Consider the following 71263-nt stretch of genomic DNA (forward strand, 5'->3'; position numbering starts at 1 on the left):
AGTATGAGCCTGCGCCAAGAAGATGCTATCTGGCTCGGGGCATATCGAAAGATTGCAAAATCTCATGCAGTAATAAGTGTTGGTGTGCACTCTTTCTTCTGTAAAATGGTAGGTGAGCCTAGAGCAGCAGGCCTTATGCTAACCTCCTGGTAGCCTGCGTAGGTTTGATTAAGATTTTCTAGACAGGATAAATGTCTGGCAGGGACTTACCACCCGTGTCGAGTGCAGGGTGCTTTGTTTTGATTGCTAGGACATTAGGGAGTTGCAATGCTTTTCCTGAGTCAGCTGCTCTGCTGTGTATGAAGCCTACTCTCTGGCATAGCTGCTGAGAGTGATCGTGCTGTTTTAAGATGCGTGTTTCTTAGTGATAGTTTTGCTACTGATTTTGTTTGGGCCAGGAGTTCAGTTGTAATATGTCTGTTTTGATGGCCATATCTTCAATTTAAGTGCACGGTCAAGTCATATTTAGAGTTACCAGGTCTACAAAGCATGGCAACCACTTAGAAGTATGTTCAATGATGTTTATTTAGGAACGCTTACTTGATTATGATTTTGGCCTAAGATTCCTCCCTCTCCTGTCCTCCTCACCTTTGCTTCTGTAATTAATTTAACTGGAAGAATTCTCCATTGGCCTCTGTGCTGGTGGTGGCGGGATCTTCTGCAGAGGGTAAAACATGATGGGGTTTATCCTGGGGGAAGAAAAGCCCAAAGCAGAAAGTAGCGTTGAACAGTAATGCAGAAAAGCAGGTGGGGTCTGCTGTAGGAGAAGGTAGTACAGGCAAACTCGGGAGTAAATCAGGCATGTTGCCAAAACAATTTGTCCTTGTTCCACAGATCTTGGAAATTGCTGTCCTCATTTTCTAGACACAAAATGTCTCTTGGTAGTGTGCAAGGGAGCTCTGTCATAACTATAATTACCCTAATGGCTCTGCTGCCATGATGGTATATAAACTATAAACAGGAAAGACTGAAACCCACTGACACAGATGAGATGCAAATGAAGGGCTGGTGCCTCTACTATAGGAACACGAATAAGAAATGGAAATTGGCTGAGGAAATCCCTTGAGATTTGTCTCCAGGAACTGCCTTCAAAATGTTTTCTCAGGCAAGAAAGGTGTAAAGAAGGGGAAGGGTGTGCTTCCTCCCCTTGTGGTTTTATGAACCCCAGGCCCTGGAACCAAGGCTCCTTCTGAGAGAGTTTTTATATGTTGTCCTGTGCAATGTATTTTCTGGGAAGCTCTGCTACTCCGGATTTGTTGGAAGAGGTACACTATGTATCAGTGCCAAGGGTGTTTCATTTCTAACACTATTACAGAGTGAGCCTCCTTGAAATAATGGGAACAGTTTGTCTCTCCATGTGAACCTTTTTTATAAAGCACATAGACACCACTGCCTATGGATATTAGTCAACTACAGGCTCCTAGTACATGTTTGAGATGTAAAGAAAAGCTTGATGCATGGTAAAAAAGATATATTTAAAGCTAAAGCCAGTTATGGGTATTTAACCTGGCCTACACAATGCATGCATTTTTCTCAGTAATTCTTGAATCAAGTTCCTAATGTCTGATTGAGCTACACATAAAAGACAATCATCCAGTCTTGATTTAAATTTAGCTATCACGTGGGAGGGAAATGTGGTGTGGAGGCTGAGAAAAGTCAGGGGTCACAATGTGAAAGGAAGGTGTAGGAGGGAAAATACATAGTTTAGCTATAACACAGGTTTCAATGTTCAGAAGTAGAGTTTATTGTTATTTATGGCACTTGGGCATTGCGGAAAGTCTACAGAGAAGTGAACCCCATTTTGTGAAAAGAGATAAAAGTTCCCAGATAAGCTGTAGACCTTGCTCAGAAAAAACCCTGCAATCTAAATAGGTTATATGAACACCAACACAAACACCAACACAAATCAGAAAACAGAAGTATAAGCACAGGAGTTCAACAATAATTAAGCCTATGAATAAAATGTGGTGTGTTTGGTCTTTGTGGGGAGAGAGAGGGTAGACAGGGCTAATGTTTTGTGCGTATTTCTTTGTCTGTTGTTTGGTTGTGCTCCAGTTCATCAAACACTTGTGCACCTGAGGTGGCACTTTAACTGTGAATTACCCTGTTAATATCGGTTAGACTATTCCTGAGAGGAACATGTGTGAGTGTCTGAGAGGATCAAAGCTTTTGACTTTTTAAATGCATGAGATAACTATTAAATGCAGAAGAGCTGGTATTGTCTAACCACAAAACCTACTAGTCAGTTACCAGTACCTGCAGATCAGGAAGATGTCTCCATATCTTCTCAGCACATCTTTTTCCAGCAGCAAACAGACAACGTTGAACTTGCAGAATGTTACTGTATGTTGTTTTCTGACTGGCTGAATTTTGACTGGCTCCCCTCAGTAATGGGGTGGTGAGGGACAGGAAGTAGTAGTGTAAGAGATGAGGATTTCACTCGTGCTTGGCACTACCCACGTTGCAGTAAAAACCCTGAGGTGCTCTGTTGTCAGTTTGTTTTGTGTTAGACATTGTTCTGACACAGACAGACCACATAATGGTGATGACTGCATTTGTCAAAAGGAAGGAAGTGAAGCTTGAATGATCACAACCAGAACTAGAATTAAGAAATCAAATAGGTGTTCCTGTCTCTAGAGGCTGAAATGGATTGGCATGGGTTCATCTGTACAGTTCTTCTTTCAAGATGTTAGGAATAAAAGGAGTTGTTAGTAGACAGCTATTAAGATCTGTTCCCATTAGGAAAGCATCAAGTAGCTTTACAATATCTTTTTTTTTTCTTGGTTTTGCAATGGATACTGTAATATATTCTGTTGAAGTTATTAATGTAGACTTCCTAGTAAATGAGTGTATTGAATGAAAATTAAGCTGCCCTGCTCACTACTTCTTACAGGCTGTCCCTGGTGCCAAGTGAAACCATTAATTAACTTTCTGACTCCCAGGTTCTTCCCCGCAGAGTTGAAGGATGTTTTGCTGGGGACAAGTGAGCAGCATTTAGCTGCATCTGTAATAATGTAATACAACCATTCATTTAATTTGATTCAGACGCACATAAGGCTAGACAATGGCCTATGTGGAGCAAGTCTTCAAGTATGAATTCAGAGGGTGAGACACATTTCTGACCCATGCTATGGCTGCTGGACGTTTCGGTGCTCTCTGGACCATGTGTAAAAGGATGTCTTCCATGATGTAGACACTTAGTGGGAAATACACTAAATTTCTCTGAACATCGAAAGTGTCAGTATGCAATGTTTGGGTGCATAAATGGAAGGTGTCTAAAAGGGATGTTTTCAAATTGTGATTATTTGGAAGAAGAGCCAGTAATATTCTGTAACAATAGAACCAAGAAAATGTTTCTTTGCATTTCTAGTTCTTTTTTCCTTTGAGTTGTTCCAGTTTCCTAGGTCTCAGGTGAACAGGCTGTTGCTACTTTCATTTCACTCTACAGGTTGTTCCCTAACTTGCCTAAGATGCGCAGAGAATTTATGACAGAGATGAGTATTCAAAGGGAGCAGGGGGTGCATTAGCATTTTAATTCTTATTTCCTCTCTCCTCTTTTCCTGTAAGCAAGAGCATGCGGCTGTTGCACAAGGCATTCTGTGCTCCACATATCTGTCCATGTTGTCAGCTGTTTGTGTACCAAGTCTGAGGAGGAGGAAGAAATATGAGGTGTGTTAACAACAGTCAGGTACTTCCCATTCACAGTTTTAGCATACATGAGGAAATGATATCTGATAAATAGAGCTGATCATAAGTTTTCTGATGCAATACTTCTCCTTTTGAAAATGTTGATTGGATTCTGTATTGCTGGGTTGGCTGGTTCTCCAGCTTCATGGAAACCTGCTTGGAAAATTGTCATGCTGTCGTAAACCTTGTGGACCCACCTGGCCTGTTCCACTGGTTGCCCACCATTCTGTGATGCCAATGACACTCCTGGCTTCTCCCAGTTACCAGGGGCTGCCCCCAGGCTGGTCAGCAGTTGAATCAGCTGCCCATTAGATGTCCTTCAGCTGTTGGCCAATTCCTTTGCTGCCAATTCCTTTGCTTCCAGCTTCCAAGATCTCTTAGCTTTGAAACTGCTAGCCTGCCCAGGTGACTGCCTAGCCACCCATGTGGTAGCAAAACAGCTATGTAGGCTGGGTCCTGGCATCTGAACTGATGCATCAGCCCAGAAATGTTTCAAAATCTTTCTTATAGATGTGAGTGAAACCTTCTGGGGAAGGGTGAGGGGAGGTGTGCCAACACAATTTCCTCTGTGGGATGAACATTCCAGTTCCCAGCACTGGTGCAGGCGAGTCACGGGACGTTTTGCCTTGTTGCGGTTCACGGCTTGCTTGCTTGTACTTGGCTGACAAATGCATTCAGTATGTGTGTGAGTACACAGCAGGGAAGACCAACAATTAGTGGATTTTAATTATACAAGGCGAGGGGCTCTGCCACTTTGCAATGTATCTGTTGTATAGGGAGAGATTGCAGACTACAAATTGCGCGTGTTGCAGAGGAGGCACCATTACTGGTTTGAGCTCCGCTGCTTTGGCAGGCTGTGGGTGAGGCTTGATTCCTGGAGGTATTTATGGGAGAGGTCACCATCTGAAATCTAGTCTTCCATCAGATCTCTACCCCTGGAAGCTAGAGTCTCTGAGTGAGTGCATCTCCTCCAGCTTGGACTCTCCCTGGCTAGGACCAGGAGACCTAATTTTGGACCTTTGGCACATCAATCTGGATCCTCTGGCACAGGAGGCAGTGTAGGTAGCTTATTTTAATGTTCTGCTCTGAACAGACTCGATGCCTCATGGAAAGTTTCTGGCTTCTTGGCCGTATCATGTCTCACTTGCCACATAAACAGTGAATGTTGGAGGCCTAAGGTTAGGAACACCCTAGTACATTGAGATGCTGAAGGCTATAAATTTATGTTGGCTTTGATATGAGTTTCTATTCCAGGCTCTCAGGTTTCAAGAAGCATTGTACAAAAATATTAGGAGCTTTGGAAGTCCCAAAGTATTGTGTGAATCGAGAGATTAAAAAAGATCTACACATGTGAAAAATCAGTTTTCTACTAGAAAGAAAGCAGTTAAAATTGCAGTCAAGCTTTGTGTTTCATGTGCCGCTGAAACAGAATGATTGAAATAGACCTAATATGCATACATAGAGATATTCAGAGATAGTATCAGGCTCCATGCATGACTCTGCCTTGGCCCAGGTTAGAGTAGTTTTTCTTGAGACTGAGACACTCAAGAGCGTTTCAAGGCCCTCTGGTCACACTTGTCTGCCTTCTACACTGGTTTAAGGGGAGTGGGTGACAGAAAGCTGATTCCATACTGCTGGAATAAAGCTGAGAGTGCTCTCAGCAAGGCGAGTTCCCAGTTACGCTATCAGGGAAACTTCTGACTTCTTTTTGTCACAAGAATGCTACAAATGGACTAGAAGAACAGACACATACCTAGACAAGAATTTTTTCTCATCAGAAATATTTTCTATACAGATAAGTATGAATGCAGAAGGAGCTTTTGTATTAAAACCCCCCTAGCTCTATATAGAGCTCATGAGGTCTTCATGAAGTAGTCTTCTGCTCTCAGAAGTTGTGATCCACCAGAAGTGAGTCACAGGGTTCTTAATTGCTATACATAAGCTAGCAAGGCTCATAACTCATAATAGCTCTAATGGCTAAGTCAAACTCTGGTTATTCTGTTTTAAATTGTTCCCGTAGCTTGGTTGATGTCTAGAGATTTTATATTTAAAAAAAAAAAAAAAGGGTACAATGATGAACATAAGTGAAGGAAGGGAAAAATACAGTTTTCAATTTTGACAACCTTGGAGTAACCTTAGAAGAACCATACAAAGAGGTAGTGAAAAGTCTCATGACTTTCTAGGACTGGGGTCAATGAATTGTACTGACCACTCACAGGAATGTGCACTGAATTGTCTGATGTCTTTTCCATCTCTAGCACTCCTCTCCCTATGAATCTTGATGCTTTAGGCATCTCTTATGGACAGTGCTATTTGCCCATGGTCAGATTCCCACTACTGAACTCAAGGCGAGTTTGTACGTTCTGTTGATGCTGCGTATTTCATTATATCGGTTGGTGCTTGCTGGAAAGGAAGGGAAAAGAACAAACTCTGCTCGCTCACTTGGAGACAGCATGTTAAAGATAATGTGAGATGACTGAATTCTTCTACTGCTTGCTTACATCGTATATTGTGTTTTTGCAAAGGAGGTGTAGCAGTTAGTCATGAGAACTGGAATCCCCTTCCAACTCTGAAGAGGGGATCGGAAAGTGGCTCTCCAGAGTAAAAAGCATTTACAATTGCAGAAAAAAATAGTATATGCATCTTTTCAGAGCCTTTTCAGAAGGCTCAGGTGCCCTAGTTGGCTCTCACAGGGATTTAGACTTCTGGCATTGACTCTAACCCTTACATTCTCCTGGATCTCAGGCGTCTCAGCTGTGCAGGCTGCAGCACCTCTCCTGCGCGGGGCTGTGCTGGGTCAGATGAGGCAGTGCTGACTTGCAGCACAGTGTCAAGGACTCTCCTCCTGGGGCCACTAAACCAAGCGTCTCCCCTGACAAATTGCTTTGCTGTCAGGCATGTTGGAACAGAAGAAACTTGAGACACCTTCTTGTCCTCTGAAGGAACAAATGCTGGTGTTAAGGAAGGTCTGTGCCTGCCATTGCAGACTCACTGAGGGACGGTAACCATGTGACTTCACACTCTTTCCTTTTTTTTTTCTTGACTTAACTTTGCAAATGGATTAGCTGTAAATCTGCCCAGAGCTTTGCACTGCCACTGCAGTAATAGTTGTTATTACGATTGTTGAGATACACTGTTAAGTTTCACAGAGATGATTCAGCTGCTGTGTATCTCCCTGAATGTTGCAGTATTATAAGAAAGTATAAAGTTACCATTTATACAATCAATGCAATGCAATTAGCCTCCTTAAAAACAGAGAACAGGCAAACATAACCTTCAGTTGCTAGCTGGGAGTCCTCATTCTGCTATGTCTGAAAAAAATACTGTATGTCCTGGAAACTCTAATCAGAGTCTAAATGCAGGATGCTTGGGTTTACTTTGGCATGCAAGGATTAGAGAGAAAATACTTGAATTATTTAGGTGTATAATGGTGCTTGAGGCTTTAGCAGTGAAGAAGGACTGATGATTTGTCTGTAGTCACATGTGTTGAAGGAACCTTTTACCTAGGCTTGCCTACAGTGGGCTCTCCCAAACACGTATCTGCGCTCAGAGCAGTTGCCTTGTTAGCTCAGAGCTCTCAAGCCTGCTTCTGCCTGCTGTCTCTCTGTTCCTTCCTTGCACATGCGTTTCAGATTGTCAGCATTTCAAGGTTTGATTCTATGTCTTCACTTCTGAAGTGCCCTGGGAGTGAACACCAATGGAAGCACATCTAGTTGAGGTATAAGGAAGGAACTAGCAGAGGGGCTCCCAGCTTGCTTTTCAGTGTGATTGCAACCATACTAAGCTTTTTCCAGGTATTCCAAAATGCTATGTAAGCAGTCACTGCAGCTGAAGTCTGTATTGTTTCAAGAGAAGAGCATAGCCACTTTGACATACAGCTGTTTTATTTAATTTGACCAGATGGAACAAATGCATTTAGATTCAAAATACAACGAATCGTAACACAGGGGTTTTTTCAAGCAAGAAAAATTCTACCATAAATATACAGGCTTTACACTTGGAAGATGGAAAGGAAAATTTTATCATCAATGTGCAAAACTGAACAATGATTTATAATCATTCTCCATCCCATCTTTTTTCATTGTGTACTGCCATATTCAAATGCTGGTTAAGTGTGTGTTTTGATTTCCAGCATGGATGATTCTCTTGGCAGCAGGAGGACGTTCTGTAACCTTTATTACAAAACCCTACTCCTTCAAACTATGGGTTTCAACCCCCTGCAGGGCTGCCTCTGTTCCCTACCCCTGCCTGTCCATGGACAGCATTTCCATTAGCAGTGACAATGACACTGAAGGGTGCAGCCTGTGAGTCACAGCTCAGAAAACCAAGGAGAGAAAATATGGGTCTGAATATAAAGGAGGGCTCAGCTGTTCAAGCGTGGTCATTGTGCCTGCATACCGGGGAGACATGTACACCCTCTCCCCAGCCTCGGGGAAAAATTGCTGCCACTGTGGCAAAGTAAAATTCACAGGTCACAAGGTGGCAGCATAATCTCACTAGTCAGGGGTGACGAAATTTGAGGGGTCAGGTCATTAATCTTCTTCAACTCAAACTCCTATTTTGAACAGTAACAAAGTCCTGTGGAACGATTATGTTTGTAGGTGAAAATCCTGTTGCATCACTTTTCAAGCTAAGCTATTTAATTTAATTTCAGGTACACTGTGATAGGAGTGAAATAAATTGCTCACCTGGAGTTCAATACCAAACAAAAAAAAATTACACCAGCATGTTATCTGACTAAAGAAAGCAACATTTATGGAACATTGACTTGAACAAAAAAAAATGACACCAGCATGTTATCTGACTAATCAATAAAAGAAAGCAACATTTATGGAACATTGACTTAGCAAAGCTGATGCAACTGGAAGTCATGTTAGTTATATTTCCTCTGCCTTTCTGCTCTTGAGAGCAAGGTCTTCTCAAAATAAGCATTTCTTACTGAACATTGATTTTTTTATAGTGGTGCTGAGTGAATATATTCTCTGTGAAGAGCTTGTTTTAATGTATTATTCTCTTTCTGTTTGAGGGATATGTAAGTAATCTGTATTCAGTTTTCATCTGCCTGTTTTCCTGCCTGTCTCTGTCTCTCTCATTCAAAGAAATCCCCCCATTCTTACCATTCTTCATGAGCTGTACCTTTCCAGTGTGCAGTACGTGCTTTGGGAGAAAAGAACTGTGCTGGGGAGAGATGATTCACCACATCACTCACCATATTATATAATGCAGAGTGATAACAGCCACTGAGAACATTTCTAGCAGCAATATTCCCACTTGCAAATTTAAATGCTTTCCTCAGGAATGTCTGTAAAAATAAATGGAGGTATCTGCATATATTTGGAAGGAAATCAAGCCATGAGAGCAAGGCAAAAAGCTGTCAATTTTCAAAATTAATTGCAGTTTTTAGTTAAGTCCACCTTCCAGGTGCACTTTTTTGAGAAGAATGTAGAATCATAGTTCTACCGTTTGCTTGCATCTTCAAAGTGAATATGATATTTTGGCACATGTGCAAACTGTGCTTATGGGTATTTACTTGCTGAACTTACAGGTATGTTTTCAGAGGACGCTTTTGCAAACATTAGACTTTTGAACATATGCTGAAAACCCAGTTGCTTATTGGCTTTGGTTTTGTACCTATTCAGATGACAATTGTTCTATCAGAGTTTACTCTCACCAGTCAATATAGCATCTGAGCATCCCTAAGCTAAATTTAATTAAGCAAAATAAAAATGAGAAATTTGTACACTGCCATTTCTATTAGCATGTCCTTTCTGGGCTAAGGAATTGGCCACATGGTGTCACTGTGTCTTAAGGCAGCAAAACCTCTAGCGATTAAGCCTATAGCAATTCCAAGTTTTCAAAGTATCCCACCATGTGGCATTATCTAAGGAGATGCTTCAGCAAAACTGGCAAGGTCATGGAAGCTTCGCTGTAGGAATGTTTTAGGAAGGTATTTTGCACAAAGCATCTGTTTCCCAGCTTCTTTTACCTGGCTGGAATACATCAGAAATGTTCTTAACCCAGAAGTGCTTGTTCTCCAGATGTATGCATTTGGGAGCATGCCCAGGGAGGTGGTTGAGGCCCCATCCCTGGAGATATTCAAGGTGAGGCTCGATGAGGCCCTGGGCAACCTGGTCTAGTTGGAGGTGTCCCTGCTGACTGCGGGGAGGTCGGACTAGATGACCTTTGGAGGTCCCTTCCAGCCTGGGCAATTCTATGATTCTATGATTATATGGAAAGCTTTATCTTAAATTGTTGCAAGTCAGAGATTTAAAAATTCAGTGGTTCTGGACTTATCCTACACTTTAGTCATAGTCCTGCTCTTCTCCTCCTGTGTGTATATATATATATATATCTATATCTATATCTATATATATCTGAATGCACAACATCCTTTGGCTCTGCTGAGCAGAGGAAACTTGGCCTTATGGAGCTCAGAGCAATACAAACTCCAGCTCTGGGGCCCACAAAATGCCATTTAATCCCTGCTAGTCCTGAAGAACGCTTTGCACAACACACCTGCTCCAGAGAGCTGTGCCAAAAGCTGATGTATTGGGTGTTTAAGGAGTTTCATAATGTACAGCTATAGCAACACTGAGAGAAACAGTTGTGTACAGATACAGTATGAGCCTGCGCCAAGAAGATGCTATCTGGCTCGGGGCATATCGAAAGATTGCAAAATCTCATGCAGTAATAAGTGTTGGTGTGCACTCTTTCTTCTGTAAAATGGTAGGTGAGCCTAGAGCAGCAGGCCTTATGCTAACCTCCTGGTAGCCTGCGTAGGTTTGATTAAGATTTTCTAGACAGGATAAATGTCTGGCAGGGACTTACCACCCGTGTCGAGTGCAGGGTGCTTTGTTTTGATTGCTAGGACATTAGGGAGTTGCAATGCTTTTCCTGAGTCAGCTGCTCTGCTGTGTATGAAGCCTACTCTCTGGCATAGCTGCTGAGAGTGATCGTGCTGTTTTAAGATGCGTGTTTCTTAGTGATAGTTTTGCTACTGATTTTGTTTGGGCCAGGAGTTCAGTTGTAATATGTCTGTTTTGATGGCCATATCTTCAATTTAAGTGCACGGTCAAGTCATATTTAGAGTTACCAGGTCTACAAAGCATGGCAACCACTTAGAAGTATGTTCAATGATGTTTATTTAGGAACGCTTACTTGATTATGATTTTGGCCTAAGATTCCTCCCTCTCCTGTCCTCCTCACCTTTGCTTCTGTAATTAATTTAACTGGAAGAATTCTCCATTGGCCTCTGTGCTGGTGGTGGCGGGATCTTCTGCAGAGGGTAAAACATGATGGGGTTTATCCTGGGGGAAGAAAAGCCCAAAGCAGAAAGTAGCGTTGAACAGTAATGCAGAAAAGCAGGTGGGGTCTGCTGTAGGAGAAGGTAGTACAGGCAAACTCGGGAGTAAATCAGGCATGTTGCCAAAACAATTTGTCCTTGTTCCACAGATCTTGGAAATTGCTGTCCTCATTTTCTAGACACAAAATGTCTCTTGGTAGTGTGCAAGGGAGCTCTGTCATAACTATAATTACCCTAATGGCTCTGCTGCCATGATGGTATATAAACTATAAACAGGAAAGACTGAAACCCACTGACACAGATGAGATGCAAATGAAGGGCTGGTGCCTCTACTATAGGAACACGAATAAGAAATGGAAATTGGCTGAGGAAATCCCTTGAGATTTGTCTCCAGGAACTGCCTTCAAAATGTTTTCTCAGGCAAGAAAGGTGTAAAGAAGGGGAAGGGTGTGCTTCCTCCCCTTGTGGTTTTATGAACCCCAGGCCCTGGAACCAAGGCTCCTTCTGAGAGAGTTTTTATATGTTGTCCTGTGCAATGTATTTTCTGGGAAGCTCTGCTACTCCGGATTTGTTGGAAGAGGTACACTATGTATCAGTGCCAAGGGTGTTTCATTTCTAACACTATTACAGAGTGAGCCTCCTTGAAATAATGGGAACAGTTTGTCTCTCCATGTGAACCTTTTTTATAAAGCACATAGACACCACTGCCTATGGATATTAGTCAACTACAGGCTCCTAGTACATGTTTGAGATGTAAAGAAAAGCTTGATGCATGGTAAAAAAGATATATTTAAAGCTAAAGCCAGTTATGGGTATTTAACCTGGCCTACACAATGCATGCATTTTTCTCAGTAATTCTTGAATCAAGTTCCTAATGTCTGATTGAGCTACACATAAAAGACAATCATCCAGTCTTGATTTAAATTTAGCTATCACGTGGGAGGGAAATGTGGTGTGGAGGCTGAGAAAAGTCAGGGGTCACAATGTGAAAGGAAGGTGTAGGAGGGAAAATACATAGTTTAGCTATAACACAGGTTTCAATGTTCAGAAGTAGAGTTTATTGTTATTTATGGCACTTGGGCATTGCGGAAAGTCTACAGAGAAGTGAACCCCATTTTGTGAAAAGAGATAAAAGTTCCCAGATAAGCTGTAGACCTTGCTCAGAAAAAACCCTGCAATCTAAATAGGTTATATGAACACCAACACAAACACCAACACAAATCAGAAAACAGAAGTATAAGCACAGGAGTTCAACAATAATTAAGCCTATGAATAAAATGTGGTGTGTTTGGTCTTTGTGGGGAGAGAGAGGGTAGACAGGGCTAATGTTTTGTGCGTATTTCTTTGTCTGTTGTTTGGTTGTGCTCCAGTTCATCAAACACTTGTGCACCTGAGGTGGCACTTTAACTGTGAATTACCCTGTTAATATCGGTTAGACTATTCCTGAGAGGAACATGTGTGAGTGTCTGAGAGGATCAAAGCTTTTGACTTTTTAAATGCATGAGATAACTATTAAATGCAGAAGAGCTGGTATTGTCTAACCACAAAACCTACTAGTCAGTTACCAGTACCTGCAGATCAGGAAGATGTCTCCATATCTTCTCAGCACATCTTTTTCCAGCAGCAAACAGACAACGTTGAACTTGCAGAATGTTACTGTATGTTGTTTTCTGACTGGCTGAATTTTGACTGGCTCCCCTCAGTAATGGGGTGGTGAGGGACAGGAAGTAGTAGTGTAAGAGATGAGGATTTCACTCGTGCTTGGCACTACCCACGTTGCAGTAAAAACCCTGAGGTGCTCTGTTGTCAGTTTGTTTTGTGTTAGACATTGTTCTGACACAGACAGACCACATAATGGTGATGACTGCATTTGTCAAAAGGAAGGAAGTGAAGCTTGAATGATCACAACCAGAACTAGAATTAAGAAATCAAATAGGTGTTCCTGTCTCTAGAGGCTGAAATGGATTGGCATGGGTTCATCTGTACAGTTCTTCTTTCAAGATGTTAGGAATAAAAGGAGTTGTTAGTAGACAGCTATTAAGATCTGTTCCCATTAGGAAAGCATCAAGTAGCTTTACAATATCTTTTTTTTTTCTTGGTTTTGCAATGGATACTGTAATATATTCTGTTGAAGTTATTAATGTAGACTTCCTAGTAAATGAGTGTATTGAATGAAAATTAAGCTGCCCTGCTCACTACTTCTTACAGGCTGTCCCTGGTGCCAAGTGAAACCATTAATTAACTTTCTGACTCCCAGGTTCTTCCCCGCAGAGTTGAAGGATGTTTTGCTGGGGACAAGTGAGCAGCATTTAGCTGCATCTGTAATAATGTAATACAACCATTCATTTAATTTGATTCAGACGCACATAAGGCTAGACAATGGCCTATGTGGAGCAAGTCTTCAAGTATGAATTCAGAGGGTGAGACACATTTCTGACCCATGCTATGGCTGCTGGACGTTTCGGTGCTCTCTGGACCATGTGTAAAAGGATGTCTTCCATGATGTAGACACTTAGTGGGAAATACACTAAATTTCTCTGAACATCGAAAGTGTCAGTATGCAATGTTTGGGTGCATAAATGGAAGGTGTCTAAAAGGGATGTTTTCAAATTGTGATTATTTGGAAGAAGAGCCAGTAATATTCTGTAACAATAGAACCAAGAAAATGTTTCTTTGCATTTCTAGTTCTTTTTTCCTTTGAGTTGTTCCAGTTTCCTAGGTCTCAGGTGAACAGGCTGTTGCTACTTTCATTTCACTCTACAGGTTGTTCCCTAACTTGCCTAAGATGCGCAGAGAATTTATGACAGAGATGAGTATTCAAAGGGAGCAGGGGGTGCATTAGCATTTTAATTCTTATTTCCTCTCTCCTCTTTTCCTGTAAGCAAGAGCATGCGGCTGTTGCACAAGGCATTCTGTGCTCCACATATCTGTCCATGTTGTCAGCTGTTTGTGTACCAAGTCTGAGGAGGAGGAAGAAATATGAGGTGTGTTAACAACAGTCAGGTACTTCCCATTCACAGTTTTAGCATACATGAGGAAATGATATCTGATAAATAGAGCTGATCATAAGTTTTCTGATGCAATACTTCTCCTTTTGAAAATGTTGATTGGATTCTGTATTGCTGGGTTGGCTGGTTCTCCAGCTTCATGGAAACCTGCTTGGAAAATTGTCATGCTGTCGTAAACCTTGTGGACCCACCTGGCCTGTTCCACTGGTTGCCCACCATTCTGTGATGCCAATGACACTCCTGGCTTCTCCCAGTTACCAGGGGCTGCCCCCAGGCTGGTCAGCAGTTGAATCAGCTGCCCATTAGATGTCCTTCAGCTGTTGGCCAATTCCTTTGCTGCCAATTCCTTTGCTTCCAGCTTCCAAGATCTCTTAGCTTTGAAACTGCTAGCCTGCCCAGGTGACTGCCTAGCCACCCATGTGGTAGCAAAACAGCTATGTAGGCTGGGTCCTGGCATCTGAACTGATGCATCAGCCCAGAAATGTTTCAAAATCTTTCTTATAGATGTGAGTGAAACCTTCTGGGGAAGGGTGAGGGGAGGTGTGCCAACACAATTTCCTCTGTGGGATGAACATTCCAGTTCCCAGCACTGGTGCAGGCGAGTCACGGGACGTTTTGCCTTGTTGCGGTTCACGGCTTGCTTGCTTGTACTTGGCTGACAAATGCATTCAGTATGTGTGTGAGTACACAGCAGGGAAGACCAACAATTAGTGGATTTTAATTATACAAGGCGAGGGGCTCTGCCACTTTGCAATGTATCTGTTGTATAGGGAGAGATTGCAGACTACAAATTGCGCGTGTTGCAGAGGAGGCACCATTACTGGTTTGAGCTCCGCTGCTTTGGCAGGCTGTGGGTGAGGCTTGATTCCTGGAGGTATTTATGGGAGAGGTCACCATCTGAAATCTAGTCTTCCATCAGATCTCTACCCCTGGAAGCTAGAGTCTCTGAGTGAGTGCATCTCCTCCAGCTTGGACTCTCCCTGGCTAGGACCAGGAGACCTAATTTTGGACCTTTGGCACATCAATCTGGATCCTCTGGCACAGGAGGCAGTGTAGGTAGCTTATTTTAATGTTCTGCTCTGAACAGACTCGATGCCTCATGGAAAGTTTCTGGCTTCTTGGCCGTATCATGTCTCACTTGCCACATAAACAGTGAATGTTGGAGGCCTAAGGTTAGGAACACCCTAGTACATTGAGATGCTGAAGGCTATAAATTTATGTTGGCTTTGATATGAGTTTCTATTCCAGGCTCTCAGGTTTCAAGAAGCATTGTACAAAAATATTAGGAGCTTTGGAAGTCCCAAAGTATTGTGTGAATCGAGAGATTAAAAAAGATCTACACATGTGAAAAATCAGTTTTCTACTAGAAAGAAAGCAGTTAAAATTGCAGTCAAGCTTTGTGTTTCATGTGCCGCTGAAACAGAATGATTGAAATAGACCTAATATGCATACATAGAGATATTCAGAGATAGTATCAGGCTCCATGCATGACTCTGCCTTGGCCCAGGTTAGAGTAGTTTTTCTTGAGACTGAGACACTCAAGAGCGTTTCAAGGCCCTCTGGTCACACTTGTCTGCCTTCTACACTGGTTTAAGGGGAGTGGGTGACAGAAAGCTGATTCCATACTGCTGGAATAAAGCTGAGAGTGCTCTCAGCAAGGCGAGTTCCCAGTTACGCTATCAGGGAAACTTCTGACTTCTTTTTGTCACAAGAATGCTACAAATGGACTAGAAGAACAGACACATACCTAGACAAGAATTTTTTCTCATCAGAAATATTTTCTATACAGATAAGTATGAATGCAGAAGGAGCTTTTGTATTAAAACCCCCCTAGCTCTATATAGAGCTCATGAGGTCTTCATGAAGTAGTCTTCTGCTCTCAGAAGTTGTGATCCACCAGAAGTGAGTCACAGGGTTCTTAATTGCTATACATAAGCTAGCAAGGCTCATAACTCATAATAGCTCTAATGGCTAAGTCAAACTCTGGTTATTCTGTTTTAAATTGTTCCCGTAGCTTGGTTGATGTCTAGAGATTTTATATTTAAAAAAAAAAAAAAAGGGTACAATGATGAACATAAGTGAAGGAAGGGAAAAATACAGTTTTCAATTTTGACAACCTTGGAGTAACCTTAGAAGAACCATACAAAGAGGTAGTGAAAAGTCTCATGACTTTCTAGGACTGGGGTCAATGAATTGTACTGACCACTCACAGGAATGTGCACTGAATTGTCTGATGTCTTTTCCATCTCTAGCACTCCTCTCCCTATGAATCTTGATGCTTTAGGCATCTCTTATGGACAGTGCTATTTGCCCATGGTCAGATTCCCACTACTGAACTCAAGGCGAGTTTGTACGTTCTAGTAAGCTGAGATAATAGGCACATGCCACTAAAGAAGGGCAGTCCTGGAAATTCATCGGAGAAAGGGAGAATCATTTTCTGTTCCTTCAGCTCCTCAAATGAGCTCAGCACTTGGCCAGAGGAGTGCCAGAGCCAATACTGGGGGGGTAGGGGAAGAACTCTCCGAGTTTGGGATTGGGATGGGAGCAAGACCTTCTGTTTTAGTGACAACTGGCTCTTAGATGAGTATTGCTGTAACATGAAAATTCACCTTCAGATATTTTTAAGACTTGAGTCTTTCAGGTATTTGCAAAGGATTCTGTGCCAGTAATTCACTTCTTTGTGATCAGTGTGCCTGTTACAAAGGCATACCTTATGGCTGTTTCCAAAGCGACTGGTGATGTACTTGGATGTATTCAGTTCACCCTGAATTGGCTGTTTCTGTATTTCTTTGCCCTGTCTGTATGCCGAGATGAGTGGTTTTCTTACATTTGCTTTTCACTAAAATCTTCCAGATTAGTTGAGCTAGGACATAGGTTAAGTTGCTAGCTTTATTTAAAAGGCTTGCCCATTAACTATACTAACCTACGGAATAACATGGTAAGGATACCTGCTACTGTCTTTAGTCTTGCTAATTTTGGAGGGCTACTTAGAGGATAAGTTACTACCAGAAATTCATTAATTGAACCCCTAATGACTTGCATATTATTTGAAATAAATCCTTGTATATCTTTTATCCCTTTCTGGGCCAACATCTAAGGGCTGTGCTCAGGTAAAGGTAGAACCTTGAATGAAATCACATAGAGGGATGAAAGAGGATTTGACACAGCAACACAGTTAGAAACTATACTGCTATGTGTGTCATACAATCACAGTAACCTTTGTTTTTTAATTACTCTTGCCTGGTATAATAACATTTAGTAGCAAACATTTCCTTAGTATCCCTTGTCCGAAAGAACTTAAAGTCATAGAGAGTGAAAAGCAACAGCAGAAAGCAAAATTTACTCTCTTGATTCTAAAAAAGTGACTATTAAAAAGACAAGAGGTTGGTGGCAGCTAGGAAAGAAACCCTTCTCTTAATAATTTGAAGCTAAATACCATAATCATAAGTCAAGTCTTCCTGTCAGCCAGGTGGTGAAGTGTAATACTTACCTAACTCTTCTGAGGTCTTTACTCAAGCAATTTCATACTGACATCAGTGTCAGACTATTTGAATAAGATCTGAAGATAAAGGTCTCAGAAACTGGCTTGAGTGGAATGACATTGAAATACCTTACTCAATTATTTCAATTAGATGCTCTGCAATCACTTGGTTTAAAATAAAAGAACAATTTCTAAGCATAAACGCAGTGGGTTTCAACGTGTGGCTTTACATTGACGTGTCTTGGAAAGATAGCAGTCCAGTCCTCAGATACCCCAGGCAAGTAATAAGCAGCTTCCTCCCATCTTGAAGCTGCAAAGATCACTATCTTGCCATATTTACAACCACACCTGCCAAGTATCCAAGGAAATTAGTAGCTTTCCTACTCTGGCCAGGAAAAAGAGCCAGTGATACCGGCTTTACTGTATGGTATCTTTATTCAATATTGCAGTGGTTCAGGAGATAGGTAAGAGGATACGGCACCTTTTACTTTTCTGAAACAGCTTTAGATCTTGATAGCCAGAAGGACAGTTTGTTTACAAACACTGCTATCACCTGACTGCTACTCAGATAGACAACTTGGTATTTTGTTCTAATTAACATCAGGTGAGCTGAAAATGATCGTCTGGAAAGCATTCAAAGATCTACAAAAAATTTCAAATTAGCTGTGTGCCCCCAAAGAATGGGGCAGAGGGGAAACAGTGAAAAATTAGAAAGCTTTTATTTCAAAATTAAATGTTTCCATTTTGAAAGGTCCCAAAATCTGATGTTTCTTAAGCTTTGCTTTATAGCTTCTAGTTTCCCATGGCATTGTTGAATTGAAGAATGGAGATATATTTTAATAAAGTGTTTTTTTAATTATTATTTTTTTACAGTGGTCAAATCACCCAGGTCTGAAAAAAATTAATTTGATGAGCTAGGGAAAAATGCGACTTCTTTCCTCAATTTCTGAGAACATTTTGAGAACTTTTTTTGTTTGAATTTGGCTATAGACCATTATTTTCTCAGCTTTTTTCTAATAATTTTTCTAATGTAGCCACTGAGGTGAACAAGGTATGAGCTGATTTACGAGACAAGGAGAAAACAGCTGTTATTTTTCCTTGTCACTGTCTGGCACAAGAAGTCTCCACAAAGCCTTATGGTCTTCCACCTCCATCTTACTAATAGTGCAGCTACTCCTTACTGCAGCTACTCCTAGGAAGATCCATCACTTATCTCTACTTAACAGGTGTGGCTGCAGCTAGCCCGAGGAAGATCCATCACTTATCTCTACTTAACACTTTTCACAGGATCAATAAACCAATGTTCTCAAAAAAAATCATAAGAAATTCATGTTTATAGGAGGGTGTTTCAGTAGTTATCATTCTTGCTTGTGAAGCTGGTAGGATCAAGCATGGAAGGACTGTGGAGACAGTGCTTCACTGAGCACATTTTTTTGTACACCAGAGCTGAGACATTTTTGTATGAAATTTTGCTGTGCTGTTGCCATTGCTGGGGTATATAATGGACTCCACTAACTGACTCTTCAGTACCTTTTGTACTGTTAGCTTTTAAGTTTATGCCAGCAGTAGGATGGTCCAAATCACGGCGATGTAGAGTTGCTACCAGATTTGTCCCAGTTAGCTTTTAAGTTTATGCCAGCAGTAGGATGGTCCAAATCACGGCGATGTAGAGTTGCTACCACTCTATTGCTTGATTTCTGGCAGCTCAGCTGTGACTCTTGAGCAGCTTCTTGCAAGGGGCCGTTAGTGAGCAGCCCATGGGGTAAGTTGAAGGAAGCTGAACAGTGTATTAATTAACTTTTATTTCTTGCATACTGGGAACAGCACGGGCTTGCATTCCTTCCGTTCTGATTCTGTTTTCCATACTCTCTTGTGTGCGTTATCTGAGTGCCAACAGGTAGGGTATGAAGCAATTCAACCTCAGTGTAATTCGATAGCCTTTTTATCTCTTTTTTCTTCCCCCTTTTAGCTTCTTTCCAAGTACTTTCTTAATATTAATTCAGAAAAGAAATAAGATTCAGTCATCAATGTGGAATGAGACCAGCTTAATTAACCCCTAAAATCTTTCTAGAAACAATTTTCTCTTTGTTTCCTGAACAGCCTTTTACAAAGTGAAACCATAGATACTGTGTTAACGTTTTCTGAATTTAAGAACTCCACTAATGTGAGCCTGGCATGACTATGTCCTCCATATAACAAGGGGAGGACTTTCTCTACCCCTTTGAAGATATTGCCTATTATTTGACTAGTTTGCTAATGCATTGTGTTGTGCCCTCTTTGCTTTAGTTTTAGCCTTTAAGTTTTGTCTTTCTTTCATTGTGCAATTGACTTTCTTTGTCTTAATTTCCCCATACTGTACATTTTTTGTGTCTGTAGCACAGCCTGACATCACGTAGCCCATCTCCCCCATGTCCAGGAGGAAATGAACGTGATACATGTCAGTGTACTTGTTGACAACCAACACAAAATGTTTTATGTATTTTGGCCATGCTGTTTTACTGGAAACATTAACTTCTTGGAGGAGCTGTTGGAAAAATTAGTTCCATAGGTCTCCAGAATAACATTTGCACCTTGATTTGAAGACATTCTTCTTGATTTGAACTGGAATATTTTGTGGAATTTCTTCTTTCCTGTTCCATTAAGACCTGGGTCTCCCTTCTGCAGCTGTTCTGTTTTTAATGTGTTGCTCTGTTTCCAGGCAGACATACCCCTCTTTGAGTGGAGTTCATTTTTTCTCTGGCTGTTTTTCCATTTGCCTTCTCTTTAGGAGGTAAATTTTTCAGCCTGCTATTTCGGTCTCTCCGTTCACTACAGCACCAGAACCTATGATCAAAGCTGCAACAGCAATATAAAGGAGGAAAACCGAAACTCCACTCTGAATAAGAGCTTTTTTCCCCCTTTTCTCTGCTTTTTTTTCTTATCTCCGGAATTGGGATGCTACAGACTTCTGTGTTGAAGGAAGCATGGAGAAGAATGCATGCAGCACAGTCTTCACTGCTCCTTTGAAAATGCCCAAGTGAATCTGTCAAAACCAAGTTACTGCAGGAGGATTTGTAGGTTAATTGCCCCGAACCCCAGATTGCTTTCTGATCAGTTTGGCTTATTTTTCTGGGAGTTTTGTAGCTGCCCTTTGATTTGCTGCATATACACAGCAGACCTTTACTTAAGGTATCTTTCTTTTTGGTCTTTCAAAGAACAGCAACCTAACTAAGCCCTCACGTCCTCACCCTGCTGAGTGGGTACACCTGCGTCCACCCAGTCCTCACTGCCAGCGTGGTGGCTGCATTGCCAGCTAGCAATGGGAAATGTCAGTTTGAGCAGCTGGTTGTCACTTTTATAAGCCCAGGAGCATCTGGTTAGAACTGGTTTTCAATTGGTGAAGGGTTTTATTTTGTGGAAAATGCTTTAAAAAGTGGTTTAAAGCACTGTGCATCTGAGTTTCAGGAAAAGTCTAAAGCCAAAGGTTTCAAGTAAACCTATTTTCCTAAACAATTACTGTGGTTACATTTCTTTTTTCTTTTCTTCTCTTGCTAAAAGCCAAACTCAAAACTACTATTTGATGAAAATTGACTCTGGACACTCTCCTTTTCCATCAGTGTAAGGTGTCTACTGTTTGATTGGTCTGATATTACTGCCCTCCGGTGAGGACATATTTTACTGCAAATTTATGGTGGCATCCAGACCTTTTCCAGTTCTGGGTCTGCACGACATCCAACGTGAAATTGCAAGTCTGGATTAAGGTACAGCCAGAACAGATTGCCTGGAGCAATGTTCTGTAAAGTTGTCTGTCCTCAGTCCACAGTAGGCATGGGAAAGGTGGAAAAAGCCATACCTGTGCCATCTCCAGAGGATGCCATAGGAGCCACCACTGTCATAGGCAAGCTGGTGGGGGAATAGGATGGGAAGCTGGGAGATATAAAGTTGTCATGTTCCTTTAAGAAGTGTGTAGAAGGGAAAAGCCCAGGATGTATGTGGATTTTGCTTTCCCTACCAATATTTATCTCAATTTCACCAGCATCTCTGCATCAACCAGGCAACCATCCAGTAGGTACTTCAGAGTAAGGAGACTTGATTTACTGGTTAGCCGGAAGATTCCCAGTAATATATTAAAACAAGTCCCTGTTGTAGGAAGAGTAGAAAAGAACATTCAGAAGTGGGTTGGTTTCTCACCAGGAATTGTAATAGATGAGATTTGTCTATCCCCTGCTTTTTTTTTTTTTCTGGAATATTTTGTGGAAGAACTTAAATGCTTCAGAAAATTCATCTACTGACTAGATAGGGGGAAGAGATGGGGAGTGAGGGAAGACTTTCTGAACATGGCAGAATCCATGTTCAGTAACAAATTGTGAGAAGTAATAAAGTGACAGGCAAAGATGTGGTAACTTGCAGCTTTCTTCTCACCTCTGACATTGCAGATCTTTCCCTCTCAGACGTAGGCAGACTCTTCTCCACACAGAGGAGGCAGAGGGTGGAGCTCAGCGCCTGTATAAATTATATGTGTCCTTCATGTTATTCCAGCAGCAACAACAAGCCGTGAGCGTGTTTGCCCGCTGACAGATCTGTTAGCCAAAGTGAGGTTTCTCTTGCTGTCGCCATCTTGCCCGTCATGGGGAGCCCACCAGCCAAGGTAAGAGAATCGCAGCTCAGCGCTTCGCTGGGGCCCCTGCACCTTGCTGTGGGGACCTCCCTGCTCCACTTCTCGTGAGCAAACTCCCTCCTCTTTGCATCTGCTGAGATGCAGAGACAAACTGCTGCTGGCGCGATGCGGCGGGGTCACCTTGGACCTTGCAAATGTACCATTTTCCCCTTTTACCTCACAATAACTAATACATAAGCGAGCTTCAGCCAAGAGGCGGTGAAAATGTGGCCCTTTTCTTTTATCGTGAGTTGCAGTCGCTGGAGTGAACGCCGGGAAGGAGGAGAGGGCTGGCCCTGATGAGTTTACTTCACTGTAAAATGAAAGTGCTTTAGCCCCACTGCACACTTCTCTCAGGATAACACATAGAATCACGTTCGTTGTCGCTTCAGCTGAAAAAAACAACAGTTTTTTTCTAGCAACAAAACATAATTTATATTACTTTAGCTGCAGGGGAGAGTTGTAATGAGCCATTTGGCCGCTTTAGCTATCTATCTTCAATGTAATGTTTACGGCATCTGTGATTCTAGTGGAACTATTTCGTGTCTGGACTCGAATTTTCTAATAGTAAGTTCCATTCAGAGATTTTAACTGATAGTTTTTGGTATAAATCAACACAATTACTGGCTGAGAGTTATTTTTTCATGTATATATTTAAAAAGGATGTGTTGTCTTAAATGCGAGATGTGAATAATTTACAACTAACCGTTCTTTATATATCGAACCCCGTGTCACAATTTGCAGAAAATAAAATAAATATGGGAATTCATGGGCTTTAAATATAGTGAGAAACAATGTTACATGCTATGGCTTACAGACAACCATTAATTGTTAAGAAAAAAGAATACTTATATACTTGTGCCGAGGTTATATTTGCTGGTGAAGTTAAAGATTCAGGAAAATGACAGTAACTTGAACAGATAGCTCAAATGCTAGATTGAAAATATTCAAACATTTGGTTCTCAGGGCAAAGAATATAAATCGTAAATGTAATGTACTTGCTGAATGAAATTTGTATCGTGTCTGTCTACCTGTTAGATCCAGAGCTATTTATCTATCTTAGATATAAGTATTGTCTATATATTTTAAATATCAATGTCATGTCTCATAAGATATTTGTGGATCTGACAGATGAGTAGATAGCTTAAGTATAATTTTATCTAGAAAGTCTCAATTACAGCAAAAGTTGTTGCATTTCATCCTACTGCTGCAACTGCTATTCCGCGAGTGTAGACACACTCGTGAATAGGCAGCACTGCCAAAAGCTTAGAGCACAAGCATAGCTTCAGGTCAGAAAGCTTCTGCTCCCAAGGAAGGAGATTTATTCAGCACTGCAGGTAGCTCTGCCATTTCTGCCAGGCAAACGTGTTTTTCAGTATATGTAAATTGGTAAATAGATATGAAAATCAGAACAGAGTGGTTTTGTCATTTGTTGTTTTCTTTTCTTTTCTAGTAAAAAAAGCAAGTTGTTTAGAAAAGTGTGACTACTTTGAACTATCTAGGAAGACCTACGAAAAGTCTCCCAGTTGATTTTTTGTTGTTTAAAAAATGCTACCAAATTGCCACAGAAATGGTGGACAGTATTAATTTACGACTTGCTGGGAATGCTTTTGATATTCATAACAGGATCTTTTCTTCTGCTCAGACAAGAGTAATTACTCCTTAGTGGTTTTATTTTGTGAACTCTGGAATAAATTTTATGTGGTAAAATACTCAGAAATTCTATCAATGCCCCGAGGGACCCACTCCTAGATGTAAAGAGGTGACTGCTAAAATATGAACAGGGGATGCATCTCAAACTCATAATGACTCTTGAAACAATCCATCAGGGATGTCATGAAATTACTGTAAATCTTTGTAAGATGAATTAGATTCATTCACTAACCGTTCGACTTCCAATGATAAGATTTTGGATAACTGTGATTCCTGAGGAAAAGGAGGCTTTCATGGTCATGCTCTCTCCTTCTGTCCCCTCTCCTGGTTTTGCGTATTTCTTCATTCAGTTGCTTTTCCCACCAGAACTTTGCATTCCTCTAATTTTAATGAAAATAGGCAGCTGGTTGAAAAGGCAAATTGCTGGCAGTATTCTCACTGGTGGAGGGCCTGATAAATTCAGCCCATATGAATCTATGTGGAAGAGAGTGCTTTGGTACCAGTCTGGTCATGAAGCTTTTTTGTGGTTTATAAGTTTATAGCTTTAACCTTCTTGTGGTAAATTGCCAAGTTGCAGTTGAACCAAATCCTCGGTATCTAGGTAAGAATATGTCAAATGATTACATTTGGTGTGAGATCTTGTACAGGAGATATTGTACAGCTTCTAGTACACAACTGCAGAAAGAAAAAGTAATCCACGAAAGGAAGTCGTTATTCATGTCTAAAAGATATTGATAAAGTTGAGTGGTAAATCCTACAGCTGTTGACAGAATGTCAAAAGAGAGAGAGCAAACTCCACCTATAAAACTTCATATAACTTGGTGTTATCCCATGGTGATAACTTCGTTCAGAGACCTGCTTAGGTTTGGCGCCAGGGGAGCAAAATACTGAGATTTCAATCAGCCTTCCAACATGTATGAACCAAGGACGTCTTTTTAAAGGAAAGAAAAAAGAGGTGGTGATTGGAGGAGGTTTCCAGGTTGTCAGGCTCTGCAGAAACTACCCCCTAGAAAACTAACTTTCAAGTGAAGGTAGCTGTGTTCTAGTAGCAGCATGGAGGGGCAATAAGGGGTGAAATCAAAGATACGAGCTGTTGGTAGGTTTTCTTCTTTCACTGCCATCCAAAGACCGTCTCAGTAGGCTCCTCATTGTTAATGAACTTTGAGAAGATTTCATACTCTTAAAAGTTGTCCTTTTGGGATGAAACCTTGAAGTGACTAATTGCCTGTAAACAGGAAAATTATGTGTCCTCCTGAAGCTGACTGGTAAATGACTGTTCTCTGGAAGCCAGACTGTAGGCCAGCACATGTGTATTATTACAAACAATGAGCAACAGATGAGAATTTTCAATTTGTTAAGGTTTGACACAGTTGTGGCAATTCTGCCGTGCTAGTTTTCTCTCCTGTTTATTTGCCTTTCTGTACTTTAGACCTGAAATGACTCCACCAAAACTTGCTTTGAGAGTATAGAAATGTAGTTTAGTGTTAAATGCTATCATGCCAAAAGAAGTTTGGTTTTTGGTTGGTTGGGTTTTGGTTTGGTTTCCCCCCTCCCCATCTTTTAGCCTGCTCTGGCTAAAGACGCTGGACGTGCTACTATTTATTGGTCTGGAGTGTTACTGTCTAGGATGCAAATATACACAGGTAGCTGAATCCTCCACTCTGTCATTGGCCACAATGTGGCATTACTAATTTTCCAGCAAAAATAGAATAATGTGTTTCTGGGAAAGCTCCCTTTGTATATTTGTTAGTTCTTGTCTGCCTATGCACGTTATGGTTATGGCTCTCCCAAGGAATTGAACTCAAAAGAGCAAGACCAGTACAGCTGCAGGACTGTCAAGAGCTGTCTGGATATGGTGTTTGTGCTTATCAGTTTGCATTAATCGTGAAATTACATGTTGCACTTCATGTAATGAAAATAGCAAATGGTATCTCTAACCCCAATTATGTTTTCTAGAAGGGTGTTCTGGAGTGCCAGCACTTTTGGGCAAGGATGTTATTTTAGACCCCCAAAATCAGACCCCAACAGGCTGAAAATCAGCTTTGCCTTTTTCTGATGGAAAAAAGAAATAGCCTAATTCTGGAAGGTTATCACAGGCTGGTGTAACTGCAGTCATGGGGGCAGGATGGCTTCTGGCTTCCCCTGGGGATTTGCACAGCCCGTAGGATTTATTATGGCCATATTTACCCATCTGAATCTGCTTATCTTTTACCTGCAACAACACAAGGACTAAGCTGAACAGTCATCTCTGATGATGTTTCCATCAGTGGGCAGATGTTGACATGTTTAAGGGAAGTTGAAAGGGGAAAAGAGGAGGAGTGAGGCTCTCTGGCTCCAGAGGGAGCGGATGAAAACATCTATCACAACTGAGAGTACTCTGGTGATAAATTGCAGATGCACCATTTTTGTAAGCAATTATAAAATTTCCATCATAAAAGGTTCAAAGCAAATTGTGTACCAACATCTGTTTCTCCAGTGAAGGCAGACTGAGAATGGTTTGGGCTTCTGTTGAGCAAGGGGGAAGTTGATTACAAAATAACACAGAATTAACATATTAATTAAAACCAGTCAGCCCTGTAATTGGCTACATAATCCAATATTTCATGTTAATGAAACCCACTAGGAATGCTGAGTGTTCCAGTTAGTACTTCTATGTTAAATAACTATTTGCACAGGAAAATTAAAGCCAAATTCTTGCAGTGGGCAACTGGAATAATATGGAAGTGTCCCAACTGAGACTTGACACGTCCATAATGCATTAAACTCAGAAGGTTTTAAATATGTCAGTTTCAAATTGGAGGAAAACATAGTGGAAATTATTCTGGTCACACACAAACAAACATGTCTTGAGTTTTTATACAAAAAATGTTTCAATCAGCCATTAAGAAGCCAAGAGACAGAGTAATCTGTGAATTTTTTAGGTTTAACAATAGGATTCCTCTGCTCAGGGCAACTCTTGAATATTAATCTGAATTTTAAAAGGGCGTAACTTTAAAAGTGACATCATAACATTTAATATTAAGCCTTTATTTGAAGGTGCTAATTCAGAGTTCAAATGGTATCCTCTTGATGTAGCGTAATTTACTTCTCAAAAAACCTGAATGAAACTGACTGAAGGCTATTCTCATCTCTAATAAACATGTCCAGTAGTCTCCACCCCATTTTAAAAGAATTTCAGATTAACTGTAGCAAATGACTCCTATAGAGAAGTTCCTCTTTCTCCAGCTCCTCCTATCTCCAAAGTTAATTATTTCAGTGTCAGGAAAATTAATCACGGTGCTATCTTTTGAAGTGAAATTGTCAAATTATTCTGTTAGGGTGTAATGGGATACTCTTATTTAGACAAATAGATACGATGTTTCAGTCAGGGTGTAGTTTAAGCTGCTGTTCAAACTAACTGCACACTTCCAATATGGTGTGGCCTTCTTTTAATTTATTAGCTGTAGCAAGACTGTATTGTTTATTATTGCTGGAAAGCCATGGTAATATGAAAAAAAATAGATGAAGCACTCAAAAGAAAATGAAAAAGAAATTTAAATGTTCCAATTTTCTTAAAAAAAGAAGGAAATATTTTTGTGTTTTTAGTATTTCCACATGTTTGTATATGTGTCTCTATTCGGGCTTATAGGAATGTTGTTTAAAAATGACAAATACTTCCTGACCAGCTTGGGTTTGGAAGCTTAATTCTTTGTTAGCGTTAGGAACAAGTAACTTGAAATAAGTGTTACCATGATAGCTTGCCTGTGATAGAAATAAATTTCATGTCTGGAAGGGAAGTAGGTGTTTTCAAGATACCTAATTTTGTGATATTATACCTACAAAGCAGGGCACTTTTTTCTTCATCTGAAGGGTCTCTGCTGGGTCTGTGGTCCATTCAGTCAGTCAGTAGTGCCTTTTGGTGAGGTTGGCCTACCTCATGGAGCATCATGAGAATTTAGGCCTAGTTTAAAGCACTAGGTGGTAACTGCCATGTCCTGGCCCGGTGTCAGGCATCTGTGAGCTCCTAGTGTTGCCTTCCAAAGGCCTGATGTTGACCCACCTGCAGCACAGGACCCTTGACAAATTGGCCATAAAACCATACATCAGGTTGTACGAAAACAGGCACCTCACGGTAATAACAAAAACTTTCCACACCATTGTCTGAGTCCATGTTTTCTTTCTCCATCTTCACTCACTCAAGCTACTTAGCAAATAGCCCAGTGTGCCTTTGTGCCACCATCCAAGCCTGGTGTACTTCCACTGGAGGGAGGTCCCCTCACTTCAAACAGACAAACAGCAAAATACAAAATACTCAAAATACATATAATTTTTGTATTCTGAGCTGATAAAACTAATTGCATTTGTTTTCTCTGCAGATGAAGTTGTGCCCCATCCACATGCTTTCTGTAAGAATCATACAAGCCAAGAACATCAAGTCAAGAGACCTGTGTGAGTTGTGGTTTTATTGTGTTTTCAGTCACTTCCAGAGTTTACACAATGAGCAGTGTTCCAAAGTTCTGAAGGCATACGAGCAACGTACATAAAGCAGAGCAATGGAAGTACTAATGCCAGGGCTATAATTAGATCAAATGCCTGAGGTGTCATTAGATTGGAGGACATATCTAGGGGCATTTCAAGGAACTGGTAACGATCAAGACTCCCAGATGAATTTTCTGAGCCAATAAGAGAAGGTAGACCTTGTGAGGGTAGTGCAATCTGTAAATCTGCTTGGAGCTGTTTGGTTTTGATGGTTGTAATGGGTATAAATCATACAATGGACTGGAATTTTGCCACACAGGCCACATATTTGGGAACCCTTTATTGTAATGTATCAATTATACATGGTAATCAAAGGTAAATTAGAGAATTTAAAAAATATGGTATCATTCGGGGTATTTGCTGTCCTCAGATGACCAGTCATGTTAGATATTGTTAATTTCTGGTTAAGGAAGGACTCTGCAGATCGAGTTCTAAGAACATGCTGAACAGGTAGCCAAAACAGACGTTTCTGTGTACTTCTGTATTCAACCTTCTTTAACTCATTGTCTCGCCCTCACAGCCTCCTATGGCTCCTTTTCAAGATGTGCTGTGGACCAGTCATTCAGGTGCCATTTTTGCAGGGGTCTCCCATGGGTTCCTCGGTCAGGACAGAGACTTTGAGCTGTCTTTTCTCACACTCTTGAAACCTCTGGCCTGTGTATTCCTCTAGTGAAAAATGTCATGTTCACCTAAAAAAAGCATCATTTTGCAGTGAGTTACTTGAGTTACAGCTGAGACCATTCACATCTCACCGTACGGGGCTGAACACAACCTTGACCAAGTGTGGATGCGAGGGAGACCAGAGGGAGCGAGTCCCATACTGGTTGAGCAACTGCCTGCCGAAGGGCTTCCTGTACTCCTGTGGCAAATACCACATAGCAATGTCCAGAGGTGGACACTAGACAGGTGTTAGTGTGACGAGGCCTGTATTTCTGAGTTTCAATGATCTCTTCTATCTACTCTGTTGAAGGGACAGTTCCACTTTCCTGCCAAAACCTTGCGGGGCATTGTTATTCACTGCTTGATACCGGTCTGAAGTATTTAGGCATCTCAGGCTGCAGTAGAAATCTTCCGTCAAGTCCAGACTCCAGCTCTGAAAGACATCACCTTGGAGATTTCCTTTCGCACCGTTGTCAAGCTTCACAAAGTAAATGCACTTTCCCACCCTGGCTCTTCCCAAGGGATGGCTGCTCGAGGCACTGACTGCACTAACCATAAGGAGTAGATGTAGGCTGGAAGCAAGATGAAGATTTCCGACTTGCTCGTGCCCTGGTGTTCCTGGGGCCCACAGCGGCCTTTAGCTGCAAGAGATCTTCTCTAGTACCTAACCCTGTGATACCTCCTCCGCATGTTCGTGTTGCTGGACTGAGCAAACCAGTCTCCTCTGGTCTTCTCTGTAATATGTGTTCTCCTTTCCTGTAATCATCCTAACAGACCTTTTTGGAACTAGCTCTAGTTTCAATTAAACTTTTTTAACATCATTGACTGGAATTGTAGAGACTACGCCAGATGAATGGTCAGTGGGGTCTTTTATACCTCTTTCTCCTCACATGGGAAACACGGTTCTTAGTGTACTTTGTGTGTGCATGTGTACATTTGCATTTAGTAGTTACCGAGGAATTAGGTGGTTTTTCTTGGTTGCTTCCAACCAATGGTCTCTTTACTTATTTTTTAAAAAACTAGTAATATTTATTAGTCTCCAGAATCACAGCCTTGCCCTACTTTTCGTCAATAACACTGGCATCGGGTTTTTAATTTTTCTCTGCTGCAGTGACTGCTTCAGACTGCTACGTGCGCTTGTGGCTGCCGTCTGCTTCAAATACAAAGCTTCAGACCAAAACCATCAAGAATTCTGACAACCCTGTCTGGAATGAGACTTTCTACTTTAGGATCCAGAGAGAAGTTGAGGTACTAAAAAAGTAGAAATGTCAATTACTGGGAATCGACACCCTGTCAATCAACTGTGCTAATTAACTTAAGAAAATGCTCACGTAACAGAACTGACTGGGTAGCCCAAAGCAGTAGACATATGCAGCAGTGTTCCCCTCAGCTAGTTATAGACATTGGTGATATCAATGCCTACATCTGGACTATTTTGGATGGTTAATTCAGAGAGAGCTTTCCCTTCACTGGTTGTAAGGGAAGGGTAGAGGAGTTGCTGTGGTGTAGACAAGAAATTTAAACCTACCGTAAGCTGTGTAGTTGAGAGAACTTTGGGGATGAAGAAACTAAGTAAGTGTGTTCCTTGGGCGGGTTATCAGTGTGGTGCAGAGCACTGACATTATTTGTATCTCAGGATAGTGGGAGCTCTCTGTTACAGGTAGCTGTCTTCTATTTCATCATAAGTTTCCCAAGGTTGGGTTTAATGATGGTGTTCCATATTAGCAGACTCCTGAAGGAAAGCATGTATTTCTTTACTCTTACCACTGTGCTAGTCAAGAGCTGCAAAAGTCTATAACTGTTTGTTTGTTTCTGTGCAATAGCAGCTCAATAAGAGTTCTTATTTGTTTTCTTCTACTCCCAGAACGTTTTAGAATTGGCAGTGTGTGATGAAGATCCACTCACCAAAGATGACATGCAGTTCACAGTTCTTTTTAATGTTGCTAGAATCAGACCCGGGGAGACAGTCCGTGAGACATTTGCTTTGAAATCAGAGGTAAGAAGAGAGAGGGAGAGACTGGTAAGGCCTCATTGTCCACATTGGCTTCCATGTTAAGTGGAATGTGGGTCTGCATAGACACATATACTTATATACCTTTATCAATATCTCATCAAATCATATATCATTGTGCTGGATTTTTGTGACTTCGTTAATCTCTTTTCACAGATTCAGAAAATGACACAGCTTCTCTCTCATGCCCATCCTTTCTGTGGGCCAAAATATGTTAACAGGGAGCATCTGTACATTTTAATTTTTGTCTTTTGTAATGTAAATAAATAACTTCCTTACCTTTTGGCTTTTGCCATGCTTAGAGGACATTTCCTCTTAATGGCAACTTTTTATTAAAAACATGAAGACAACCCACTTGCCACTTGAATTAAATGATTCTTCCAGGCTTCTCCTGTTGGTGTTCATGCTGGGTTTCCTTCTGGGTGATTCAGATTTCTCTAGCCCTTAGTGAAGGGACGCCTGTTCTCCAAACATAGTTTGTATTGGGTTAAGAAGCCCATGAAAGAGAGTTGTCCAGAGAGCAAAGCTGGGATAGGTCTGTGACAGCTCCTCGGCTTCTCTGAGCTGTGGCTGAGGTACTGCTACAGGCTTATTGCAGGAAGGAGACATTCCATACCCAAAAGAATAGCTACTTCCCAAATGCTGAAAGCCTGATCTTCCTTGGGACTCTGCACTTCTCAGCCAGAGAGTGAGTCACTGGGAAATGTAATGATTCAATAAGTACCTCAGTCCAGGGTACTCTTGCCTATTCCATCTCTTTGGGATTCAGTGTGAATGTGCTTTAAATCGTTTGTACATGGAAATGACACTGGCTTTAGTCACATTTGTTGCTGGGCTTCAGTGCCTTTCCCCGTGCACACCATCTTTGCAGAAAGCCATTATATTTCTGTTTCATCAAGCCTTCCCTCTCTGATTGTCTCTTTGGAAATATGTATGATTCTGCATATCTCACAATGGGAGAATATTAATCTTACATGTCTTTCACAAGCCTGTGGTTTCCATTGCAATCTCAGCTTTGGAAAGAGGTAACACACAGCTTTTTTGGTAACATTAGCAGAAGAGAAGTCAGCCATGGAAGTGCTTTTTCAGGTTTGTCTATACTGCCAAATTCTCGCAGCCTCCAATAATCTGTATTTATTTTACCCTTTTCTTTTTAGAAAGAGAGGTGCACTAAGAAATGGGAAAGTTTGGAAGTGGAATTCTGGATGGAAAGAATGTGAGTAAAATTCCAAAGCTGAAATGTATAAATCTGCCAGGGAGTAATAATATCTCAGGGAAAGCAGAACGTCTTCCAGTCTTCCTCCCAGCAGTGAGCTGAAATTAGTTTCAAACTTTTTTTTACCTTAACTTCCCCAGCTAATTCTGCCTTTCAATATTTTTCGTACAAATCTTACCTTCTGTTCAACATGTGTATCCTGATTGTAGAACTGTAGTAATATTGGTGCAGTGTGATAACTTATACACAAGATAAGTGTAAAACTTAATGGAGGAGCTCTTCAAGTTGTTAATATTAACTGAGCAATGCCTAGAACACTGCGGTGTTTCTAAAAGACCAGGAAACTTGTGTTATTATCATGATATATACATAGAGCGATGTAAACAGTATTAGAAAAGCCACCCCTTTGGCAGTAGTTTAGCTAAACTGAAAAAACATGCAATCAACAAATAATAAAATTAAGACCATCCCCCTCAAAGTGGTAATCAACATTGTCTGAAGGACAACAAATCCCATAACATAAACTTTATCTCTCTTTTAAACGCTATCACAAGGTTGGTTGAAGAAAACCCTAAACTACATGTTCTGGCATGTTTGAGCTTAGCATTACCAAAAAAAGGAATATAGTCCAGTCAAAACTAACTAATTGCATGATTAGAAAAAAGAGCTGTAAATAATGGAAAACATGGAAAAGCTGCAGAAGAAAAATCATCGGTGTTCTTGGTTAATTTCTCCCACAGAGAAACTCAAGAAAACCTATTTAATTTATCTGAGAGATACCTTAAGAGATGGTATAAGCATCTCCTGCAAATGTGGAAGCAGTCACAGACAGATAGATAAAAAGAACAGAATGAGTTGCAGTGCTTGGAAACTGAGTAGATTCAGACTAGAAAGAAGAGGAACATCTTTCAGCTTTCAAGTTAGAAGGCATGTGGTGGATTCTGCATCCTAATTATTTACATTTAAGTACATTCTACAGCTGAAATAGAAGTTTTAAGGCTGGAAGTGGTGCTTGGTAAAATACCCTGGACTTTGCAGAATGTGAAAGATTGCATACTACATAAGTTTAATGGTCCTTTCAGATATATGAAAGCACTTATAATTGTGTGTAATGCAGTGATGTTGGAGTATTGGCCTTAATGAGAGATGCTGTTAGTAGACTCTACAGGTTACTCATAGTATTAAATACCTACATCCGTTCAGTGACAGTCCTCGGTCTTACTAGGTAAAAATGTCTGGAACAAAGACTTTTCATTACTTACCTCTGTGTTTTCTAGTCATACATATAGCACAGTGGGAGCTAATTCTTATTTGACATTCATTTGTGATCAGCTGTAAATTATAATCTGGAACAGTCAGAAATGTCTTTCCTAATAAGTATTTGCAGAATATATTAATAGCAGTCTTTGCCTTCCCCCAGTCATATGGTTATTTATTAATAGCAGGACATTATTCCACAAAGACCAATATGTTTTTGTTCTGCTGTATCTTAGCATATAGTTTTAAGCTTTGGTATTTTTATGGGCTCTCCTTCCTTTAATCTGGCTTGGCTACTACATTTTGGTTCATGTGCTTAGCAGGTGATCATGTATGATGCCTTTTACAAAACAAATTGTGGTACTAATATAACTATATTTAATTTTAAGCAGGAAAGGTCGTAAAACTACTATTCTTTTAAAATACCAGATACTCAAACAGACTTTGTTTGTTTGTGTTTTGATTCTGTCTTTTCAGTCCTGGCCCTCCAGAGCACCTCATTACCAACGACGTCCTAGTGGTAAGTTTCACACATGAATTTAGCTTGGAGTGACTTTTCCTTCATTTTGATTGTCTCCTCTTCCCCTTAACCATCTGTCATTTTATAAAGAGAACAGAATTACCCTGATAGATAAGAGCATAGTGTGCATTATAAAGTGAACGATGTGGGACAATTCCCATTTATTATGTTGTCCTCTCCATGCAGAAATAGAAGCTGTGTTTCTGGAAGTCCTCAGGTGTTACAGATGTCAATATTTTGCCCAGCTGTGCTTTGTTAATGTTGCAGAACCCCACATTTGTTGGTGTTCAAAGTGAAAACTGCTGGTGTTTCATGTAATACGGTATGGCACTTGGCAGGAAAAACAAAGGTTATAAACAGGATGAGTCTGTAGAAGGCCATAGTAAGTATTCAGCGTGCTTATGACTGGGTTATCTAATGTAACAGCTTTTTGGGAAATGACTTTTTTAATAAAGAGTTATTTTAGTCATTGAAACAGAGTCCTCTTTTGGTATTAGTCAGCCTGTGGTACATTACCTGTCTCCTTGGGCTGGCCCAGCGGCTAAGGAGTACAAAGTGCTTCATGCCAACCACTCCAAGCCTGCGCATGATTCCCAGGTGCTAGCCTTTAATACCCCTCAGGCAAAGTAACACATACTGTGTTCTTTCCCCCTCATTTTCTGTGTGAGGCATAAGAGCTGTAATGATTGGCATGCGTTGTTCCTGAAATGGCTTGGAAAGCTGTCCTGGCATGACTTATTAAAGGTGAACTGGAATGACTCAGGTGGAGGGTAGGGTGGAATAAATTCATGATCTCCCAACACCAGGACCAGCAAGAAGATGCCTTGTAGACTAATCACTGCCACAATGCACATAAACTCATCATCGAGTGTTTTCCCCCCACCTTTCCTAAATAGTTATCAGATACATATGTAGCTATTTTGGCAATAGTATGTTGTACAGAGTTTTCTGATTTTGGGATAATTTGAATGGGTATAACAACCTCTGACAATGCACCGCTGAATGGACAGGCTAGTTCTGAAGCAGTGTAACTGGGCTACTGTCCTGGGATAATGAGCTCTGAATTGACTCTTCTGCAGCTGGATTGCTTCCAGCACTGGGGCCAGTTTAGTTGGCTCTGTGTTTGGGAAGTGGTTGTCTGCAGGATGTTTCATTATTTGCTGCAGCTGTGGCATTTGTGACCTTCACGCTTTTCCACTCCCGTCTTTTACAGTCCCGTGAGGTTTGCTGCTTGGAAGTGCAAGTGGACATTAATGAAAGCAGGAGATATTTGAGAGGTATGCTAATTTCTCTGTGAAGCGAGGACATGACCAAATCAACTCTTATCATTGTCATTCAGACCCAGATGAAGGCACTTTAGGATACAGAGGCGACTAAGAATGTTCTAAAGACAACAAAACGTAATGCAATTGAAAGTCCAGTTGTGACGCTGATCTCTGTGTCTTTCCTTGAAGCTATCTGGTTTGGACACAGTAAACTTGGCTGGTGGCAGTATGAGAGAGTGCTGATGCTGGGAGCACTCCAGGCTATGGGGTGAAGGCAGGAGTACCAGTTCCTGTGCTGTAGGAGACTTGCCAATGTAGCAGCTTACAGAGGAGTTACCACAGAGAATGACTCCAGCAAAAGTTTGCCAACTTTGTTAGCTGTTTTGCCTGACCAGCGGTATTATTCTCTAAACCAATCTGTTTTCACTAGAGAGTAAAAATCTCGTGCTTACGGTGCCTGCATCTCACGAGGGAACACAGAAAACTACAGAGGACACAGATACTTTCTACTTCCATTGCGTGAAGGCTTGGGAGCCAGTTCTGAAAGTCAGGCTGCAGGTAATGGGCACTATACAGTACCACTGTTCACACTGCATGCTTATTTCCCGTGTCACTAAAACAGTAAAGAACTGGATTATTTCTATTCTGTCAGTAAACAACATGGTTTTTTGTTCTCTGTAGAAAGTTTCTGATAAGGAAGATGACAACAGCAATTTAAGTGACACCTTGACAGTACCACTGAAATTTCTCCCTGTTGGACACAGAGTGAAAGTAACCCTCCCTGTGAGACATGTAAGTGCTTCACCATTTATATGAACTTTTGGAGAGAAGAGTAGAGTAACCGAGTAGAGTAACCCTCAGTATTTAACACCATAACATTAAAAAAAATAATAAATCTATTAGTAAGTGTTGAGTAAGAATTTTGTGCAAGTATAAGCTTTCTGTGAAACAGGTTAGTTTTCTCAGAGAAATATCAAATTTCTGTCAATAAAATCAATAACTGGGAATTCGTCCTGGCCAGTTTTAGATGCATTTCAGACCAACCTCTGCTATCCTTACACAGTTCATCCCCTAGCAAGGCTTTGGGATGCCCCACTGCCCTTTGTCAAGCCTGGGTGGCCAGCTCAGTCTATATACCTCATTTTTAGATGGCTAAAGTTAGATGAGTTGTATCTTACCCTCAGAAACAATTCTGTCACATTCTTTTTTGCGTACAGTCGTGATGGTGACTGGTGGAGAGGTACAACCCTAAGCTGCTTTAAAAGCAGCAGTAATGTTGCTGTGTGGCCAGATGGATCTGTTAACAATAACCAGACATCTTTGCCCAGACCTTGCAGCAAATGAGAGGCAAAAATAGGAGGGGAAGAATTTCTCAGCAGCCTTTCCCGTAAAGAGAATGAATATCTGTTTCACCACTAGTGATTCCCTACCCCTGTTTGGACTCTCTTTTACCTCCAGTAGCTTTTTGGAAGGATGTGGGGACTTGTGTTTCCTCTTCTATCACTGTCTTTATCGGGCTGCTGTTCTTCATCCTCAAGAGTAGGAGGGTGGCAATGTGATAGTGCTGCTGGGTTAGGATGATTTGTGGAGGTATATTCACAGTGACGATGAAATCCTGTTTCACAGCCTGTTGATCTGGCCACTTCAACTCCTCCTGCCTCTTCTGCTTCTCTGTAGTATGTGTTTGGTGTTTAGTTGCTTTTCTTCTATTTCCTGCTTCAGTTTTCCAAAAAAATGTGGGCAGGGTGGTAGTGGTGAGGCATTTCAGGAGGCAGTGAAAATCTGGGTTTCAAACCTTCTCTTTTTCCCAGTCTTATGAGGAGAGGCTGAGGGAACTGGGGTTATTCAGCCTGGAGAAGAGGAGGCTGAGGGGAGACCTTATTGCTCTCTCCAACTCCCTGAAAGGAGGGGGTAGAGAGATGGGGGTCGGTCTCTTCTCTCAAGTCACAGGCGACAGGACAAGAGGAAATGGCCTCAAGTTACCCCAGGGGAGGTTCAGGCTGGATATTAGGAAAAATTTTTTCACTGAAAGGGTTATCAGGCATTGGAATGGGCTGCCCAGGGAGGGGGTTGAGGCACCATCCCTGGAGGTGTTCAAAAGACGGGTAGATGACGAGCTGGGCGGTATGGGTTGGTGATGCTGCTCCTTGTTTGTTGTGTGGGTGTGTATTTTTGTCAGTTAGGTTGACGGTTGGACAAGATGATCTTTAAGGTCCCTTCCAACCTAGAAGATTCTGTGATTCTGTGATTCTGTGAATATGTATCCTGCTCTCATTTCTTTGTTTACAGAATGTGCCACTGCAGTTGTACCTCCAGCTAAATGAGTGGTAAGAGGACTGGGTTTTTTCTCTAAAGATTTTATTGCTCTTTGAACTGTGAATTCAAGAACAAAGTATCCTTTATTTAGATACAAGGGACGCACGAGACTAGAGGCAAAATATAACAATGGTTAAGTCACCACTAAAGAGTCACCACAACAGATTAAAGTTAAATGTCCTTAGGACAAAAGAGTCATGCCAAGATGCATAAAAAAAAGAATGAGAGTTTCAAACAGGGAGAAACTTAGTCACTTAGTGTCCTTTGTGTCAAAGAACCAAAGACTGAGATTTGGAGGCTTCTTCAAAAGGGACACAGAAGCGGCAAGAAGGCAGCGGGAAAAGGGAATTTGAAATAAGCAAAACATCCAGAGTCCATACATTACACAAACCACACAGGTGTTCTTAAGAACAGAGGTTTGTGGCTGTGGTGATATCAATAGAAATAAGCACAAGCTAGGGAAGATGAAATATTACACTGTAAAATAATGAGACAGGCAACAAATAAGCCAAAATTATTTGAATATCTTTTTCACTATACTCTTTCTGTATAAATCTGTGATACAAATCCCCATGAAAGACCTTGTTAGGTTCAAATTGCCCTTTGCTCAGAAATTATATGAAGCAGAAAGAGAAAGGATTCAGCTTACAAAGCTACTGAAAGACACAAAGAAGCCTTTCTTTTTTCATATTTGCTGTCCTTAGCTGGCAGTGAAACTTACACTGAAACATCAGAAAATATAGAAACTACATAGAAGCAAAGCAGTTGGTTTCTTTGAAACTGGAAGCTGCATTTTTGTCTCTAAATCTGAAGAGTGAATAATGATTTTTTATGATATTTAGTAGACTGGAGTTACTGAAAGTAGACCCATATAAGTTTTAAATATCAATCCTGTGCCTCTGGATTTATTTTTGTTTCAGCACAGAAAGACTAGATGTGCGCTTTGGGTATGATCTGTGCCAAGAAGAACAAGAATTCTTGCAAAAAAGGAAGAGAGTGGTTGGCAGTGCCCTGAGAAGGGTTCTTCATCTGGACAGAGACCTACATGGACACGAGGTCTGTGAGTTGGAATCCAAGCATGGGGTGTGGGTCTGTTGAATTAGGATTGGCACAAGTCTCCCCACCAGATTTCTAGTGGGTTTTGTATGTTGATGACAAACCCATTGATTTGAGTGGCAGCAGGACAGAAGTTCTCAGTGTGGCGTACCCCACACTTATCTAAAATTTCAGCTCAGCTATTCATACCTCTGTTCTTTTCAATGGGTCAAATTCCCAAGGACATACTATATCACCCTTCAAAGCCAGAGTTTCCAACAGTGTGATGCAGCGGGTCAGCAAGATATGAGGCGTGGGTACCTTGTTTTATGCATAGCCTAGCCAGACAACCCAAAACAAGTAGGGAAATAGTATTTGAAATTCAGCTCACGTTGATATTCATGAAATTGTTGTAATGTCCCTTCTTTAGGCTTATGCTTTTTTCTTCATTTTCAGAACACTTTTCACAAAAAGTCAAAATCCTTTAGGGCGAAGAAAGAACATTTTATAACAAGCTCCAGCTGAAGTATGTTTTGTTGCCAAGATCCAGGGTGAATTTTTAAGTGAACATTTATTTTCTTGCTGGAATTGTATTTGTTGAATGGATGATGTCCAAAGAATCATTTTGTTTGCTTAATATATTTTTTCTGAACTCTGCTCAGGACTTCCTTGAATCCATTCTTAATTACAGTTATTGCATTTTTTTATACTTGTAATAATATCATTATCTGTTATTAATCATTGAAATTCCAATTATAAAGAACAAGGGAAGGAAGGAAGGTTAAAAACACTGCATAGTCAAACTCGTCCAAGCTTTTGGGTTAAGGGAACCTACTGAATATCTGGAGGTTAATTTAAAGAAGGTACTGATAAAGACTGGCTGAATGTAGATTTCATTTCATTGTCCTCCAATGACGTCTGCTGAGGAAATTATAAGAGCTGTAATTAGACTTTTCCAAGTAGGCAAGCGAGTAATTTTTTGAAGATAACACTTATGTTTTGAACAGGTCCCAGTAATAGCTGTTATGGCAACGGGCGGAGGCCTCAGAGCGATGTCAGCTATGTTTGGCCACCTCTTAGCTCTTCAGAAGCTGAATCTGTTGGACTGTGTTACCTATGTCACCGGGGCTTCTGGCTCAACATGGTGCGTATAGAAATGAGTTTTGTATTTGGAATGACTGTGACACTACATTTCCACACAGAGAGAGAGAGAGATCTCTTTGGAAGTCTCACATTGTTCATAAGTGAATGTAATTCCCAGGTAAAGCCATTACTGTTAGCTCTTGGTCATAACTTCAGTTTAGGCTTGACAATTCTCTTCTTTGATGAAAGCGGCTGGGTAAATGTAGTGATTTTCCAAAATTATCGGAATAAATGGGTGATTTTCTCATGTTTCTGTTCTTTAGGACCCTAGCAGACCTGTATGAGCATGCCGACTGGTCCCAGAGGAGTCTGGAAGGGCCACTTAAGGCAGTAAAAGAGCAAGTGACAAAATGCAAGCTCAACCTTATGTCCATAGACCATCTGAAGTATTATCACAAGGAACTCGCCGAAAGGGCAAAAGCAGGACATGTGCCATCTTTTACAACTCTGTGGTCACTTGTGCAGGAAATGTTCTTACATGAACGGGTATGTGGTCCTGCCACACATTTGGGAAACATCCACCCATTTTCTTTAGAGCTTTATTCTTTGAGGGCATGACATAATGTGTGGAACAAATCCAAAGTGGCTGAGGCACCCCAGTGTGATTTGTAAACAACGACAGAGGATCTTGTAGCTGGGATTTTCCAGGGTAGCTAATCATTTGAAGATGCCTCTGTACTTGGGTGCTCAACAGCTGGCAACTTCAGTAGGCAATCTTTCAGAAAGAACTGAGTAATTCCCTCTGAAAAGTCAGGTCTTTTCAAGTCTTGTTCTAGTTGGACACTTTAGAGCTAAAGTAATCTGTCCTCATGTGAAGATCGGTTTCAGCCTTAGTAAAGATCTGTGGGATGCAGGCAGTCAAGGCACTTAGGTATTAATGAAGAGGTTCCTAGTTATCAAAAAGGCAACCAGGAAGGAAAGTGCAGGAACATGAAGGAAGAGGTCTTTTATAAAAACGTGACTCACAGATTCCTGTGGGTTGTAAAACATCTGTTGTCTGTCTGTGCTCAGGTAGATTGTGTCAGTGTTTTTGCCTTACGCTCTTCCAGAGTTTTACTGTGATTTTTTTTATCTCTTTGATTAGCCAAGAAAGTACAAACTCACAGACCAACGCAAGGCATTGGAGCATGGACAAAACCCATTGCCTTTCTATGCAGTCCTCAATGTGAAAGAGGAAAAGTTTGGTACTTTCAAATTTAGAGGTAGGTATTCCCAAAGTTTCTTCTGACTCTGAGGAGGGAGTAAAGAGAATTTGGAGGGAGGGTGCATGTGTGTGGACAATGAAAGGGGAACACATCTGTTGCTTGCCCTGACTCTGTATTCATCTTTTAATAAAATGTTTGTCCTTTTTGCAAGCTGCTAGGTGTTGATTAGAAAGAGCAGGGTGACATCCTCAGGCATGAACAGGGCATTTCTGAAGATCTGGGGTGAAGTTCTAGTTTTTCCACAGACATTGTGAATGAGTGTGGGCAAATCGTGTGATCTTTTTCTGCCTCAGTTCCACGCCTGTGGAATGGCTTTGATGGTTCCTTAGTTTGTAGAGGTGCTGTGAAATGTAATTGTCATTTCCCTGAATACTGCACTGATGAGGGTATGAAAATGGAGTGGAGAATGATTGCTATGATGGGTGTGATATGACACCGTTTAAATGGACACAGGATACATTAAACAAAAAGTATTAAAATGAGCAGATACTGGAGAGCAAAAACAGTTTGTACTAACATTTGGCTCAGTTTATAGCTACTGTTCTACTGCTACACCTGTACAGGACAGCTTGAGTCTGGGGACTGCACAGCTGTGCCCACACTGCGATACTTTCTAGTTTGGAGCTGATGTGTCTTTGGGCTGGTTTGTTATATCATGTAGACTGACAGGTTTGGGTTAGTAGAGGTTTCGTGCCAGTCATTCCTGGCAGGTTAGATCACACTTGCATGGTGTGCCTTTGATGCTCTTGATTTACAGAGGCAAGTGGGATCCCAGAATCTTTATATAGAAATATAAATCTAAGCTTTTGAAGGTAACATTAGACTCTTTCTGAGGTGAAAAACCTAGTTCCTTTTGTATGGAAATCATCTCTCAGTTTGTATGGAACTAGACGATGTCATTTGCAATACAGAGCTACTGCTAATACAGAGCTACTGACAGTATAGAGCTGCTGAGACGAACAAGATCCGTGGAGCTTGTGCATAGCTTTATCCACAGGGGAACGTTCTGGTTTCTTAATTTTATTACAGTAAACGTGCCATCTGTCAATTCTTTTGTAGAGTGGGCAGAGTTCTCTCCTTACGAGGTGGCCATACCAAAATACGGAGCCTCCATTCGTTCGGAGTATTTTGACAGCGAGTTCTTCATGGGAAGGCGAGTGAAGAAGCTGCCAGAGTCTCGGATCTGCTATCTGGAAGGTGACCTAGCAGTGCTATATAGTAGAAATCACAACATGGTAGAAAGCATGATACTGGCTAGCCAACCACTGGTCTGTGTACAACACTCCTTGTAAGCAGGTCTGCTCTAGGTCTTGGTTCATTGAGATCTTTACCACTTTTATACATTTCTGCTCTTTGTAACGCTTCTTTCCTCCTGTCCTCCCTTTAGCCTGGGCAGATTTGGGAAAGTTGCAGCAAGGTTCCACTTCCCATTTTCTGAACCAAACAAGAAGGTGGAGAAGGCAAATTGAGGAAATAATAAGCCTTTCTTCCTTGACCAGTCATCAACTCTTCAACTTCATCAACTGTACTTCTAGGCAAAACATTGCTGGGGTAGAATTGGAAGGAGCTGAAAATAAAACATAGCTCATCTAGTACAGCCCACAAAGGGTTGAGCTTTGTGGGTTGAGAATGGTGTCACTAATCTTGCCTGCCCATAAGGATGAAGGAAGCCCTTTTAACCTCCAACAACTGCTTTGACTGACTGTTCTGCCTCAAAAGGCAAAGAGAAGGGGAAAAGCAGTTAGTGAGGGAATCTGTCTGCCCCAGGCAGATTATAAATCCTTGTCAGTATTTCAGTTTTTAATATGAAAAACAAGGGTCCAGTGGAGACAAAAATCCTATTTCTCTCACTGTGAAGCATGCTAGAGATTGAATTTGTTCCTCATGTGAGTACCTGGCATGGGGCTTAATGACAAAGGATAGTTCTTGCTTTTCCAAAAGCAGACTCACATATGGAACGAATTCGATTTTGGTCCTGGACCAGTTGAACTCCACAGAAACAAAACATGCCTGAAAGGAAAAAATGGGTCTTAGATCAATTTAAAGAATAGATCAGTTTAAAGAAGGATCTTATGCTTATATGGCTTCACCCCACTTTCAAAGCTGCTTTCTTTCTTTCTTTTAGGTACACAGTAAACACTCTAAAACACTGTTTGGGTGACCGATACCTCTAACTTTGTCACTCTGTACTCTGCAGTGAATGGTTTGTGTGTAGTTTTTTCCTGAGAAAGAGTACTGAAGTGCTGACACTGTTGTGTTTGAACTCTACAAGACCCACTGCTTAATCTGTGTTATGACAGGGTCAGTTCACGTGGGCCAATAATGTGTAGCATGGATACTTGTCATAGTCAGTGTGTAACGTGGTGGTGCAGTATTTTAACATGTGGTTTGACTTGCAGGTCTTTGGACAAACATCTTTACTAGGAATTTGCTGGATGGCTTGTACTGGTCCTCAAATTCAAATGAATTCTGGGAACGATGGGCCAAAGATATGGTGGATATAGGTAAGAGTTTCAAAATCAGTTTGTTTTTTATTTTTTTGACCAGACAGTGTTTCCTATTCAGGAGAAGATTAAGAAAGATATGCTATTGCCACTGTTTATGAATAATCTCTCACATATTCTCCCTAAATTGCTGCATATTGTGTTGCCTCATTCTGAAACTTCCAGCAGGATTTTCACCTGTATCAGAATGATCACTATGTGATGATTTGATTTTATTTGATTTGATTTTACTATTTTAATTTGAACCCAAAGGCGCACTTTGATTTAATATTTCCTCATGGTCTGTTAAATGACTCCTCCCGTGACTGCAAATGAGAGGGCAAAAGTGCAAATCCAGTGTGGTATTTGGAAGAGTAAGAGACAAAAGCTGTGCTTTAAACAACCCCAAATACCTATTTATTTAAGTGGTATTGGTCACGTGCATATGTTTTCAAGCAAACTGCAAGAAGCTGGGAGGGGAGGGCCCCACAGGAAGACAGCAAAGGGCAGTCAGCCACTGAAGGTGCCTGGCAGAACAGATTGCTGAGATGTTTTCTCACAGTTCCTTCTCTGTTTCAGAAAAGCATTCCCCTGAGGAGGACGTCACTATCGTGGAGCCTCCGTCTTGTTTGTCAGGGAAGTTGTATGAAATGTTTCAGGACATTCTGACCAAGCGTCCGCTACTGGGAAAGTCGCATAACTTCCTGAGAGGCTTAGAATTTCATAAGGATTATATCCATCAGAAAAAATTTATTGAATGGAAAGGTAACTGCAACAAAGAGTTAGCTGCAGTGTGCAGGTAACATCTCAGAATTTTATTTTTTTTTTACTTTGGAAATCTCACAGTTAGAGATATTTTCTCAGGGTTTGGAAATCTGCTGAGATGGAACTATGTTCGCGGTGTCTGTTTCTTTAGGGTAACAGGTTAAAATGAACTAGTCCATGGGCCATTGTTTAACCTCCTGAAGATATCTGTAATTTGTGTAAAAGCATGTTCTTCTACAGGAAGTTTGTCACTCTGTATAGGCTCAGTAGTCAAAAAATTTAGTCAAAAAATCTTTTGAGGTCAAGAAACAAAGGTAACACTGGAAGCATAAAACAGCAGGTTATTAAGTGGATCAGATGAAGGAAAGGACTGGCTGCAAGCATGTCTTTTGCCCATATGTGTGGTATTTCTGCCTCATGGTTTATCCATTCAGACACCTCTCTTTAACCCTTCAGAAACAGGAATACCAAGATCCAAGCAAAGAAAGTTAAAGGCAGATAGGTTTAGCCTGTATATATTAAACAAACAGAATGCGTAGACTTGATGTATAAATTGAACAGCAGTCTTCTATGGCCTGTGCTCTCCAGGCAGGCAAAGTCATAACAGTTTCACCTCAAAATCTATGAAACAATCTGTGAAATGATGGCAAGGTGGCAGAGCTGAGGTTTTGTGCATCACAAACCTTCCTGTAATCCCAGCATCCTCACTTATTCTATGAGTGGGTAGCAGTGGGGGAGGACCCCATAAGTTTTCTTGACTTCATCAAGAAAACACGTGTTCTCTGCCTCCTTAGACTTCTTCTCTTTGGCAATTTTTGTTTTCTCTCCTCTGTTTCATGCAAGTTAGTTACACACTTTTTGTCCCTGGCTGTCATTACTACATGGTTTGCTGACAATGGCAAGAGATGGTGGAGCTGTTTTGCGGATAAAGGCAGAGCCCACAGTGTGCTAAGCACTTTCAAAATGTTCAGTGAGCAAAAAGTTTGTCTTGAAAGAGTCTGCTCTAAGAAAACAAGCAAGAGGAGAAAACAAGCAGCATAAGAAGGGTGGGCGAGAGAAGCAGCAAGCACGTAGCTTAAGAAGGTGGATGAAGGATAAAATTGTCAGTCAGTAAATGTTAAAAGAAATAATTATCCTTCCTAGGGAAATGAGTAGAAGCAGATTTCAAAGAGGATTTGGAGGCAGAGAGCATAGGGACACTAAAGACTACGTCAGGGTAGATATAAAGTAATGTAAGTGGAAAGTATGAAGTCTGCAGTGGGAAAAATTAGCAGATTTTGTATCCTTTTTTGGCTGCCTGCATGAGACCAAGCTAAAACCAGGTACGGATCCATCTCTAGGAGCTAGAGGAGATGCCAGCTCTGTGAGCAGAAATGTTAGTCTTGTGGTAGGTGAAGTCTTCAGAATGTAGCTGTGTTTTAAAGGCTTCCCTGCAGCTCAGGTTATCTGACACATTAAAACAAGACTTTAAATGCCATGTGAAAAGCCTGATTTTCATGGTGAGAAATCTGAGAACTCATGGCCTGGAATTAGTGTAGTGCATTTACAGTAAGGTTCATGGTTTCAAGGGAATTCCTGAGGCAGGATTTTCTTTAAAGGCCCTTTTGGGTGTGGGATGGAAGAAGACACTCTCCCAAGGAAATGCCTACTTCTAATTCACGTATTCAGCCATGAATCATAGAGTGGTTTGGGTTAGGAGGGACCTTAAAGATCATTGAGTTCCAACCTCCCTGCCCTGGGCAGGGACACCTCCCACCAGACCAGGTTGCTCAAAGCCCCATCCAGCCTGGCCTTGAACCCCTCCAGGGATGGGGCACCCACAGCTTCTCTGGGCAACCTGTTCCATCACCCTCACAGGAAAGAATTTATTCCTAATATCTAATCTAAATTTCCCCTCGTTCAGTTTAAAACTATTCCCCTTCATCCTGTCACTCCCCTCCCCGATAAAGAGTCCCTCCCCATCTCTCCTGTAGGCTCCTGGAGGTTCCTGTAGGAACTGGAAGAAATTAGGAATAAATGCTGCACAGTTCCATCTCCGTGATAAGAAAATGGAGATAATGGAATTTCAACTAGAAATATTCACTAGGCCAAATAAAACTAAAAAGTACGCTCTGTTTCTTCTGGGGGGGACTGCAAGCAAATGTCTCTCGTTACAGCAGAATCTGTGAATTCCCAGCAGCCATGAATGCTAAAGCAAGCAAATAATTTTGTAAAGACCTGATAGTGAGGGAATGGAAAAAATATGAGTTATTTCTTCAGGCTGCTGTCAAACATTCCATGCTATGACACAAGCTGGAGTTATTCTGCACAGTTTAAATTAACACTACAGAGGGAGGCCAAGGAGGCAGAGAGATTGAAAGAAGTGAAATGCTGGAACTTACCTGCAGTATTTCTGTGATCAACAGTCTCTTAAAATACCTAAGCACAAATGACTTAAGGCTCAAGAGAACTGCCCTGGACTTCGCTACCTCATTTTGTGAACTTGAGGAACACTCATAAGCCACTATTTGCTACAGAGTGAGGCCAAGGAAGCAGAGAGATTAAAAGAAGTGAAATGCTGGAACTTACCTGCAGTATTTCTGTGATCAACAGTCTCTTAAAATACCTAAGCACAAATGACTTAAGGCTCAAGAGAACTGCCCTGGACTTCGCTACCTCATTTTGTGAACTTGAGGAACACTCATAAGCCACTATTCTAATATTTAAAATCATGGCAAAAATGTTTCGTATTCTGTGGGACTAGAAATGGTACCGAGGCAATAATAGTAGTCTACAGGGCCAGGCAAAGAAATTAGAGTCTGGCTATCAGAAACTAGCTTTAGATCTCAACTCATCAGTGGTATCTTGGCTCCTTTTTGGTGTTAATGTGAGGATATGTGAAAATATTCAAGCAATGTTGGTAGGGGATGCTGTGTGCACGGTTTGGTATTTTTTTCAAACATGGCTAAGATAATTTATATGAGAGATCACTGAAAGCAGGTTGAAGTCAGATTTATTTCACCCTGGGAGAGTAGTCTAGTCCTCAGAATGCAAAAGCAAAAAAAGAGCAATGGAGAAGTGCAGCGAGGGACCGCATTTGTTAGATTTGTTGCTACTTTCACCCTGGGAGAGGAGTCTAGTCTTCAGAATGCAAAAGCAGAAAAAGAGCAATGGAGAAGTGCAGTGAGGGACCGCATTTGTTAGATTTGTTGCTACACTGTGAAATTGTTTTTGTTGTTTGCATTTTTCCCAGCTCTTAGGGGGAAAAAAAAACCCAAACGGCTAAAATCTGTATTCTGTGAAAAATCCCTCCCCAGAGCAGCCGTGAGGCCAGTGGAGTCTGTGTCTCTCCTGCCCTCTGCCCAGCTGCCTCACGGCCTGCCCCTGCGAGCCCGCCTGGGGTAACAGGCCAGATGTGCTCAGACCTGCCTTTGGAGGGCCTGCTCCTGAGGCCACCTTTGTGGGCTCGCAGTATGGAGGGAGGTGAGCCTGGTCTCGAGGGCAACCAAGGGGCTGCCCTTAACCCGTAGCACAGACAGAATTACTGACTGCTCCTTTCCTACCAATGCACCACTAACTATATACGAAATGTTTTTCAGACACTGTGCTGGACGCTTTCCCTAACAGTCTGACACCGCTGCAGAAGTATCTTTGCCTGATCGATGTTGGCTATTTCATCAACACCAGCGGTGCAGCACTTTTCAAGCCAGAGAGGAATGTAGATGTCATTATCTCACTGGATTATGGTTTGGGGAACGTGTTCAAGGTGAGAAGATTAACGTGCTCTGCCCTTTGCAGTCCTGGTAAAACCTTCTTGTGTTATTAAATCACATCCTCCAGAGCAAACCAGAAACCATATCTTGGAGGAGGAAAGAAACTTCCTTCAGGATCAGAACTATCAAAACTGTTAGGCTCTTTCCTCTGTGGTGGATTGCAGCATAGGCTTCCTAGGATCCTCAGGGAACTGCAGTAACAATTGGTTGCTGGAGACATGACCTTAATCTCTCCTGGTCTGTCCTCGTGACAAATTCTAAGTGTGGCTTTTGGTCATTCCCTCTAGCTGTGAAAAAAACACTATAGGGTGAAAAGAAGCATCTTCTGACTTCTGGTGAGTGGTGGCAGAAAGCAGGGCTATACTGTGGCTGTTTTGAACTGCACACTCGTTGCAGAGTGATTTTAGGGACTGAATTAAGTTGCTGTAGTATTTCTATGATACCTCAGTAAACCTGATTCTTGTCTCAGTGTTGGCTTTAATGCAATGACGTTCTGTGTTCACAGCAATTGGAGATGACATACAAATATTGCAAGATACAAAAAATCCCATTCCCCAAAGTGGAGCTAAGTAAAGAAGAAGAGAAGAACCCAAAGGAATGTTACGTGTTTGCAGATGCGGAGGACCCCAGAGCACCCATAGTAATTCATTTCCCCCTGGTGAACGACACCTTTAAGGAATTCAAGGAGCCTGGTAAGTTCAGTCAACAAAACTGTACTTTCTAGTTGAGTTCAGGACATTTGTCTTTCTACGGTATGGATCTTATTTGTCCTTTGTAGCAATAATTTTAAGCGAGGGCACAGGCTGGTGAGTGAGACCATCCTGCCTCCAACCCATCACAGTCATACATGTATATTTGCCTCTTCCATTGGGCTCTGAATGAGCCTGCCCACTCGTCTCTTGGGCCAGGTTTAGGTTACTGCGTTCAGCTCAAAGATTTTCCACCATGGCAGAGGAGAAGGAGGTGTCAACTCTTTGCCTGTTAACCTAGTCATGTTAAATTCTCACCAAAACTGGGACGACGTTCCCTGTGCACAGAGTGACACCCGATCTCTCATCCAGTGAACCATGGTGTGACAGGGGCAGCTGAGGCAGGTCCATGTCTCTATTGTAGCCTCCATGGACTGCCCCAGAGGCAGGTTAGCAAACCCCGCCAGACTCAGTGATGTTGAGCAAGACACAGGACAGAACAAGGCTTTAAGCCACAACTCACACTGCAAGTCATACTGGAGAAGGCAGCACTTGCAATGGTGAGATGCTGGGGAAAAGGTAGGGCCAGAATTCCTCCTTGATCTGGAAGGGATCAAGAGCATCTGCCAACTGCTCTTCCCTCACCTCCCCTTATCAATTTAGGACCTAGCAGTAAGCAAGCAGGCTGGGCACTGGTTGCTTCTCCCATACTCTCATGCCTTTGTGCCAACCACCGTCTAGCTGGAGAGAATTAGCAAGTCTCTCCAGCAATAACAAAAATGATGGTTTTGGCCCAACAGTCAGAGCAGAAGGAACAGGCATATGGCTGCTAAGAGCTGGGTCAGGTAATTGTGTTCTGAACATGTCCAGAAAAATAAATAGTAGGAGGTGGAGGGGATGCAATGTTCATTTGGCCTAAGGGTAAGAAGTGTAAAAGTTACTGATAGTCCTACCTTGGCCTAGCCATTATACGGTGTTGGTACAAGCATTGTGGGAGAAGGAGGTTACTTCCTTTACCAAAAGACAGTGAACAGACACAGTTGCCAAAAAAGCTCTGTCAGTCTGTGGTGTACACAGGGGAAAGCCCAAATTAGCTCACAGAGAAGGGCCTTGTCCTGTGCTCACTAAAGAGCTTTGCCCATGAGTTTGGCAGCCCTGTGCACAGGACTGACAGACAGCCAGACTTCCCAGCTTCCCAGGTAACACAGCTCATATCCTTCCTCCCCTTCTCCAGAGAATGCAACAGACATGGCTGTGCTATGGGGACATACGCAGTTGGGTTGGCTCTGCGTGGAGGCCCAGCAGGCCCTGGGCAGTGGGGTCTGTCCTCAGGTGTTGTCTTTGAATGCAGGCACGAAGCAGCAAAGGCCATGTTAGAACTAGAAAGCCTCAGTATAGACTAGGTTTTTCCAACAGCTTGTGGGATACTGTGTAAAAATTAGGCAGGTGATACCTTTTTGGCACCTCTTCTGCCTGATTTCCTTAACCTGGAGCTCTTACAGCAATGAACCCTGGAGTATCTCTCACACCACCTTTTGAGTCATCAGGCCATGGGGAAATTCTGCTCTCCCTCGCTACTGCCCAACACAGCAGGCAGGGCATTCACTCTCCTTCCAGCTTTATCCAAAATTATACTGTGGTGCTAGGACCCCAGCAAAATGGATGTCTCTGAGGGAACATTTGGGGAAGGTTATGAACAGGTGAAGTAAAGCTCTTTTTCTGCTGTGGTGTTCACCAACGCTCAGAGAACATGTGCAGGAAGAGATAAACCAACAAAATCATGTTTAGAGACTCTTATGGATGAAGAGAGGAGATACTCACAGAGGGAGACACTAACAGCCTCGTTAGGTGGAGGCTGGAGACGGTGCAAATGGCAGCGCGCAGTGAGACACAGCTGTTGAGCTGTGGCTCAGGTGACACGAGGTGAGTGTTTTAGAGTCTCTCTGAATGAAAGGTAGATAAGATAGACTCTTATGGATGAAGAGAGGAGATACTCACAGAGGGAGACACTAACGGCCTCGTTAGGTGGAGGCTGGAGATGGTGCAAACGGCAGCGCGCAGTGAGGCGCAGCCGCTGAGCTGTGACTAGCAGGTGACATGAGGTGAGTGTTTCAGAGTCTCTCTGAATGAAAGGTAGATAAGATTATGCAGAGCAAAGCAGCTGCTGCAGCTTCTTAGCGCTCCAGGCCCCAGCTCGTGAGCTGTGACGCTCACCTGCGTGTGGGTGATTCATCACTCAAGCTGACAGCCAGCCACCCACGTGGGTGGTTGGGGGAGGAGGGTCCCTGGCAACCTGCTTGTGAGGATTGCAAGTTTAACAGTGGAGCTTTTCATTTCTAGATGGCTGAGAGACACCTTGTGGAATGTAGGTACTTATTTTTCTTGCTCTTAACTATTTAAGTTCTAGAAAAGAGAGTCAGCTCATGAAGTGCCCATTTACAATGCAACTCTAGACTGGTTTTGTGGCACCTGCAGCTGGATGTGGATTATGCAGAGCAAAGCAGCTGCTGCAGCTTCTTAGCGCTCCAGGCCCCAGCTCGTGAGCTGTGACGCTCACCTGCGTGTGGGTGATTCATCACTCAAGCTGACAGCCAGCCACCCACGTGGGTGGTTGGGGGAGGAGGGTCCCTGGCAACCTGCTTGTGAGGATTGCAAGTTTAACAGTGGAGCTTTTCATTTCTAGATGGCTGAGAGACACCTTGTGGAATGTAGGTACTTATTTTTCTTGCTCTTAACTATTTAAGTTCTAGAAAAGAGAGTCAGCTCATGAAGTGCCCATTTACAATGCAACTCTAGACTGGTTTTGTGGCACCTGCAGCTGGATGTGGGTAGCACAGATGACACAGCTCTCTCAATATCAGGAGGCTCAGTGAAGCAAAACTTGGACATTTTTAATACAGCTACTTGTAGTGACAGCCTGCATCCAGCACCCTGAGATCACTGCCCAGTGAAGTGCCCGTTTACAATGCAACTACAGACTCTGGTTTTGTGGCACCTGCAGCTGGATGTGGGTAGCACAGATGACATGGCTCTCTCAATATCAGGAGGCTCAGTGAAGCAAAACTTGGACATTTTTAATACAGCTACTTGTAGTGACAGCCTGCATCCAGCACCCTGAGATCACTGCCCAGAAACCACTAGGTTAGACTAAAACCTCCTGTGTCTCAAGCAAAATTCATGTCATATTCAGTAGTAGACATTATAAGGAAGATCTCACCAGTCTGTAGCCCTACTGACAGTCTTCTCACAATACACTTGTGGTTTGGGCATATTTGGTTAACACTGCACAGAAGTAGGTAAAAAACAGAGAAAAAATGTAACTCTAAACATTTTGCAGAAGCCTAAGTATGAGGCTGCTGAAGTCGCTGGTGGAGGTAATTAGGGTGTCCTTTTAAGCAAAAAGATCAATCTTCTAGGGAGGACGGGATGGGTGTTGGCCTTTGTTGGTAAGCAGAGGTGGAGTTGAAGGATGAGGCTGATGTGGGGTGCTCTGTTCCCCCTGCACCTCCATGCTCTGCAGCAGATACGCTCTCGTCACCACGTTTTGAGGTTTGGTCATGGATTTTGAGAGGTGTTAGAGGTGTGTGGCTTGTCTGAGAGTCAGAGTTGTTGGGGTTTGGGAAAGGATGTGGACCCAGAGGTGTGCTGCCCAGGAGTGACTGCAGGGGCAGGAGGAAGGGGAAGGTAACCACTCCTGCCAGCCCTGCTGAGGGATTTCCAGGTCTGAGCTTTAGCAGGAGCAGGAAGGAGAGTGACTGGGAAAGCTGACCAGGAATGGCTCTTGCAAGCTGTGGGGCGGGGGGGTGCCTCTCTTCTGGAGGCTGTTTTTAACAGTGGGTTCTGCCAAGTAGGTCAGTCGCCTCCAAGACCATGTGTTGTGTGCTCCAGATTGTGTGCTCCCTGTGGTGAGCTTTTGTCTTACTTTTGTCTTTCTCCGCAGGGGTAAAGCGCAGTCACTCAGAGATGGAAGAAGGCAAAGTCAATCTGGACAACAACTGCTCACCCTATTACCTCATCAGGCTAATCTACTCCTCTGAAAATTTTGACAAACTTGTGAACCTGAGCAAATACAACATCCTCAATAACAAAGACCTGCTCCTCCACGCGATCCGGAGCGCTGTAGAACGGAGGAGAAGTGGCAGGACTGGGAATTTCCCCAGCTACTCTGGAGCTGGGTACCCCTAGGCTGGGTTTTTGCACTGTTCCCCACTGAAGGCTATGACAGTCACATTACAACACATCACAGTCAGGTTACAGCACGTCACAGTCACATTACAGCACGTCACAGTCACATTACAACACATCACTGTTTATTATTTGCAGGAAACTGAGGAAACCTGTACATTTCTCATCTTGCCTTGTTAAGTTCCTAGCTTTCAAAAGGGTTTATTTAATCTCCTTCCCCCAAGTTTTGAGACCACGAGAGCCTCACACTGTGGTCTTACTCGTTACGAAATAGGGTCCTGGTTAGCAGAGACCTTCCAGGATCTCCCTGGTGCTATAGGATATGGTGGTGGTGTTAGTGGTAGTTCTTTGTACGTGCCTGTCCCCTCAATCCTGAGCCCATTGTCGGTGTCTTTTCAATGCTTCGTTACAAACGAAGTCCTGGCCATTTGCATTCAGTAATGTCCAGATTTTCAGACAGGCTGAGCAACTAGAATTTGCACTGAATTGGTGGGCTCAGCTTTGAAGTCAGGCCAAAGAGTCATAAATATATATATATATATATGTATCTGTGAACTGGGGCCAAACTGCAACGTGGACAATTGCATTCTGTCTGGCCGATTCCCCTTGCTGATTTAGAAATTATTCCTTTTTTCCATTCCCCTGCAAGAGTTTGGCACAGGATCGCTGCTGCAGGCTGCCACGAGGGGGGCAGTTACATTTCAGAGAGAGAGGCCGTCGGCTGCAGAGAGCGAGCGCGGTTCTGCCGAGCGTTGGCTGGAGGAAACATTCTGCATGAGGCGTGAGTGAGTCTATTGATTTATACGGGTAGTGCCTTTATGCATTTAAATGTCAAGAGCCTGAAACAAGCTTTTGATACCAGAAACTTGAGGGGATTAATTACTGTAGACTCAAGTACATTTAATTTAATAATCATGACCAAGACATAAGCTGGTGCTCCTTACGTATGCAAACTGGAGGTAGGATAAGATAACTCACTAACAGAGTGCATAGCTATTGTATTTTCAAAGCCAGAAGATTTTTTTTTTCCTTTACAGTCTCCTATCCCTAACATCATGGGCAAGGTATTTTTAATAGGTGCTACACTAAAATAGAGCACAAATGAAAAAAAAAATGGAAATTCTTTATCACACTTCCTTGCTAGAGGAAAATACTTGGAAAAATGATGCCTGGTTTTCATTTGCTTTGGAGTGGAGTGAAAGACATTGCCTTGAACTAGGAGCTTGGAACATCTTTATAGGCCTCCACTATATTAAAAAGATGGTAGGGAAGGATGGTGAGCAATGCAAGAGAGAGCTCTACAGAGGTCAGAGAAGTTTCCAGGCTTCATAGTGCTGAAGGATTTGGACCTGCTTCTGGTGTATTAATCCAAACACGGCATTTTCATCGGGACCCCCAAGGACAATCTTACACATTTCTTCTGTGTTGGAAATCTACTTGATATTTAGAATTAGTTTTACTTGAAATCCAAAGTAAGACAGAGAAACAGGGGCCTGCCTTTTCGATATCCGCCAGCGGTATTCAAGCTCAGGAGAGCATGGACAACAGGCTTCATTGCCTCAACCCTGAATCTGCTCAATGCTTCTGCTGCCAGCAACGGCAAGGAATGAGCCTCAGCAATATTCCTTCTACAGCCCTTATTTGCTGAGCTAAGGAATACCCTGCAAAACCTGAGGAGTCTTAACAGCTGGGATGCGACTGTACAACTGAACTCAGCCCGTGAGACGACAGGAACTAATCAGGTACCGGCTGCAAGAAGAAAGCAAAGAGCCGTGTAGCGCTGGAAGGTGTGAGAGCAGCTGTCTCTGGAGAGTCCTGCCAGGGGGATGCATTACCCTCACGTCGGAGAGCAGCACGTCCTGGCACAGCGTGCAGGTACCCACAGCCCCACCGCCGGTCGGCGTTTGACCCCCTGCCCCTCTCTGTGCCCCCACTGTTGGTGCACTTGGGGTGCCCAATTACTGCTCGTGTCTTCCAGCGCTGCACAGTGGGAGCAAAGGGCTGAGCTGGAGGAGAGGGCTGGGGGCTGACAGTAGCTTTTCTGCTCCAGGGGTTGAAGGACTGAGTTCAGTGGGGGACACTGGTGTTCTCCACAATGTACTGGGATTTCTTTTGACACTAAACCAATATCTCACTGCAGCTGCAAGACTTGGCCTTCAGGAACAAAGATCCAGGGCAGCCCCTGCTGAGATGATAGAGCAGATTCATCAGGAGTGAGACCACCAGTGATGTTGTGTATTTGCCTTTTGTTTACACATCACCCATATTGTAAACAGGAACACTGTTTTACCTCGTCTGCATAATTTTTACACTTTGCTGCTGCAAAAAGATATCCCTGGTTTATTCATGGGCTACAGCGAGTGATCCGTAACCCTCGTGGCCCGTGGCAGCACGTGCCCAGCAGTGAGGGGGCTCAGCCACGCCGAGAAACCAGGGTCTTGCTAAATGCTCCACAGACCAGTAACTGGGGGTGTTTGGTGCATTGACGGTGCTGAATGCAAACAGGATGCCTGCTGAAATGTGAAAGAGGTAAAAAAACACCCCACAGAGTTTTTGGGTGACCCACAATGGGCGGAGAGTAAGTTTTCTGAGGGACTGTTGAACCCTGTTACAGAGTGGGAGAACTGTCACCTGAGGCTGCGCCAACTCTTAACGTGGGGCTTCATCTTGCCACCAAGAGGCACGGCGGAAAGTTTTCTGAGGGACTGTTGAACCCTGTTACAGAGTGGGAGAACTGTCACCTGAGGCTGCGCCAACTCTTAACGTGGGGCTTCATCTTGCCACCAAGAGGCACAGACAGGCCTGTGCCCCTTGATCTCCTGGGGCCCCGTGTGGAACCCCTGTAGCCTTAAACCATCGTAGTTTTTTTAAAATAGATCTTTGCATTTCAGAGCCTGACATTATGTGCAGGCTGTATCACTGCCCATCAGAGAGTGTGGCTTTGGTGTTCTGTTTTAGTTTCGTGAAGGCTGTATCACTGCCCATCAGAGTGTGGCTTTGGTGTTCTGTTTTAGTTTGTTGTTGTTTTCTCTCTGTTTGTTTTGTTTTTGTAGCATGACATTGAGGGAGTATGTCGCCGCAGGGCCTTTGTGAGGGTAGAGGTTGCTGGAGGACTCTGCAGGGTGGAGGGACCCACACCTGGCAGAGTCTTATCCCTGCAGCTTGTAGGGCAGTGGTGGCTGGCACATGCTGTCCCCACAGCACACCCGGCCTCTGGGTCGGAGCGTGGTGATTTGCACGGCCCCAGACCCACAGAAAGGTAGAGCAGAAGCTGATGAGTGACCTGCCCTCAGGTCCTGGCTTCCTTCAGGGGGTACGTGGAGCCCAAGGGAAGGGGCCACCGAAGTGTTGTGTGTTTGTTCCCCAAAGGTTGTGTGTTTGTTCCTCTCCCCAGCCTTGACAAATGGCTGTTTGAGCCGAGCACGTGGAGACCAAAGCAGCTGCGTGTGAAAAGGCACAGGCCAGGTGTGAAAACCAGGCCCTGCTGTTCTGGCGTCACGTTCGCTTCACCCCTGAAGCTGAAAAAAACCCCCTCATCCGAAATGCACCCCAGATCCCTGCTCTCAGATGGACCTTTTGCTGGAACCCCCCCGTGAATCCAGAGCTCGCTCCCTGCTGCCAAACACAAAGGAAGGTTGTTCTTACTACTCTTTCTAGAAATTGCTTGCTTCTGTCTTTTAACCATTTAACAATATATGAATTAAAAATAAAATATTGCAAAGGAGCACCAGAGCCATGGAAGTCTTTATGCACTTAAACACAAGACTACATTTCCCTGCTTTGTGTTAGCACTCCTGCTGCTAATGCCTGCTGAGCACTTTGCAGGACATCTACTGGTTTAATTAAAAATAAAATATTGCAAAGATATTGCACCAGAGCCATGAAAGTCTTTATGCGCTTAAACCCAAGACTACATTTCCCTGCTTTGTGTTGGCACTCCTGCTGCTAATGCCTGCTGAGCACTTTGCAGGACATCTACTGGTTTCAAGATTGGGTGGAAAAAAAATCAGAGAGAAGATGCTCTGGTTTACAAAGGCGTTGGGAACCTGGAAAAAAAAGATGGAACAAAACCTACCTCCTGTGGGAAAAGCCTCCCAGTGGAACGGCCGGAGGCAGGGAGGGAGCAGCTGCTCTGAGCCCCTGCCAAGACACTGCTTTATTTTGCCTCTTGGTGATGTGATTTAACTGTGTACAGAAGCCTGCCTTTCACCGAACCTTACTGTTACTGATCTAATGATGAGGTTAAAATACTTCAGTTTTAAAAAGAGGAAGTACTTATTCTTTTGTAAAAGCAGTTAAAAATTATTAACAATAAAGGAAAACGCGCCGGTTGCCCGTTACTTACATTTGCTGTATTTTTTTGGTGCCAGGCAGTGGCTGCCTTTCACCGAACCTTACTGATCTAATGATGAGGTTAAAATACTTCAGTTTTAAAAAGAGGAAGTACTTATTCTTTTGTAAAAGCAGTTAAAAATTATTAACAATAAAGGAAAACGCGCCGGTTGCCCGTTACTTACATTTGCTGTATTTTTTTGGTGCCAGGCAGCGGCTGCAGCAGGGGCACAGCCGGTGAGAGGGCTGGACTAGATAAAAAAATGGTACTGATTAAATCACCTGTTGGATGAGAGGGACTGATCCGGATCTGTCTGAACACACCTTCAACCTCGGGGGGTTGCACGTGCCCGGAAAGTATTTGCATAAACCTGGTGTTACACACGGTCCTCCCTCCCACTGGAAAACTGAAAACTGGTGAAAAAAAATGCCATTTCTCCCCAGCTTGGTGCTAAGGGAACAGTTCTTTGCCTCAGAAACAGAGATAAGTAGGAAAAAAAAAAGAAAGATATTCTTCATCACGATTGCACTGTACCTTAACAAGTAGAGCCTAAAATCCAAATGGCTGCACCAGTGGATGGGTATTTAAGCAAAAAAGGCCTAAAGAGGCCCCATCTCATCCTGGAAGGTTCATCTGATCACTCCATCAGCCACAGGAGCCTGGGCTGAGCCTGGCACAGCAGGATTGAGTCTGTGGCTCAGGTGGCCTGTCTCATTGGTACGTTATTTCAAAGTGCACCAGGAGGCTCTCTCTTTCCCGTTTGGATCTGCCCTGCCTCATCCAACTGATCAAAAAAAGCCAATTTAGACTGAGAGAGCTGACACTTGCTCTCTCTGAGCCCACTGCAGGGGGATGGACCACCAGCCCTGAGTGGACAAAAGCACATGCCCAGCTTTAATGGCAGGCCAGCCACGCTCCTGTGTTGTTACACCTCTGAGGCATAAGGATTTAAAGTACCTGAAGGTGAGGATCTCAGCTGGACCCTCTTGGGTATCCAGGCTGAAGCACAGGAAAAGAAAAGCCAAAGCCACCAGCAGCCCTGTGCCACCTGCTGTTTTTCCAGGCCTGGACTTCTCCCTGGAAGAGCCCTGGCAGTTGCATCTCTGCTCCTGGGCAGAGCTACTCGTCTAAAACCACACCAACTGCTGAGTGTCCCCTTCTGGAAGAGAAAGAGACCATTTACCACCCACAGCTGCTAACAATTTCCAGGCAAAGCAGGCTGCTAACACACCATTCATATAAGACCTCTTAAGAGAAAAAAAAAACCTTAAGAAAGAACTTAAGCAGCCCTGGTGTATAAAGCAAGCTGCTAACACACCATTCACATAAGACCTCTTAAGAGAAAAACAACCTTAAGAAAGAACTTAAGCAGCCCTGGTGTACAGACAGACTAGTTTTGTGGTGGCAAAAGGGGTGGGTAAAAGGAAAGAATAACATTCTTTTCAGGTCAGAAGCTCCACTTCCGTAAACAACCAAACCTGCCTGACCTACAGCAAACAAAGTCCTGCTACGTTATCCCTATCGGCATTTTTAGTTGGTCTGGTGCTGAGCAGGGGCTGATGCTGGTGACGTGACCCAGGACAGAGCTGTGCCAGGTGGCCCAGGGACACCTACGGTCTGGGCATGGGAGTGGTCAGCAAGGCGCACTGCTCTGCTTGAAGGTCCTCCCTTGGGTGGTAGGAAAGCTTCAGGCAGTTGAAGATGTTCTGGGGGAAACCATGATATTCATAAACATTGAATTAGATGGGGTTCTGTTTTGGGCTGGGAGGACAGACACACACGCTTACTTGGCATCTCCATGGGTTTCTTCCTTTCACTGTTCAGAGTTCTTGGAAGAACAAAATCTGCGTCTTCTGGCTTTCACCCTCCCACAACAGCACTTACCATGAATTTTCTTTCCGTGGGAGCCCAGGACTGGAGCAGTCAGAGAATCATAGAATCATCTAGGTTGGAAGGGACCTTAAAGATCATCTAGTTCAGCCATTAACCAACCAGTCACCTCTGTCTAGCCTGGATTTCCCTAGCCAGTCACCTCTGTCTAGCCTGGATTTCCCTGCTGGAAATATGTAATAGATATTTAATCCATTGCACCTCTAGATGCCCCATATTTAAGGGCACAAGGGTTTTCTTAAAACCTTAGAACAATTTACTGTTTGGTACAGGAGAGAGGAAGTAGGTGAGATTCCTCCTTATGGAAACAGCACCCAGCCTCATATTACAGTCCTGCTGTGGAAGAGTTCAGGTGTCATCCTGTGCCACCAGGTCTCTTTATGTTCCATTCAGGCAAGGAATATACCTTGGGCAAGGATTTTAGCTTTCTGCTTCAAGCACTGACAACCAATTAATTACTATAATGGATACGAGCAGCATAAACCTGTAACTGTATGCAATGATGAGCTACCCACCAGTGCATTTTTGCCATGAGACCAACCCAGGCAGAACCTTAGAAGAGCCATGGGCATACTAACAATAATAACAATGGCATTGTGAAGAGAAAATATAAGCCCCATCTGTGGGATAAAAAACAGTTCCTGGTGGTAGAAGAGTTATTCGCAGGAGGGAGGAGGAGAGAATTAAGTGCCCAAGCTCAGAGCACAACCAGGTTAAGACAGGAAAGCCAAACTCATCTCCGTGCTGGAGATAAAACCACATGACTTTGCTTTGGTGTGTTCCTTGCTGATTCCTGGCAGCCAGCCCTGTCAAAAGTAGGGTCAAAATAAGGCTGGAAGCCTTATTTTGGAATTATTTATGGAAGCCTCTTTGAGCATGCGATCCCTTTCCTGCTGATGTGTCTCAAGGGCAGTGAGAGCACAGTGTGTGTCTCCTCTTGGCCTCTTTGGGGTTTCTGCTGGGAAGGGTTCTCTGGGACAAACAATGTGGAAATGCCTCACACGCAGCCCAGCCGAGGAGCCACACTTCCAGCCGTGGTGGTTATTGGAGTCCTATTGAGCAACGGCAGCTTATGCCTTGCAGGAACCAACGGCTGGAGCCACCCAAGCCATCTCCTCAGGGGCTGCACCGTGCCAGGGCCTGGGCGTGCAGGTACCCACTCGGGATTTGACACGCAGGAGCACGGGGACACGGACAGAAGTGCTGCGGGCAGGCAGATGGACTCACCGCTTGGGACCAGGTGGCACCTGGGGCCTCTGCTGTGGGAAGAAGCACTTAAAACAAAAGCAGGAGGACTGCAGAGGACCAGCAGGTCACCTCAGCTCTCCTGATAGGAAAGCCACTGAGAGACCTACACCACAGTGTAAAATGCTTTAAGGCGTTTTAAATATATTTATGAATTACTGTAGGAGAGACCTACACCATGTGTAAAATGCTTTAAGGCATTTTAAATATATTTATGAATTACCAGTGAGCCCCGGCTCACCTGTGGGTGTGGATGCCTGGAAACCCAAACCCCGCTCATACCTCAGTAGCATTTGCAATACTGCAATAAATGCTTACATACAGTAATGACAGGTTTCCATCTCTTCACCTACTTTTTTTCAAGCCCTCCCCCTCCCACCCCTGCGGCAAAGGGCAGGAGAGGTGTTTACCTCCTTATTTGCCCGTTGCAGCGGTGGGTGTAACCCTCCTGAAACAACTGCAGAAACTACCTTTCAAAATTCACTATTTATAGCTTAGCAAAAATAACTTTGCAAATGCTACTTTTCCTCAGTAAAGTCATGCTTTCTGACCACCCAAATTACAGCCCACCCAGATCAGATGGTAATTTCCACTACTTTTTTGTTTTACTGTTGAAACTGATTTACGGCAGAATAACATAAAGTGCCCTGATGCTTTGGCAGGTGCAGAAAGACAAGCTTACACTCACTAATTTAATCCCACGGCATTCTGCATTTCTGATGTGTGAATCACTTTTGAAAGGTCGAGCATCTTCCCTGTAAGAATCTGTCAAACCTCAAAAAGTTCATTTCTATTAGGAAATAACTGCTTTCTTGCTTTCTTACCGGGGGTGAGGCTCAGGTGGCTGATGAGGGTTTGGTTTCTCTGTGTGTGAGGGCTCCTAGAGCCGGGGCAGTGGTGCCGTTGAGCAGCCGTGACTGTGCAGAGCCCACTGGGAGCACTGGGAATGGACTCTGTTGGGCTGGAGCTGCCCAGGCCACATGGCCGACTCCATGGGCCGTTTGCGTCAGCACCTCCAGGCAAAAACCCAGCACAGAAACATCGCCAGACGAGACAAAGCATTAAGTGCAATTATCTTTCATCTGCGGAGATGGGGCATCAGGTTGCAGTTATTCTTAGGCTGATCTCCTCTGAGAGCACAGCAATGCACTTTGGCCGATGAGCCCCGAGAGTGAGGTACAGACCTGACAGCACCTAATTCCTCTCATTTGTCAGTACCGAGCCCAAGCAATTTAAAGGCTGAAGCCTTTCATGCGCCTGCAGCGCTTACCGGCCCGTTCCTGAAAATGGTGACAACTCTTCTCTGCAAATTGCTTCCGTTGGGATGAGATGATCATTCCTCTCTCGGTGTATACCTTGGCCTTGCCGTCTAGTTTCCAACACAACAATGTGTTGTGAAAGGAATGAGACCATTTTATCCAGAAAAAGTCTCTGCAGACCATGTTCTTATTGCACAGTTAACAACTTTTTAAAGACTTTTTTTATGTTGTTTCTCCACCCTTCTATCAGGCACCAGAACTTCTTCAAGTGGGGTCAGTGACCTATTGTGGGGCCTCATCTTGTCACGCTGTTGAAAGAGAAGGGGTAATACAGCATCGCTGTTGGGGTGGTGAGTTTGGGAGACGAGTTCCTCCTCAGAGGAGTACACCCGTGCACAGGGTGCGTGGGCGCACACATCTGTCCATCAAGGAGGTTCTGGCTAATCCCCTGCAGGAGAAGATTCAGTTCAACATACACTGCTTAACCCAGCCATTTCATTGCGTTATTGCACAAGGCTTCATTCTAAATTTGTTTCAGTTCGCTGCTCTGTGTCCCACTAGGGAGGCAAATGGAGGAGAAAACCTAGCGATGGATGAGATGGAAAAGGCTGAATTATTCCACTTTTTTTTTTTTTTCCTCCTTTTTTTTCCTCAGTTCTCACGCTTCCGTTGGGATGAGATGATCATTCCTCTCTCGGTGTATACCTTGGCCTTGCCGTCTAGTTTCCAACACAACAATGTGTTGTGAAAGGAACGAGACCATTTTATCCAGAAAAAGTCTCTGCAGACCATGTTCTTATTGCACAGTTAACAACTTTTTAAAGACTTTTTTTATGTTGTTTCTCCACCCTTCTATCAGGCACCAGAACTTCTTCAAGTGGGGTCAGTGACCTATTGTGGGGCCTCATCTTGTCACGCTGTTGAAAGAGAAGGGGTAATACAGCATCGCTGTTGGGGTGGTGAGTTTGGGAGACGAGTTCCTCCTCACAGGAGTACACCCGTGCACAGGGGTGTGTGTGCAGGCGCACATGTCTGTCCATCAAGGAGGTTCTGGCTAATCCCCTGCAGGAGAAGATTCAGTTCAACATACACTGCTTAACCCAGCCATTTCATTGCGTTATTGCACAAGGCTTCATTCTAAATTTGTTTCAGTTCACTGCTCTGTGTCCCACTAGGGATGCAAATGGAGGAGAAAACCTAGCGATGGATGAGATGGAAAAGGCTGAATTATTCCACTTTTTTTTTTTTTTTTTCCTCCTTTTTTTTCCTCAGTTCTCACAAGTAGAGCCTGGTCCCAGGCCTGCGTGCATGGCAGCAGGGGTAGGGAAGGAGTTGGGAGACCCAACACTGGGGAAACAACAGATCAGGGGCTGCTTAGAGAAGCCAGATGGTCAGTAAAGTGCTGCGCTGTCAGGCTGTGTGACTATGGGACTGCTGCTCCACTACCTATGAAGCATTATGGTGGCTGGAGGAGGTCTCTCATGGTGGGTCACAATCTACTGTGAAGGCAAGAAAAGATCTAGTAAACTACATACGAGGCAAATCAGCCTCATCAGAGCCACTGGTGAGATCATGCAGCAAGTCCTCCTGGACTTCATTCCAAGCATATGAAGGACAAGGCAGCAATCAGAAACATTCAGCACAGAATTACTAAGAGGACATCAGGCTTGGACCATGTGATTGCCCTTTATGGTGAAATTACCAGGTATGTTGTCCAGTGGAGAAAAGTAGATGTAATGTACTTCAGCTTCAGTAAGGCTGGTCCCTTGTCTCTAAGAGCATTCTCATTTAGAAGTTGTGGAAGTCTTGCTGGACAAACAGGCTGTGAGGTGGCTTGAAAACAGGCCGAACTGTCTTCTGCAATGGCAGCAATGGCTGGACTTCTGGACATTGGCTGGTGACAAATGGAGTACCCTGGGGTAAATACTGACACTGTTCTGCGACTTAAACTGTCTTCTGCAATGGCAGCCATTAATGGCTGGACTTCTGGACATTGGCTGGTGACAAATGGAGTACCCTGGGGTAAATACTGATATTGTTCTGCAACTTCATCAGTGAGCCTACAGTGAGGCAGAGCACACCCTCAGTACATTTGGGGACAATACTAAAAAAACAGGGAGTGGCTGACATGACAAATGGCAGATCTTCAATCCAGAAGGACTTCAAGAAAACTTGAGGATTAGACCAACAGAAGTCGCATGAAGTTGAACAAGGAAAGGTGTGAAACTCAGCACCAGGTGCAGAATATGCCCCTTTGTCAGCAGAGACCGAGACATCTGGCAGTTACAGTGGAGGCCACGGTCAGGCTAAGTGCTGCAAATAAAGCCCCCGTGTAACGGGCTGTGTCAGGAGTGTAACCCCCTTCAGCCAGGAGTGACGAGGTCATACACGTAACGTGGTGAACAGTTTGGGCAGGCCCAGGTCAAGGGAGAAGCAGAGAGACTGCAGCAGGTGTGATGGAGGGCCACCAAAATGATGAGGTGCTTGAGGGCAAGCAGCCCACGAGGGGAGGCTGGTGGAGCTGTGCTTGCTTAGGCTGGCAAAAAAGAAGGTAGTGTGACATGACAGCACCTTCAGCTGCTGAAGTGCAGGTACAAAGCTGATGGGTTCATGCTCTTCGTGGTGATGGTGTATAGCCCAGCAGGGGACAGCAGGCACAAGGGCTGGATTGGAAGGGTCATATGAAACTTTAGGAGTAAATTCAGAGTAGAGCAGCACTAAAGAGGTCACCCAAAGAGACTGTGCAATTGCCATCCGTGGAGGGTTTTTAAGGCTTATCTAGACAAAACCGTACCTGAGCTGATCTACTGTTGAGGAGTACTTGGCTTTGAGTAAGACACTGAATTACAGACCTCCAGAGGTCCCATCCCACCAACGCTTCTGAGTTTAGCCCAAGGAGTGGTGTCCTTTCAAAGTAAGCGTGACACTACTTGCTAAAAAGAACAGACTCAGACGGATGGGGTCGCCCGTCTTTATGGTGCTGCTGCTGCTGCGTCGTGCTGGGACTTTGCTGCCTGCACTGCGGAGATAGAAACTGGGTAATTTGTGTGCACTTACCACCCTGTTTGGCTATAGGAACTGAAAAGTGAAAAAGGCCAATAGTGTAACGAGAACAAGCTAAAGCTTCATACAAATAACATACCATTAGACATGTTTTTTCCCTTTACCCACATTTTCCCCAAAGACTAGCTTATATAATTCCTCCTCAACCCAGCTTCCCAACGGGCTGGTTCATTAATCTAGCTTTTGGTCTTTCCAAGAGCAGTGGTCTCGGGATTAGACTTCTTGCTGTCCTGCTTTTCCTCTCCTTTTACACTGAAAGACTGATTGTTCGTGCATTATTTTAAATTCAGATTCCCTTAAAAACCAGTAACTCCACAGGACTTTTTCTCCCGGTAACCTCATCCAGAAAGAATTGGAACTTTCAAAGTAAGTGTGACACTACTTGCTAAAAAGAACAGACTCAGACGGATGGGGTCGCCCGTCTTTATGGTGCTGCTGCTGCTGCGTCGTGCTGGGACTTTGCTGCCTGCACTGCGGAGATAGAAACTGGGTAATTTGTGTGCACTTACCACCCTGTTCAGCTATAGGAATTGAAGATTAAAAAAGGCCAATAGTGTAATAAGAACAAGCTAAGGCTTCATACAAATAACATACTATTAGGCATGTTTTTTCCCTTTACCCACATTTTCCCCAAAGACTAGCTTATATAATTCCTCCTCAACCCAGCTTCCCAACAGGCTGGTTCATTAATCTAGCTTTTGGTCTTTCCAAGAGCAGTGGTCTCGGGATTAGACTTCTTGCTGTCCTGCTTTTCCTCTCCTTTTACACTGAAAGACTGATTGTTCATGCATTATTTTAAATTCAGATTCCCTTAAAAACCAGTAACTCCACAGGACTTTTTCTCCCGGTAACCTCATCCAGAAAGAATTGGAAAACAGTTGGGAAATTGTCGGTTAATGTCTTGTAAAAATGAAAGATTGTGGAGACTACAGAACGCTGCAGGAATTACAGGAGAAATGCTCCCTTTGAGACTGCTGCTCCTGTGGTGCACAGACTGCCCACCCCTCTTAGATCTTACCCGTTGAGATTTGCAAAGCTCCTGGGCAGGTGGCTGCTGTTGGCCCACAGCCTGCACCTCCAGCTCCGCTCACGCTCCCCACCTCTGTCTCACAGAGTCACCTTCTGGCCTAAAGGTCCCTCTGCTCTTCCCTCTTCCATGAGGTCACTTGGAGTAGATACCACTCAGGGTATACAATCAATGACAGAGTTGTCATATACACAAAAGCATACCAGATGCGGTCCTGTTTAATTACATTTCATGGTTTTACTAGATTTTTATACATAATTAAAAGAAGTTCCAAGGGTAGTAATTAACGTGAAACGTATCAATTCATTTCCAGAGGAAATGGCTGGATTAAGATATAGTGGTGAAGGGTTTGCTATTCATTGGGGCAAATGTCATTTTTCTCTTCGTGCTTCTAGTAGCGACAGAAGTGGTTTTGTTTGATTACCGGTTTGTTGGCTCAGGGGGGTGGTGGAGGCTCGTGTCGCTGCAGTCCCATCGTCCTTAAAAGCTCTGGAAAATTCCGCAGACTCTCTCTCTGGTTTGATTTTGAAGGAAGGTGTTCTCCTGTCAACAACACACATCAGCAGAAAATCAGGTACAATCTAGAGGAGTTGAAGTCACTGTGTATAAGTAAGAACTTGTCAGGCCTCTAGCTCAGTAGCAAAAACCCACCAGGCAGAAGGACCTGGATTTCACATCATAGTCTGTAGGATTTTTCTGGCTCCAAACGCAACAGAAATTGATTTACACTACAGGCCAGATTTCCTCATTTGTCTGTGTTTGGATTTTCAGAACAGCCTTTGAGGAAAGTATTCAAACCGTGCAACTTTAGACAACTGGTTTGGCTCCTTAACCAAATCCAGGAGGCTGGGTTTCTCTCACATCCTGCTGGAGAGAATATTCAGAGGAAAATCCAAGGCATCTATTGTAGATTCCTGCTCTGATTCCCTCATCTGCTGGAACGAGTCTCTCTCTGTTGAGCATACAGCTAACCCGGTCTACAGATCAGATACTTCATTTGGTGCCTACAAAATAGCCAATACAAGAATTCCTCTGGGTGCCCCAGTTTTGTCACAGGCAAGACATGGCTGACTACAGTAAGGCCCATTTTTAAAAACTGGCCATAGCACATCATAAATGGCACAAATTAATTGAGGTAGGGTCATACTCAGGAATAATGTGTTTTACTGGATTACTGACAGAGGAAGGGGACTTTTTGACCTCGGGGCCATCATCTCCTTTGTAGGTGACTGCTCCCTAAGCGCAAACAGTGGTAACGCCGGTGCAGCCCTGCAGCCCAGAGCCCCTACCTCGGGAGTGAGCTTTTGGTGGTCAGTCTTTCAGCAGAGTCTCTGTCTGCAAAGTCCCACAGTCTGGTCTGGGAGGTCTCTCTGTTTGGAGTGAAAGGCTGCAGCATCGTTGTGGAATGTGGTCTGTTACTTTGTCCTGCAGAGTCAAAGAACACAAATAAAAACCTTCTGAAGCAGTGTTAGAGGCAGGGTTTACCATTTCTGGGTCCATAACAACTTTCCCTGAACATCATTGCTATAATTCTGCTCTGGCTTCCTTTCCAGGAAGCCTAGTGAGGTGTCCAGAAAGAGCTCTAGATTTAGAAGAAAAGCTGTTGATCAAGATCCAAAGCAACTCTTTAAGAAAAGGATTAATACAGTCCTTGGGCAAGGCCCCCCATCCCCACCCTGCCCTGGGAATAACCTGATGCTGGCTGCAGTACAACCAAAAGGATTCTTTGCAAGTCACCCTGGACATTCTCCTGCCAGGTCATTACAAGGTGGCAGGTGACTTGTGTACTTTGTCTGTGACTTTGTGTCTAACAGAGACAAAAAGGACAGCTCAGAATCCCCCCTCCTAAGGACACTTTCTCATTCTCTTTCTCTCACCATCCCTTGCTAAAAACACAGCTCACTCTTGAAGTGAGAACGTACCTATGTTATTCTGCAGAGATTGCAGCCAGTCCTCCAGCAGTCTCTGAGAAGGTGCTGCAAGGAAATACTCTGCCCCATCTCTCAGCCTGTAAATGAAGACAGAAGAAGGTGAATTCCAGTTAGTCTTGCCTTATACCTGCTGTCCTTCAGGCATTTCGGTTGTGCCTCCTAACAGCATACACTCTGAAGTGAGTGTAGGCAAATCCAGCTGTACAGGTTGCTGGGGGGGATTTCATTAGTGCACTTCTCCCTCAGACTTACCGAAGCATGAAGGCGTTCTCTTTCCTGATGTAATTTACCAGTCTCTCACATTTGGCACCGGGAATGCTGACGGACAGGAGCGCGGGTACGTTCTGAAGGGGGATGAAATTATTAACAAAATGTCTTCTGCGTCTTTTCTGCTTAGGATTCAATCCCACACCAACCCCAACACACCCATACTATCTTCTTCTGCTTTATACCTACCTACCTTTAGCACTGAATAGGAAGAACCACAGAGGAACAATGGACTATTGCATTATATCTTAATATAATATATCTTATATCTTATTCTTGAATAAGGTACTTCTTTTAGGGAACATCCTTGAAAATTTCTGAAAGCTCATTATTCTGTCTTATAGTTGGTATCAGCTGAACAATTGTTGAATTTTCACTCAGTTGACAATTAAAAGAGCACTGATTATCCCAGTTCCAAAGCAAAGCAAATGTAACTCTCTTTTATTTTAAATGCATTTTTAGATAGGTAACCACAGAGATTACTAGAAAGATTCAAAAACCACATTACCTTAGATGCGTCTTTTTCATCATTGTAGAAATCAAGCTTTAATCCATCAAGTTTTGCATAGAAGGATTTCCAAGACCTTGAGCCTGGCTATACGAATAGAAATAGTAATAAAATCCAATTATTAGCTATATATTTTATTGGAGTAGCGAAATCTTTCATGTGTGACTTCCACAGGAAGCCAGGAGCTCCCCAGATTATGGTCACAGAAGCTCTTTTAGCCATGATTATCTCCCAGAAGAACACAACCTGCTGTAGTTTCTGGTGTGGGTGATTCAGGAAGGGTGTCTCTGAGTCAGGACTGAACAAATGATATGACATGGTGCAAGCAAGCTCTACAGCACGCTGTGGGCAGCACCACCGTTAAGAGAAGGTGGATCATCAAAGTTATGTCTATTTTTGACCAATAAAAACTCTACTTTTTCCCCAGTTGAAATGCTGGCCCTTGCCTGCTGGTCACAGTCTTGTTTTTTTCAGTGTGTGGTTTCAAGCTAATGTGGCTGCTGAATTTTTCTTCACATCCTAAACTAACCCTGGTGGAACGGTACCGAACACAGCACAAAAGCAGCTGCTGTTTCCTGCCCCAACTGTGCACCAGGGAAAGGTCAGAGCCATGAGACCCTTCAAGAAGATGGAGTCCATACCAGATTCGGTTTTTTAGAGGTCTTTCAAGTTAAAAATTTCAGAGGAAATATTCTACGGGACAAAAAATCCAAGAGAACTTGTTTACATGCAATACCTCAGCAAACACTCAGCTGTCTGCAGATTGGTGGTGAAAATTAGAAAATTAGGAAATTAGAAAATTTCCTGCCTGTTATGGTCATTATCCTACTGACCTGAAATTATATTCTTCCCCAGGATGAGAATTTAGAATTTGGTTTCATTCAGCCCTGGACTAAACAAATCACTTCTTCAATGATAAACAGAAACTTTACCTTCTTCTAACACAGTTAGAAATGATACGCATTGGGAGCATGGGAGTGAGGGCTTCCTCTGCCAAATAAACATCATATGCTGATACAAGCTTGTATTTTTATTTTAAATATTGATTTTTTTTTTCCAATTCCGTTGATATATCGAAACCTAAATTTCTCATTAGGGGAACATAACTAACATGTTCATACAGCCTAGGCTCTAGTTCATAAAGCCATTAAATGTAGCCAGACCCTGTTCTGCATGATTCCCATGACAGGTAAAAATTCCACTGTCTCTTTCTCTGAAGGACTTGGTCAGGTACTGCTGAAGTCAGGGGACATTTCTTCATGTGTTTTAGTCATAACTGAATTAAACCCACAGTCCTGAGCTCCTTGTCAGCAAGAGTTTAACCTGAAGAAGTCAGGCCAGATCTGGTCTATAACTCAAGGAAAGATGAATTAACCCAGAGTAATGGCATTTGTTTCTACCTGTTGTCTTCCTGGGAGGAGCTGGTCTCTCTTTTCTAGGAATCCTTCCATGTGCTGGAGACTTGCAGAAGCCTGAGACACACAAGAACATCGCTGTTTAACTTTCAAATGCCCCTTAAACATGTTATAATATCTGAAGATATTAGAAACTGATCTCTGCAGCCTCTACCGTTTACATTCACAGCACAGCTACAAATCCTCTCCAGGCTGCAGTCACACCTCTGATATACTACCTAAATCACGATAATTTAGGTCCTTCTAGAACAATTTGCACATGGTATTTGCTCTATCATGGTGTATTAATTAATTAATAGAATTTTTACGTTATTAAATACAATTTACAACTTAAATTGTTGAAGTTACTCACACCGGTGAGCAAACAGGAGTTTGCTGGTTCTAGTCTTGCTCCAGGCCAGCTCTTTGGCAATGATGCCACCAAGTCCTGCCTCTCCCTGACTTCTAAACTCCGTGGACACTGAGCACCACCACCTCACACCGAGGGGGTGGGTAAATCAGCAGCCTTGCCTCTGTGAGACAGTATCTCCTGGCTCTTTTTAAGTGCTCTGCTGAGTATTTATCAGCATGAATAACCTCTCATTTGGGAAAGAAAAACAGAAACCAATACAGCTGTTAAGACCTAGGTGATAAAGCTGAGCAAATTAAAAATGCTTTTAAGCTATACCTAGCTGCTTAAGTCAGCAATCTTTTTAGAAAATGCATCAACTGCAAAGGCACATAAAATGCCTCTTGTTGTTTGGATCCATCAGTGTATCCACTGGAGACCTTATTGCTCTCTACAACTCCCTGAAAGGAGGGTGTAGAGAGGTGGGGATCGGTCTCTTCTCTCAAGTATCAGGTGACAGGACGAGAGGAAATGGCCTCAAGTTACACCAGGGGAGGTGCAGGCTGGATATTAGGAAAAATTTTTTCACCAAAAGGGTTATCGGCCATTGGAATGGGCTGCCCAGGGAGGTGGTTGAGGCACCATCCCTGGAGGTGTTCAAAAGACGGGTTGATGTAGTGCTGGGAGGTATGGTTTAGTGATGATGCTCCTTGTTTGTTGTGTGGGTGTCTATTGTTGTCAGTTAGGTTGACGGTTGGACAAGATGATCTTTAAGGTCCCTTCCAACCTAGAAGATTCTGTGATTCTGTGAAATGCCCACTGTGTAGTGCTCTTGGTGACTTTCATACAGAAGTTCCTGTATTTCCTTATTTTTACCAGCACAGGACCGTAGTTTTGTGAGGTGAGAGCCAGGAATCCCCAGGACTTACCGAAGATTTATTCTCTAATGGCTTCGAAGAGGAGTCAGACCTCAGTAAGCTTGGTGGTTTATCTAGTGACATTTGGCCAGGCTCGGGTGGAGTTGCCATGACTTTTGTCTGCAGGTTGAAGAAAGAGGAGCCTCTAGCACTCTTTTCCTGAGGTGATAGAAGGCCTGTGGCGTAGGATTCTGACAGAGTGCTGCTGCGGGGCTGGCCTGTGGGAGTGGGCGATAGAGGAGAGCTTAAAGAACTGCGGCTTTCCAAAGCCGTAGCTGGTGGACCCACAGTC

General features: G+C 43.0%; 2 protein-coding genes across 2 annotated transcripts in view; one reads left to right on the top strand and one right to left on the bottom strand.

Annotated features, from left to right (window-relative positions):
* Nucleotides 1-22050: 22050 nt before the first annotated feature.
* LOC106892794 (cytosolic phospholipase A2 beta-like) lies at nt 22051-55462 on the top strand. The gene is made up of 20 exons (XM_014950301.1): nt 22051-22106; nt 28124-28196; nt 30058-30194; nt 30811-30942; nt 32115-32173; nt 33908-33950; nt 35164-35227; nt 35646-35773; nt 35897-36007; nt 37505-37542; nt 38452-38587; nt 39574-39710; nt 39973-40195; nt 40794-40911; nt 41974-42111; nt 43314-43418; nt 43977-44162; nt 47741-47907; nt 48420-48606; nt 52544-55462. The coding sequence occupies exons 1-20, from the start codon at nt 22086-22088 to the stop codon at nt 52786-52788; spliced, it is 2448 nt and encodes an 815-aa protein (XP_014805787.1). The 5' UTR covers nt 22051-22085; the 3' UTR covers nt 52789-55462.
* A 10257-nt stretch (nt 55463-65719) lies between these two features.
* LOC106892737 (spectrin beta chain, non-erythrocytic 5-like) overlaps nt 65720-71263 on the bottom strand; it is a 121871-nt gene continuing 116327 nt past the window's right edge. Inside the window, exons 70-76 of the mRNA XM_014950154.1 lie at nt 70984-71263; nt 69712-69783; nt 68312-68398; nt 67789-67880; nt 67528-67613; nt 66895-67030; nt 65720-66148 (exon numbers count right to left, since the gene is read on the bottom strand). The exon at nt 70984-71263 is cut by the window's right edge and continues 341 nt beyond it. Of these exons, the coding sequence (XP_014805640.1) occupies nt 65977-66148; nt 66895-67030; nt 67528-67613; nt 67789-67880; nt 68312-68398; nt 69712-69783; nt 70984-71263 (925 nt within the window). The 3' untranslated portion in view covers nt 65720-65976. The remainder of the gene's footprint in view (nt 66149-66894; nt 67031-67527; nt 67614-67788; nt 67881-68311; nt 68399-69711; nt 69784-70983) is intronic.

The sequence above is a fragment of the Calidris pugnax genome, unplaced genomic scaffold (genome assembly GCF_001431845.1).
Source record: "Calidris pugnax isolate Ruff unplaced genomic scaffold, ASM143184v1 scaffold68, whole genome shotgun sequence".
Classification (NCBI taxonomy): Eukaryota; Metazoa; Chordata; class Aves; order Charadriiformes; family Scolopacidae; genus Calidris; species Calidris pugnax.

What these genes read in the sequence shown, in the direction of transcription:
- LOC106892794 (XM_014950301.1), top strand. Translation starts at nt 22,086, where the DNA reads ATGGGGAGCCCACCAGCCAAG. An exon ending in GAATTCTGGATGGAAAGAAT is followed by an intron (nt 32,174 to 33,907) that starts GTGAGTAAAATT and finishes CTGTCTTTTCAG; the next exon opens with TCCTGGCCCTCCAGAGCACC. An exon ending in AAATGTTCTTACATGAACGG is followed by an intron (nt 40,196 to 40,793) that starts GTATGTGGTCCT and finishes CTCTTTGATTAG; the next exon opens with CCAAGAAAGTACAAACTCAC.